Source organism: Triticum urartu, chromosome 4A (genome assembly GCF_056163025.1).
Source record: "Triticum urartu cultivar PI428250 chromosome 4A, HENAU_Tu73, whole genome shotgun sequence".
NCBI classification, from domain to species: Eukaryota; Viridiplantae; Streptophyta; class Magnoliopsida; order Poales; family Poaceae; genus Triticum; species Triticum urartu.
In genome coordinates this window covers 549,480,706-549,552,794 of record NC_141876.1, presented here as the reverse complement: position 1 = coordinate 549,552,794, position 72,089 = coordinate 549,480,706, and the positions used below count along the sequence as shown (strand labels likewise).

At 43.5% G+C, this 72,089-nt stretch overlaps 1 protein-coding gene and 1 long non-coding RNA gene across 3 annotated transcripts; one reads left to right on the top strand and one right to left on the bottom strand.

The window, feature by feature from the left end:
* Positions 1 to 54,869: 54,869 nt before the first annotated feature.
* Positions 54,870 to 58,959, bottom strand: LOC125552698 (uncharacterized). Of its 2 annotated transcripts, XR_015601578.1 has the most exons (4): positions 58,623 to 58,958; positions 57,237 to 57,380; positions 56,032 to 57,124; positions 54,870 to 55,188 (listed from the first exon to the last, which is right to left on the bottom strand). It is a non-coding gene; the product is annotated as an uncharacterized LOC125552698 (long non-coding RNA). The 2 variants fall into 2 exon arrangements; XR_007303736.2 differs by having other exon boundaries at positions 57,237 to 58,959.
* A 362-nt stretch (positions 58,960 to 59,321) lies between these two features.
* On the top strand, positions 59,322 to 60,705 carry LOC125554167 (late embryogenesis abundant protein D-34-like). Its single transcript, XM_048717763.2, has 2 exons — positions 59,322 to 60,098; positions 60,209 to 60,705. Exons 1-2 carry the CDS (start codon positions 59,349 to 59,351, stop codon positions 60,368 to 60,370), a joined length of 912 nt encoding a protein of 303 aa, XP_048573720.2. The 5' UTR covers positions 59,322 to 59,348; the 3' UTR covers positions 60,371 to 60,705.
* The last annotated feature ends 11,384 nt before the right edge of the window (positions 60,706 to 72,089 follow it).

Below are 72,089 nucleotides of genomic sequence, written 5' to 3'. Positions count from 1 at the left end.
CATATGGTTTTATACAGACTTGCGGTGAAGCCTGTATTTACAAGAAATTAAGTGGGAGCACTACAACCTTTCTGATAAGTATATGTGAATGACATATTGTGGATCGAAAATGATGTAGAATTTTCTGGAAAGCATAAAGGAGTGTTTGAAAGGAGTTTTTTAAAGAAAGACCTCGGTGAAGCTACTTACATATTGAGCATCAAGATCTATAGAGATAGATCAAGACGCTTGATATATTTTTCAATGAGTACATACCTTGACAAGATTTTGAAGTAGTTCAAAATGGAACAGTCAAAGAAGGAGTTCTTGCATGTGTTGCAAGGTGTGAAGTTGAGTAAAGACTCAAAACCCGACCATCGCAGAAAATAGAAAGAGAATGAAAAGTCATTCCCTATGCCTCAGCCATAGGTTCTATAAAGTATGCTATGTTGTGTACCAGACCTATTGTGTACCTCACCAAGAGTTTGGCAAGAGGGTACAATAGTGATCCAGGAGTGGATCACTAGACATCGGTCAAAATTATCCTTAGTGGAATAAGGATATGTTTCTCGGTTATGGAGGTGACAAAAAGTTCGTCATAAAGAGTTACGTCGATGCAAGTTTTGACACCGATCAAGATGACTCTGAGTCTCAATCTGGATACATATTGAAAGTGGGAGCAATTAGCTAGAGTAGCTCCATGCAGAGCATTGTAGACATAGAAAAATTTGCAAAATACATACAGCTTTGAATGTGGCAGACCCGTTGACTAAATTTCTCTCACAAGCAAAACATGATCACTCTTTGGGTGTTAATCACATAATCAATGTGAACTAGATTATTGACTCTAGTAAACCCTTTGGGTATTAGTCACATGGAGATGTGAACTAATCACATAAAGATGTGAACTATTGGTGTTAAATCACATGACGATGTGAACTAGATTATTGACTCTAGTGCAAGTGGGAGACTGAAGGAAATATGCCCTAGAGGCAATAATAAAGTTGTTATTTATATTTACTTATATCATGATAAAGGTTTATTATTCATGCTAGAATTGTATTAACTGGAAACTTGATACATGTGTGAATACATAGATAAATAGTGTCCCTAGTATGCCTCTACTTAACAAGCTCGTTAATCAAAGATGGTTAAGTTTCCTAGCCATAGACATGTGTTGTCATTTGATGAACGGGTAACATCATTAGAGAATGATGTGATGGAGAAGACCCATCCGTTGGCTTAGCACTATGATCGTTTAGTTTGTTGCTATTGCTTTCTTCATGACTTATACATGTTCCTATGACTTTGAGATTATGCAACTCCCGAATACCGGAGGAACACTTAGTGTGCTATCAAACGTCACAACATAACTGGGTGATTATAAAGATGCTCTACAGGTGTCTCCGATGGTGTTTTTTGAGTTGGCATAGATCGAGATTAGGATTTGTCACTCCGATTGTCGGAGAGGTATCTCTGGGCCCTCTCGGTAATGCACATCACTATAAGCTTTGCAAGCAATGTGACTAATGAGTTAGTTGCGGGATGTTACATTACAGAATGAGTAAAGAGACTTTCCGGTAACGAGATTGAACTAGGAATGATAATACCGACGATCGAATCTCGGGCAAGTAACATACCGATAACAAAGGGAACAACATATGTTGTTATGCGGTTTGATCGATAAAGATCTTCGTAGAATATGTAGGAAGCAATATGACCATCCAGGTTCTGCTATTGGTTATTAACCGGACATGAGTCTTGGTCATGTCTACATAGTTCTCAAACCCGTAGCGTCCGCACGCTTAACGTTCGATGACGATCAGTATTATGAGTTTATGTGTTTTGATGTATCGAAGGTAGTTCAGAGTCCCAGATGTAATCACAGACATGACAAGGAGTCTCCAAATGGCCGATACATAAATATCGATATATTGGAAGGCTATGTTTGGACATCAGAAGGGTTCCGGATGAGTTCGGGCAATTACCGGAGTAGTGGGGGGTTATCGGAACCCCCCGAGGAGTCAATGGGCCTTAATGGGCCATAGTGGGAGAGAGGAGGAGGCGGCCAAGTGGGGGGCGCCCCCCCCCCCAAGCCCAATCCAAATTGGGGAGGGGGCCGGCCCCCTTTCCTTCTCTCCTTCTCCCTCTTCCATCTTCTCCTACTCCAACTAGGGTAAGGGGGGAAACCTACTCCTATTAGGAGTAGGAATCCCCCTTGGGGCGCGCCATAGAGAGGGCCATCCCTCCCCTCCTCCACTCCTTTATATACGGGGGAGGGGGCACCCCATAGACACACAAGTTGACAGTTGTCTTAGCCGTATGCGGTGCCCCCCTCCACAGATTTCCACCTCGGTCATATCGTTGTAGTTCTTAGGCGAAGCCCTACATCGGTAACTTCATCATCACCGTCATCACGCCGCCCTGCTGAAGAAACTCTCCCTCAGACTCAACTAGATCAAGAGTATGAGGGACGTCACCGAGCTGAATGTGTGCAGATCGCAAAGGTTTCGTGCGTTCGGTACCTGATCGCTTGGATCGCAAAGATGTTCAACTACATCAACCGCGTTACTTAACGCATCCTCTTTCGGTCTATGAGGGTACATGGACACACTCTCCCCTCTCGTTGCTATGCATCTCCTAGATAGATCTTGCATGATCGTAGGAATTTTTTTGAAATACTGCGTTCCCCAACAGTGACAGCGGCTCCGTCTCGTGGATCACAATAATTCTTTCTCCCTCATTTTTCTCTCGAAAAATAGGTATTTATGGAGTTGGAATTAGGGTCCGCGGGGCCACTAGGTGGGGACAATCTACCTGGGCGCGCCAGGAGGGGGGCCCCTGGTGGGTTGTGCCCACCCAGGTGCCCCCCTCCGGTGGATCTTGGCTCCAGAAATTCTCTTCATTTATTTAAAAATTCCTCGCAAAGTTTCGTTCCATTTCAAGAACTTTTATTTCTGCACAGAAACAACAACATGGTAGTTCTATTGAAAACAACATCAGTCTGGGGTTAGTTTCATTCAAATCATGAAAATTAGAGTCCAAAACAAGAGGAAAAGCGTTAGGAAAAGTAGATACGTTGGGGACGTATCAACTCCCCCAAGCTTAAATCTTTGCTTGTCCTCAAGCAGTTCAGTTGATAAACTGAAAGTGAAAAAGAAAAACTTTTCCGAACTCTTTTTCTCTTGTTTGCATAAATAAGCTTAAACAGCACCCAGGTTTTCAACCAACATTATAACTAACCATGCCGACAATAACACTTAAAAATTATATTAACTCATATCAATGAAACAATTAGCTAGCGAGCAATAATAAGATATCTCAAATGGCAACACGTTGTAAAACAACCATGATATAACATGACAATAGTGGTATCTGGCAAGCCCTTTCTGAGACTGCAAAACATAAATGCAGAGCACCTCCAAAGTTCAAGCAACGACTAAACATTGTAATTCATGGTAGAAAAGATCCAGTCATGATGCACCCAACATTAGATACACACAATGCATAAGCATGACAACAGTGCTCTCAGGTTCTCGCACTTATTTTAGAAGGCGATGACACAAAAGAAAAGTAAATAGATAGTCCCTTCGCAGAGGGAAGTAGTGATTTGTAGAGGTGCCAGAGATCAAGTTTTAAAACAGAGGTAAATGATATTTTGAGACATGCACCCTTCTCATTTACTTCACGACCATCAGTTATCAATATCTTCCATGCTAAGCACGCTAGTGGCGGTTCCCAAGCGATAAAAGTAAATGTTTTGACTCCATTGGGAGTTTTTGTTTGATTATTTGTAAGTTTTTTCTGTTTGTAGTTTGGGACTGGGCATCCCTATTACCGCCCTTTTCTCGCGCGATGGCGAGTGAATAAATACTCGACCTAAGAATAACCCGCTTAGCATGGAAGATACCGACCACCTACTGCCGTTCCATGAACGATCCAGGCACACAAAATGATATTTATTATAAGTTTTTAGAGGTGGCACAGGCAAATTTACTTGGGACGGCAGGGTAATACCGTATATAGGTAGGTATGGTGGACCCATCTAGAATAACTTGGGTTCAAGGTTTTTGATGTACAAGCAGAATTCCCACTTATGAAGGCTAGCAATTAGATTGAGAAGCGGCCAATTAGAGAGCAAAAACGGTCATGAACATGCATTATGCATAAGTAACATTGGACGCTAGCATGAGTAGGATATGAACACCATGAACATAAATATCATAGAGGCTATATTGGTTTTGATTCAACTACATGCATGAAATGTGCCAAGTCAAGCCACTCGAACATTCAAAGGAGGATACCATATCATCATACTACATCACAATGATTTTAACACAATGTTGATATCCAAGATAAATCATTATCCAGTCCCAGCTACTTATGCATGGCATGAGAAACTATAATCTCTAATTGTCATTGCAAACATGTTTAATCATAATGGGATGAATCATGGATACTAGGTTAAACATATTTATACAAACAGAACAAGTCGAGTTCATACCAGTTTCTCTCTGCCATGGCTAGTTCATCGAATATCGTCATTTTTGACTTTCACTATCACTTGCATGACCAAACGATGTGAAAATAATAATAGTGCAAGAGTGCAGTGGACTAAGCTGGAATCTGCAAACATTTTATTCAACTGGAGAAGACAAGGTAAAATGGGCTCTTTATTAGATCAACAATTATTCAAATGAGGGCCACTCAACATTTTCATCGTGGTCTTCTCCTCGGTAAGACTCGAATAAAAGAAAAAGAAGTTCAGAGAAACACACTGAAATATTTTTGGAGTTTTTGGTTTTCTTGAACAAGCAAATAAAAGGGAAAGCAAAAAACGAGAAAAACTATTTACATAGGAAAGCTCCCAACAAGCAGAAAAAGAACAAGGAAATCTTTTTGAGTTTTCTTTTTAGTGCTACAGCTAAGCATGCATAGAAAGTAAATTACTACAACTATTTTTTTGGTTTTTCTAAGGTTTTTGAAACACACAAGAAGAAAGCAAGAAAATAAAATTAAGCATGGATGATACAATGAAAAAGTGTAAACACCAACAACTGGAATGAGATGTGTGAACATGAATGTAATGTCGGTGAGAAACACGTACTCCCCCAAGCTTAGGCTTTTTGCCTAGCTTGGTAATCGACCAATAGCCTGGATAGTAGTCGGGGTGCTGAAGAGTGGGCATCCACTGATCCCACTGCTAAGGCTCCTCCTTTGCTGCATCCTAATCATTCCGGTAGGCGATGATGTCCGCAGGCATAATCCTATATCCGCCCCTGGCAATAGGATCAAACAAAGCAGGAGCAGGCAATGGAATAATATCACGAGTCTTCACACTAAAAACCAGGTTATATGGCACAGGGATATTAGGAGATTCGATATCAGTAAAATGGTGGTGATCCATGGCAACGTGATCTAGGTAAACCTTGGTCAAAGGGTAATCATGAAGGCGTATCTCAACATTAAAGTGAGCCTCCAAACGAGTAGCAAAAATCCCACCATGTATTTTACCCTTGGACTTATTAACGTGGAGGCGACGTGCCACAATAGCTCCCAAGCTATAAGTGTTGTTGCACTCTAGTGCATGATGTAAAACAACAAAGTATGGTGCGCTGAGTGCACCTACTTTTTCTCTAGCAAGCAAACACTTAGCAATAAATAAAGCAAAATAATGCACGGCAGGAAAGTGTATGCTAGTGGCAGTGACGGCCGACACCCCTCTCTCATCTCCCACTGTCAAAATACGATAAAAGGCCTCAAACTCTGCCGGCCTAGGATCAACTAAACTCCCGTCACAAGGGATCATGCATATGTTAGAAAATTTAGTAAGTGGTATCTGACGGGTTTCAGCATATAAATTAAACTGCACCTCAGGAGGATTATTCCTAGGAATGAAATTAAAACTTTGAACAAAGGTGTTTGTGAGGAGATGGTACTGTTCACATTCAGCTGCGATGAAGTCGGTGAGGCCGGCATTAGCAGCATATTGTGTGAACTCCTGAAGGATTCCAACCTCTTCCATGAACTAGGTGTGCGGCCATTCGCACGGCCGTACTTCCGCCAACCTCCGAGGGTGGAGATCACTGTCAGATGACCCCCCCCCCAATAACTCCCTTGGAGTTCTTCTTGGAGCCAAACTTCCTAAAGATATTCATGTTTTTCCTATGAACAAAAATTCTGAATTTTTTAGTCCACAAAATTTTCTCAACAAAACTTTACAGAACTGATACCAACTACTCATAGGGATACATAGAGGCCATAGCAAGCATTTGAACTACTTAGAATTCTAAGAATTCAACATGCAAGCTCATCTACAACAACACCAAGAGTAGCTAATTATTCAAAATATAAACAACTAAAACAAAAACTAATTGGACAAACGGTGGAGTCACATACCAAACAACAATCCCCCAAAACAGTTTCGAAAACGAAGCTTCGAGCAAAAAGATTGAAATCCGCGGGTTTGAGAGCAAGAACACGAGAGAGAGAGAGAGCAATGGAGAATTTTTTCTAGAGGTAGGTGATGATGTGGTGTAAAGAGATAAGTGAGGGGGCCCATGTGGGGACCACAACCCTCCAGGGCACGCTTGGGGTCCTGGCGCACCCAGGTGGGTTGTGCCCCCCTGGTGCACCTCCCTCTATTGTTATTTGCACAAAAAATTCTTAAATATTCAGAAAAAGTCGTGTTAAAATTTTAGGGCATTCCGAGAACTTTTATTTTTGGGTCATCTTTTATTGCACGGAAAATTCAAAAAATAGACAAAACAAGGCATTTTATTTTATTTAAGTAATAAAAACAGAAAAAGGTAGGGACAAAAGGTAGTGCTTACTAAATTCATCAACTTCATACCTCTAAAAAATGATCAATTAATAAGGTTGATCAGATCTTATTAACAACCACTTTCAATTAGCATGAAACCGAAGAAATTTCGTAAATCACTAAGTTGCCTCAACGGGGATATGAATGTACCCAACAATAAGCATTTCATATTTCTTTTTGGCAATAGGTAGAGGTATTTGAAAACTTCCAATAGTGATTGTCTGAGATTTTTCAATAATATTAATACCATTCACTTGGAATTGTTTCTTCGGAAAGTGCACCGTGTGCTCATTACCATTGATATGAAATGTGACCTTGTTTTTATTGCAATCAATAACAACCCCTGCGGTACTCAAAAAGGGTCTACCAAGTATAATCAACATGTTGTCGTCCTCGGGCATCTCAAGTATAACAAACTCAGTCAAAATAGTAACATTAGCAACAACAACGGGCACATCCACACAAATACCGATAGGTATGGCAGTAGATTTGTCAGCCATTTGCAATATTTCAGTAGGTGTGAGTTTATTCAAATCAAGTCTTTTATATAAAGAGAAAGGCATAACACTAACACCAGCTCCTAAATCACATAAAACAGTTTTCACATAGTTCTTTTTGATAGAGCAAGGTATAGTTGGTATCCCCAGATCTCCAAGTTTTTTAGCTATTCCATCTTAAAAAGTATAATTAGCAAGCATGGTGGAGATTTCATCTTCCGGTATTTTTCTCTTATTGGTGATGATGTCTTTCATATACTTTGCATAAGGAGGCATTTTAAGGATATCAGTCAAGCGAGTACGCAAAAAGACTGGCCTTAGCATTTCAGCAAAGCGTTGAAATTCTTCATCATCTTTCTTTTTAATTGACTTAGGTGGAAAGGACATAGGTTTTTGAACCCATGGATCTCTTTCTTTACTGTGTTTTCTAGCAATGAAGTCTCTTTTATCATATCTTGTATTCTTAGGTTGTGGGTTATCAAGAACGACTCGTGGTTCTACCTCAACATCATTGTTTGGTTCTTTACTATTTGGTTGAGTATTTCCATGAACCTCATCATTATCTTTTTCATTATTAGAGGTGAGTGTTCACTACCAGGTTGAGTTTCAGCATCACAGATAGAAACTTCATTATCATTATCAAGAGGTTTTTCTACTTCAGGTTGAAGGAAATATGCCCCAGAGGCAATAATAAAGTTGTTATATATATTTCCTTATATCATGATAAATGTTTATTATTCATGATAGAATTGTATTAACCGAAAACTTAGTACTTGGGTGAATACATAGACAAACAGAGTGTCCCTAGTATGCCTCTACTTGACTAGCTCGTTAATCAAAGATGGTTAAGTTTCCTGACAATAGACATGTGTTGTCATTTGATGAACGGGATCACATCGTTAGAGAATGATGTGATGGACAAGACCCATCCGTTAGCTTAGCATTATGACCATTTTAGTTTTATTGCTATTGCTTTCTTCATGACTTATACATATTCCTCTAACTATGAGATTATGCAACTCCCGAATACCAGAGGAACATCTTGTGTGCTATCAAACGTCACAACGTAACTGGGTGATTATAAAGATGCTCTACATGTGTCTCCGAAGGTGTTTGTTGAGTTGGCATAGATCGAAATTAGAGTTTTGTCACTCCGTGTATCGAAGAGGTATCTCTAGGCCCTCTCGGTAATGCACATCACTATAAGCCTTGCAAGCAATGTGACTAATGAGTTACTTGTGGGATGATGCATTATGGTATGAGTAAAGAGACTTGCCGGTAACGAGATTGAACTAGGTATGATGATACCGACGATCGAATCTCGGGCAAGTAACATACCGATGACAAAGGGAATAACGTATGTTGTTATGTGGTTTGACCGATAAATATCATCATAGAATATGTAGGAGCCAATATGAGCATCTAGGTTCCGCTGTTGGTTATTGACCGGAGATGTGTCTTGGTCATGTCTACATAGTTCTCAAACCCGTAGGGTCCGCACGCTTAACGTTCGATGACGATTTGTATTATGAGTTATGTGTTTTTGATGACCGAAGTTTGTTTGGAGTCCCGGATGAGATCACAGACATGACGAGGAGTCTCTAAATGGTCGATAGGTAAAGATTGATATATTGGAAGGTTATATACGGACACCAGAATGGTTCCGAAGAAGATCGGGGATTTTTCGAAGTACCAAGAGGTTACCGGAACGCCCCGGGAAAGTTATTGGGCCTAACGGGCCATAGTGGAGGAGAGGAGGCAGGCCACAGGAGGTGGGGTGCCCCCCTTGACCCAATCCGAATTGGACAAGGGGAGGGGGCGCCCCCCTTTTTCATCCTCCCTCTCTTTTGGAAGGAAAGGGGGGCGGATCCTACTAGGTTTGGAGTCCTAGTAGGACTCCCCCTTGGTGCGCAACCCCTTGGCCGGCCTCCTCCTCCCCCTCCTTTATATACGTGTGAAGAGGGCACCCCAAAGGCACAACATCAATTGTCTTAGCCGTGTGCAACGACCCCCTCCACAGTTTACCACCTCAGTCATATTGTTGTAGTGCTTTGGCGAAGCCCTGCGCGGATCACATCATCAACAACGTCACCACACCGTCGTGCGGACGAAACTCTCCCTCGACACTCTACTGGATCAAGAGCTCGAGGGACATCATCATGCTGAACGTGTGCTGAACACGGAGGTGCCATACGTTCGGCACTTGGATTAGTTGGATTGTGAAGACGGTCGACTACATCAACCGCATTACTAAACGCTTCCGCTTTCGGTCTACAAGGGTACATGGACACACTCTCCCGTCTAGTTGCTATGCATCCCCTAGATAGATCTTGCATGATCGTAGGATTTTTTTTGAATTACTACGTTCCCCTTCAAGTGGCATCCAAGTCAGGTCTATGCGTAGATGATATATGCACGAGTAGAACACAAAGAGTTGTGGGAGATAATAGTCATACTACTTACCTGTAGCGACCAGACCTCAAACAGTCTGATCTCTGTGCTCCGGTGTCATCCCTAGATCAGTAATGCTGACACCACACAGTACTCGGAGGATTTATAGCAGAGTAGCAATCACACACTTATTACATCGAGTGTCTCAAAAGAGAACTTATTACAATAAATATGGCTTAAGGCCATCTAATAACGATAACAGCGGAAGGCTTGGAAGATAAGTGAGTCCATCAAATCCAACGGCATCACTGAGTATAGAACCACGACCTAAAAACTCCTTAATCGTCGTCTGAAAAGTCTGCAACATTAACATTGCAGCCCAAAAACGGGTCAGCACATGGAATATGCTAGCAAGGTAACACATAGAGAGTAATGGAATGAAACAGCTATACTATATGCATATTTGGCTGGTGGAAAGCTCTATGGTTACAGTTTTGCGTAAAGCCAATTTTTCCCTACTTCAAAGGAATAGATTTAATTACTATCATGGTGGTTGTTAAACATTGAGAATGGTTGACAGCATTCTCAATCCCAATTAAGCATCATCATTAAACATAACCAAACAAAATTAATTTAAAGTAACATGTTGAGATTCACATGATAATCCAAGTCTAGATACTCAAGATGTCCATAATCGGGGACACGGCTAACCATGATTAGTTTATTACACTCTGCAGAGGTTTGTGCACTTTTCCCCACAAGACTCAATCGCCTCCATTTGGTTTCTCGCACTACATGGTGTTTGAGAAGACGGATGACCGAGACATAGTCTTTCAGAAGCGCTAGCACCTTACGATCGGGTAGACCGTACCACCTACATCCCCTACATCTACTAGTCTACCACTGTAAGAGTTCGCACAACTTAGTCTACTATGCTAGAGCCCATAATAGCTTGTGGCTGCACACGGAAGTTTCTAGTATGAATAGTCTCATGATCCCTTTGAGCCTGGGTGGCGGTCCAAAAGAAAACAGGCAAGTCCTGGAATACCCAGGTACCTCAATCCACCCAGATATGTGTTTAAGTTGCCACCTTAGATAAACCATTAATTAACAATCTCACATCTGTCATGGATATCACTCACCCAATCCACGTCTACTAGCATAGCATGGCATAATAAGCAAACGTAGAAGTAACTCCCAAAGGTTTGATAATAAACAGGTAATAGGTACTACCTCATCTACTTCCCATCCCACAATTTAATTAGATCCTAATCATGCAATGTGTGAGGATTTGATCTAATGCAATAAAACTGGGTAGTAGAAAAGGTATGATCAAAGTGTTACTTGCCTTGCTGATGATCCGCGAAACCTAACGATTCGAAGTAACAGGCGGCGCACTCTGGGTATTCTATCGCAGACAAACAAACAAGCATACAATAAGTACTCAACTAATGCACAGGTAAAACTCAAATAAGAGATCTAACCAGAAGGTTCAACTTAAGAACTCCGGTTGGCAAAAAGAATCAAATCAAACGAAGCAACGAAAGACAAACGGCGAAAGAAAACAACTTCGTTCCAGTAATCTGGATTTAGGGAAAATTTTACAGTAGCAAAATCTTGTTTAAGTTGGTTATTCGAATAGAGGGTTTCGAGACGAAACTCTAGGCGCTTGAATCCCCTGATTCCGATAAACGAGCGAAAAGTTAAACTAAAACGAAAATCGGATCAGGAATCGCGATCAGAAAAATCGCAGATTTAATCCGAGAAAAAGAAAAACAATGAACGCCGATTTTTTATTCTTTTTTTTCTCTTTTTTCGGCACGGAAAATGAGGCACGACGAACCTCGCGGCGAGATCCGGCGACGGAGGCGGCGGACGTCGTCGGCGGCGGCGGCGGTGGCTTCTTAGGGAGGCGGCGGCTTAGGGCGCTTTAGGGTTTCCCTCGCGGCCAGGCCTCGGCTTATAAAGGCCTCCCGGGTCGGTGTCCAGGTCGGACACGGCCCGATAAGTCGGTTCATTTTTTTAATTATTCCGCTCGGAAGAAAAATAAAAAGAAATACAAAAAGGACTCCAAAAATTCCGAAATAAATTTTCACGGGCTTCTAAAATCAAGTCGCACAAGGTGAACATTTATTTGGGACCTAAATGCAATTTTGAAAAACGCACTTTTTTCCTAAATTCAAATAAAACACCGAAAAACTGCGAAATAAAATCTTATTTGATTTTATTATTAAATCCTCAATATTTCTTTATTTTGGGAAATTCATTTTATTCCCTCTCTCATATTTTTGTAATAGAAATAATTGACGATAAAATAATTAAAATCAAATGAAAATAACGAAATTCCCAACTCTCTCCGTGGGTCATTGAGTTGCGTAGAATTTTCTAGGATCAACCAAAATGCAGAATAAAATATGATATGCATGATGATCTAATGTATAACATTCCAAATTGAAAATTTGGGATGTTACAAACCTACCCCCCTTAAGATGAATCTCGCCCGCGAGATTCTGGTTGGCTAGAAAATAGGTGAGGGTGGTCTTTGAGCAAATCTTCCTCTCGCTCCCAGGTGGCTTCATCCTCTGTGTGGTGATTTCAATGAACTTTGCAAAACTTGATAACCTTGCTGCGGGTAACTCGGTTGGCAAACTCGAGGATCTTAATTGGTTTCTCCTTGTAGGTCAAATCGTTATCCAACTGAATAGTTTCCAAAGGCACTGTGTCTCTCAACGGTATGTCAGCCATCTCCGCGTGACATTTCTTTAAATGAGAAACGTGGAACACATCATGAACTCTTGACAATCCTTCGGGCAATTCCAACTTGTAGGCCACTTCTCCCATACGCTCCAAAACTCGATATGGTCCTACAAATCGTGGCGCTAACTTCCCTTTTACTCCAAAACACGTTGTTCCTCGAAGTGGAGATACTCGAAGATAAGCTCTATCCCCGACTTCGTAAATTGTCTCCTTGCGTTTAGAATCTGCATAACTTTTCTGTCTGGACTGGGCTACCTTGAGCCTATCGCGAATCAACTTCACCTTCTGTTCAGACTCTTTAATCAAGTCAGGTCCAAACAATTGGCGGTCTCCAACTTCGTCCCATGACAGCGGTGTCCTGCACCTCCTTCCGTACAAAGCTTCGAAAGGGGCCATCTTTAAACTGGTTTGATAACTGTTGTTGTAAGAGAACTCTGCATATGGTAAATTATCGTCCCAACTAGATCCGTAATCTAGCGCACAAGCTCTCAGCATATCCTCCAAAATCTGATTGACTCTCTCGGTCTGTCCATCTGTCTGTGGATGAAAAGCAGTACTAAATTCTAGCCTGGTACCCAAAGTTTCGTGCAACTGCTTCCAGAATTTGAGGTAAACTGGGTTCCTCTATCTGATACGATACTCCTTGGAACTCCATGCAGACATACTATTCTGGTCATGTATATCTTTGCCAACTTAGCACTGGTATAAGTGGTCTTTACTGGGATGAAATGAGCTACTTTCGTCAATCGATCAACTACAACCCAAATCGAGTCATAGCCTGAACGAGTCCTGGGAAATCCCGTGATAAAATCCGTGCCTAGCTTATCCCACATCCATTCGGGTATCAACAATGGTTGTAACAATCCTGCTGGCTTCTGATGCTCTGCCTTTACTCTCTGGCATACATCACAAACTGCTACATACTCCGCAATATCCTTCTTCATTCCGGTCCACCAGAAAATATCCTTCAAATCCAGATACATCTTGGTATTTCCTGGGTGAATTGAATACGGTGAGTCGTGTGCCTCTTGCAGTATCAACTTCCTGATCTCCGGGTCATTGGGCACGAAAACGCGGTCTTCAAACCATAGGGTGTCGTGCTCATCCTCACAAAATCCTTTGGCTTTTCCTTTGCTTAGTTTCTCCTTTATAGCGGCAATCTCTTTGTCAGCTTTCTGAGCTTCTCTGATTCTATCCATCAAAGTTGACTGAATCTCCAATGCTGCTACATAGCCTCTCGGAACTATTTCCGAACATAGTTCATGAAGATTTTCTTCTAACTCCCTTGGTATTTCTCCTGTAATTAACATATTGACATGGCTCTTACGGCTTAATGCGTCAGCTACTACATTAGCCTTTCCGGGGTGATAATGCAATTTCATATCATAATACTTGATAAGCTCCAACCATCTCCTTTGTCTGAGATTCAACTCCTTCTGTGTGAAAATGTACTTCAAACTCTTATGATCCGTGTACACCTCACAATGATTTCCAATCAGAAAATGTCTCCATGTCTTCAATGCATGCACTACGGCTGCTAACTCCAAATCATGCATGGCATAATTCAACTCATGAGGTTTCAGTTGTCTTGAGGCATATGAAACAACTCTCCCTTCCTGCATAAGCACTGCTCCAAGTCCTCGACGTGAAGCGTCGCAATACACCTGATAATCCTTGGTCCGGTCTGGCAAGATCAATACTGGTGAGGTAACTAAGCGTTTCTTCAACTCCTGGAAACTAGCCTCACATTCCTCTGTCCATATGAACTTGGTATCCTTCTTCAACAACTCAGTCATAGGCTTCGCAATCTTTGAGAAATTCTCAATAAATCTCCGGTAGTATCTTGCGAGTCCAAGAAAACTCCGGATCTCTCCAACTGTTGTTGGGGCTTCCCACTTGGTCACAGTTTCAACTTTAGCGGGATCTACTGCTATACCTTCTCCTGATATAACGTGTACGAGGAATCCTACTTCCTTCAACCAAAACTCACATTTGCTGAACTTGGCATATAATTGATGTTCTCTAAGCTTTCCAAGTACCAAATGCAAATGCTCCTTATGTTCCTCTTCATTCTTCGAATAAACCAGGATATCATCAATGAACACTACGATGAACTTATCCAAAAACTCCATAAACACTTTGTTCATCATGTTCATAAAATAGGCAGGTGCGTTAGTCAGACCAAATGACATAACGGTATACTCATACAGCCCATACCTGGTGGTAAAAGTTGTCTTCGGAATATCCTATTCTCAAATCTTCAACTGGTGGTATCCTGATCGCAGATCGATCTTGGAAAATACCTTAGCTCCTTGCAATCGATCAAACAGATCATTGATCATAGGTAGTGGGTACTTGTTCTTGATCGTTACTTCATTCAATCCTCGATAATCAACAACCATCCTTAACGATTCATCCTTCTTCTCCACTAGAGTACTGGTGATCCCCAAGGCGAAGAACTTGGGCGAATATATCCCTTATCCAGTAACTCCTTAATCTGCTTCTTAATTTCCACCAAATCCTTTCCTGGCATCCTATATGGTCTCTTTGATATTGGCCCTATGCCTGGCAATAGCTCAATCAAAAACTCAATATCTCTATCTGGTGGCATGCCTGGCAACTCCTCTGGAAATACATCAGGGAAATCCCTTGCCACTGGTACTTCCTCATGCACAACTCCTGTTAGGCAATTTACCTGAGTCCTCTTTGGCACATGCCGGGATACATACTTGATCCTTCTCGCTTCTGGTGTGGTAAGCAAAATTGACTTACTAGCACATTCAATATTCCCTTCATACTTTGATAACCAATCCATGCCTAATATCACATCCAATCCTTGAGATTCCAATACTATTAGGTCTGAGGGAAAAACATAGTTAACAATCCTTAATGGTAACCGATCACACCATAGACTAGCCACATACTCTGCTCCGGGCGAGGTTACTAACATGGGTGACCTAAGGGCTTGGGTTGGTAGGTTATACTTATCCACAAATCCCCTTGAGATGTATGAATGCGATGCACCAGTATCAAAAAGAACGAGTGCAGTAAATGACTTAACCAAAAACTTACCTATTACTGCATCGGGCTGAGCTTCAACCTCCTCCATGCTAACGTGGTTCACCTGTCCCCTGTTAAAAGGGTTTGGCTTCTTCCCAGAACTTCCATTGCTATTTCCATTTTGCAATTCAGGACATTCATTTGCATAATGTCCTGTCTTCGAACACTTAAAAGCAAGTGACTTGGCTCAAGTCCTTCTTGGCTGGGGTTGAGGGGTTGGGGCGATTCTGGCCGTTGCTTCCTCCATTGCCATTACCATTCTTGGTGCCATTGTGATTGTGCAAGCTACCTCCTCCATGGGTATGCTGAAAATATCCTCCCGGTCTAGGGGTAAAATGTGGCTTCTACTGAGCTCCTGAATTGTACTTTCCTTGTCCATACTTCCTCTTGCGATTCTCAATTTGCTGCTGCTTCCCTTCAATCATAAGAGCACGATCTACCAACTCCTGGTAGTTGTTGAAGGTGGCTACCATCAACTGCATGCTCAACTCATCATTCAGTCCTTCCAGAAACTTCTCTTGCTTAGCTTCATCCGTAGCGACGTCATCTGGGGCATAACATGCTAGCTTACTAAATTCCTCCACATACTGGCCAACCGTCCGTCCTCCTTGGCACAAGTTGCGAAACTCACGCTTCTTCATGGCCATGGCTCCTGCTGAAACATGTGCAGTATGAAAAGCCTGCTGAAATTGGTCCCATGTGACAGTGTCGACTAGGAAAGTGGTTGTGAAATTCTCCCACCATGATGCGGCGGGTCCTTCTAACTGATGTGCGGCAAACTTAACCTTCTCCGCATCTGTGCATCCGGCTTTGGTCAACTCGCCAGCGGTCTTGCGGAGCCAATCATCTGCTACTATCGGCTCGGTGCTACTGGAAAACACTGGCGGATTCAGCCTAAGAAAACGGGCTAAGTGGTCAACAGGTGGTGGTGGTGGTGGGTTGTTGTTGTTGTTCCCCTGATTCTGATTCTGGACTAGCAACTACATCAATGTGTTCTGCTGCTGGATCAACTGGGTGAGCTCCGGTGGAAAGGCAAATCTGGGGTCATGTCTCGGAGGCATCTAAGGGGTTTAGAAAAGATGAGATGTAAGAATAGAGGGGGTCTAAAGAGAAAACACTACCCATATGCACATGAGGCAAAAGCAAACAATTCACTTCATTCAATCAAACAAGGGCATACAATCGATCTATCTATCGCAAAAGTGCTCGGACTACTATATTTACATGGTGGACTACTACTACTAATGAGGTGGTCTACTAGAAATATTCTCCGGTTGCAGACTCCATGATATCTGCTCCAGCTTCATCAACATAGTCATCATTGCTACTATCTGGATCCGAATCGGTGCCGTCGATGATGATGTAGTCTTCCGGACTAATCTCCTTGGGTTCTTCGTCTTCCTCTACTGGCGTAGGGCCTCCCATAAATATTCCAATCTTCTTGATCAGGTCGTCATTCTTCTCCACCAATACTTCAATTTCTTCTTCATAATATTCACGTGTAGCCTTGAGTTCTTCCTCCAGTTCCTTGATTCTAGTCTTAGCCTTCTTCAGATCTATCATGTCGGCGCACATCTGGTTCTCCTGTCGTCGAATGTGCTGGTTTAACTCCTGGATAAAAGCTGCGATTGATCTATCCTTCCTGGTGCTGATCATCTCCCAGTGTTCATCTCAATGCCCACAAATCTGGTAGATAGTATCCTTGAGATCCTTGCGGTAGACTTCTCCAATGCGTCCCATGGCGATGTGAGCTGCCATGCTCTTTCCTAGACTCCAAGTTGGTGCATCAAAAGAAAACTCTATGGGCTCAGTGACTGGCATGAACGTCCTTCCTGGAACTTGAACTTGAATCATCCAGCGCTCTTCTTCAGGTAAAGTGGCGTTGTAGGTTCCTGTGAAGCTTGGTACCCCTATGTTCAGGTATCTAGTGACTTCCGTCAAGTGACGTCCAAAGTGTGTATCTTCATCCAGTTGCGTGAACTTGTTCCTTGCATCCGCCATCCTAAAAGACTAGAAAAGATGAGAAGTCAGAAGAGAAGAGAATGGATAGTGATCTAGGTCTTTTAGCTTAGTGGTCATGTCCTACAGTCAGCGTGGGCTCTGATACCATCTCTGTAGCGACCAGACCTCAAACAGTCTGATCTCTGTGCTCCGGTGTCATCCCTAGATCAGTAATGCTGACACCACACAATACTCAAAGGATTTATAGCAGAGTAGCAATCACACACTTATTACATCGAGTGTCTCGAAAGAGAACTTATTACAATAAATATGGCTTAAGGCCATCTAGTAACGATAACAGCGGAAGGCTTGGAAGATAAGTGAGTCCATCAACTCCAACGGCATCACTAAGTATAGAACCATGACCTAAAAACTCCTTAATCGTCGTCTGAAAAGTCTGCAACATTAACGTTGCAGCCCGAAAACGGGTCAGCACATGGAATATGCTGGCAAGGTAACACATAGAGAGTAATGGAATGAAACAACTATACTATATGCATATTTGGCTGGTGGAAAGCTCTATGGTTACAGTTTTGCGTAAAGCCAATTTTTCCCTACTTCAAAGGAATAAATTTAATTACTATCATGGTGGTTGTTAAACATTGAGAATGGTTGACAGCATTCTCAATCCCAATTAAGCATCATCATTAAACATAACCCAACAAAATTAATTTAGAGTAACATGTTGAGATTCACATGATAATCCAAGTACTAGATACTCAAGATGTCCATAACCGGGGACACGGCTAACCATGATTAGTTTATTACACTCTGCAGAGGTTTGCGCACTTTTCCCCACAAGACTCGATCGCCTCCGTTTGGTTTCTCGCACTACATGGTGTTTGAGAAGACGGATGACCGAGACATAGTCTTTCAGAAGCGCTAGCACCTTATGATCAGGTAGACCGTACCACCTACATCCCCTACATCTGCTAGTCTACCACTGTAAGAGTTCGCACAACTTAGTCAACTATGCTAGAGCCCATAATAGCTTGTGGCTGCACACAGAAGTTTCTAGTATAAATAGTCTCATGATCCCTTTGAGCCTGGGTGGCGGTCCAAAAGAAAACAGGCAAGTCCTGGAATACCCAGGTGCCTCAATCCACCCAGATGTGTGTTTAAGTTGCCACCTTAGATAAACCATTAATTAACAATCTCACATCAGTCATGGATATCACTCACCCAATCCACGTCTACTAGCATAGCATGGCATAATAAGCAAACGTAGAAGTAACTCCCAAAGGTTTGATAATAAACAGGTAATAGGTACTACCTCATCTACTTCCCATCCCACAATTTAATTAGTTCCTAATCATGCAATGTGTGAGGATTTGATCTAATGCAATAAAACTGGGTAGTAGAAAAGGTATGATCAAAGTGTTACTTGCCTTGCTAATGATCCGCGAAACCTAACGATTCGAAGTAACAGGCGGCGCACTCCGGGTATTCTATCACAGACAAACAAACAAGCATACAATAAGTACTCAACTAATGCACAGGTAAAACTCAAATAAGAGATCTAACCAGAAGGTTCAAATTAAGAACTCCGGTTGGCAAAAAGAATCAAATCGAATGAAGCAACGAAAGACAAACGGCGAAGGAAAACAACTTCGTTCTAGTAATCTGGATCTAGGGCAAATTTTACAGTAGCAAAATCTTGTTTAAGTTGGTTATTCGGATAGAGGGTTTCGAGACGAAACTCTAGGCACTTGAATCGCCTGATTCCGATAAACGAGCGAAAAGTTAAACTAAAACGAAAATCGGATCAGGAATCGCGATCAGAAAAATCGCGGATTTAATCCGAGAAAAAGAAAAACGACGAACGCCTACTTTTTTCTCTCTTTTTTTCGGCACGGAAAATGAGGCGCGACGAACCTCGGCGGCGAGATCCGGCGACGTCGGCGGCGGCGGCGGCTTAGGGCACTTTAGGGTTTCCCCGGGGCCGGGCCTCGGCTTATAAAGGCCTCCCGGGTCGGTGTCCAGGTCGGACACGGCCCGTTAAGTCGGTTCGTTTTTTTAATTATTCCGCTCGGAAGAAAAATAAAAATAAATACTAAACGGACTCCAAAAATTCCAAAATAAATTTTCACGGGCTTCTAAAATCAAGCCGCACAAGGTGAACATTTATTTGGGACCTAAATGCAATTTTGAAAAAACGCACTTTTTCCTAAATTCAAATAAAACACCGAAAAACTCCGAAATAAAATCTTATTTGATTTTATTATTAAATCCTCAATATTTCTTTATTTTGGGAAAGTCATTTTATTCCCTCTCTCATATTTTTGTAATAGAAATAATTGATGATAAAATAATTAAAATAAAATGATCCCATTCTCAAAATTTGAGAAAACTCAAATATGAAAATAACGAAATTCCCAACTCTCTCCGTGGGTCATTGAGTTGCGTAGAATTTTCTAGGATCAACCAAAATGCAGAATAAAATATGATATGCATGATGATCTAATGTATAACATTCCAGATTAAAAATTTGGGATGTTACATTACCACCAACGTCTTACTTTGATTCGGCGATATTGTTGGATGAAGCGGCCCGGACCGACATTACATGACCGCGTTCATGAGACCGGTTCTACCGACGTGCTTCGCACACACGTGGCTGGCGGGTATCTGTTTCTCCAACTTTAGTTGAATCGAGTTTGACTACGGCCGGTCCTTGTTGAAGGTTAAAACATTACACTTGACAAAAAATCATTGTGGTTTTGATGCGTAGGTAAGAACGGTTCTTGCTAGAAGCCCGTAGCAGCCATGTAAAACTTGCAACAACAAAGTAGAGGATGTCTAACTTGTTTTTGCAGGGCATGTTGTGATGTGATATGGTCAAGATGTGATGAGATATAAATTGTTGTATCAGATGGTCATGTTTTGTAAAAGTTATCGATAACTGGCAGGAGCCTTATGGTTGTCGCTTTATTGTATGAAATGCAATCGCCATGTAATTGCTTTACTTTATCACTAAGCGGTAGCGATAGTCGTAGAAGCAATAGTTGGCGAGACGACAACGATGCTACGGTGGAGATCAAGGTGTCAAGCCGGTGACGATGGAGATCATGACGGTGCTTTGGAGATGGAGATCAAAGGCACAAGATGATGATGGCCATATCATGTCACATATTTTGATTGCATGTGATGTTTATCCTTTATGCATCTTATTTTGCTTAGTACGGCGGTAGCATTATAAGATGATCCCTCACTAAAATTTCAAGGTACAAGTGTTCTCCCTAAGCATGCACCGTTGCTACAGTTCGTCGTATCGAGACACCACGTGATGATCGGGTGTGATAAGCTTTACATTCCCATACAACGGGTGCAAGCCAGTTTTGCAGATGCATAATACTCGGGTTAAACTTGATGAGCCTAGCATATGCAGATATGGCCTCAGAACACTGAGACCGAAAGGTCGAACGTGAATCATATAGTAGATATGATCAACATAGTGATGTTCACCATTGAAAACTACTCCATCACACATGATGATCGGACATGGTTTAGTTGATATGGATCACGTGATCACTTAGATGATTAGAGGGATGTCTATCTAAGTGGGAGTTCTTAAGTAATATGATTAATTGAACTTCAATTTATCATGAACTTAGTACCTGATAGTATTTTGCATCTCTATGTTGTTGTAGATAGATGGCCCGTGTTGTTGTTTCGTTGAATTTTAATGCATTCCTAGAGAAAGCTAAGTTGAAAGTTGATGGTAGCAACTACACGGATTGGGTCCGTAACTTGAGGATTATCCTCATTGCTGCACATAATAATTACGTCCTGGAAGCACCGCTAGGTGACAAACCCGTTGCAGGAGCAACACCAGATGTTATGAACATCTGGCAGAGCAAAGCTGATGACTACTTGATAGTTCAGTGTGCTATGCTTTACGGCTTAGAACCGGGACTTCAACGACGTTTTGAACGTCATGGAGCATATGAGATGTTCCAGTAGTTGAAGTTAATATTTCAAGCAAATCCCCAGATTGATAGATATGAAGTCTCCAATAAGTTCTACAGCTGCAATATGGAGGAGAATAGTTCTGTCAGTGAACATATACTCAGAATGTCTGGGTACCACAACCACTTGACTCAACTGGGAGTTAATCTTCCTGATGATAGTGTCATTCATAGAGTTGTTCAATCACTGCCACCAAGCTACAAGAGCTTCGTGATGAACTATAATATGCAAGGGATGGATAAGACAATTCCCGAGCTCTTCGTAATGCTAAAAGCTGTGGAGGTAGAAATCAAGAAGGAGCATCAAGTGTTGATGGTCAACAAGACTACCAGTTTCAAGAAGAATGGCAAAGGGAAGAAGGGGAACTTCAAGAAGAACAGCAAGCAAGTTTCTGCTCAAGTGAAGAAGCCCAAGTCTGGACCTAAGCCTGAGACTGAGTGCTTCTACTGCAAAGGGACTGGTCACTGGAAGCGGAACTGCCCCAAGTATTTGGCGGATAAGAAGGATGGCAAAGTGAAAGGTATATTTGATATACATGTTATTGATGTGTACCTTACTAATGCTCAAAGTAGCGCCTGGGTATTTGATACTGGTTCTTTTGCTAATATTTTCAACTCAAAACAGGGGCTAGGAATTAAGCGAAGATTGGCTAAGGACGAGGTGACGATGCACGTGGGAAATGGTTCCAAAGTCGATGTGATCGCAGTCGGCACGCTACCTCTACACTTACCTTTAGGATTAGTTTTAGACCTGAATAATTGTTATTTGGTGCCAGCGTTAAGTATGAACATTATATTTGGATCTTGTTTGATGCGAGATGGTTATTCATTTAAATCAGAGAATAATGGTTGTTCTATTTATATGAGTAATATCTTTTATGGTCATGCACCCTTGATGAGTGGTCTATTTTTACTAAATCTTGATAGTAGTGATATACATGTTCATAGTATTGAAGCCAAAAATATATAAGTTTAATAATGATAGTGCAACTTATTTGTGGCACTGCTGTTTGGGTCATATTGGTGTAAAGCGCATGAAGAAACTCCATGCCGATGGACTTTTGGAATCACTTGATGCTTGCGAACCATGCCTCATGGGCAAGATGACTAAGACTCCGTTCTCCAGAACAATGGAACGAGCAACAGACTTATTGGAAATAATACATACTGATGTATGCGGTCCGATAAGTGTTGATGCTCGTGGCGGGTATCGTTATTTTCTGACCTTCACTGATGATTTGAGTAGATATGGTTATATCTACTTGATGAAACATAAGTGTGAAACATTTGAAAAGTTCAAAGAATTTCAGAGCAAAGTGGAAAATCATCGTAACAAGAAAATAAAGTTTCTACGATCTGATCATGGAGGTGGATATTTGAGTTATGAGTTTGATCTTCATTTGAAACAATGCGGAATAGTTTCGCAACTCACGCCACCTGGAACACCACAGCGTAATGGTGTGTCTGAACGTCGTAACCGCACTTTATTAGAAATGGTGCAATCTATGATGTCTCTTACTGATTTACCACTATCGTTTTGCGGTTATGCTTTAGAGATAACTGCATTCACGTTAAATAGGGCACCATCGAAATCCGTTGAGACGGCACCTTATGAACTGTTGTTTGGCAAGAAACCCAAGTTGTCATTTCTTAAAGTTTGGGGCTGCGATGCTTATGTGAAAAAGCTTCAACCTGATACGCGTGAACCCAAATCGGAGAAATGTGTCTTCATAGGATACCCAAAGGAGACTGTTGGGTACACCAAGGGCCGGTCCTGAGATTTCTGGGGCCCGGGGCGAGACTAGAACAGGGGTCCCTTATTATAAACAACAACATAATATTTAATATATGTATATGATAATTTTTTTAGTAAAACAAGTGCATCCAAAATCAAATAATTATAGTTAACTTAAATTTTTTTTCTTCTAACTTTCCTAGATTCAATAACATGAATTATGGTATGATATCAATCCCATTCAATAATTTTTCTAAACTTACAAACCTCACAATTTTGTTTTTCATCACTATATAGCTATTTAAAAGATGTATATGCTTTTTACAGTATGACAACAATGATCATAGAAGGTTACATACCTCAGCCACCATCAACACATCCAGCACCTCCTTATACATGTCCTTGGTAAAAAAGATTGTTCTGTGATGAACCACTAGAACCATCTTCTAAGCCCTATAGATAACACATATAGTGAGTTAATGTCATAAACTATATGAGAAAACTGTTGAACAGAAGATTCAATATATGTCTTGCTATCATCTCCAAATCGAGAAAGCATTGTTTTCTGTCAACTTTGATCCTGGAGATATAAGTTGAATATTCTACAAAGAAGGAACCGTTTGAATGTCTTTGAGATAGCACTTTTCCAGCATCACCACAAAATCATAAAATCGATCATCGAGTTAATTAATTAAACATACAAGTTCATATAGAATTTGACGGAACTTCATGGTTAATCCTGCTTTAGTAGACAACATAATATACTCCTTTTTTCCTAAATTGAAAAGTAGCATCATGGCTCCTAATTTTCAAATGCCGAATAAAAATCTCGCTCACAGCGACTATAAACTTTCCCGTCGGGAGCAAGGAAGGGGATAAATCTCAGAATCCATACAAGCGCACATGATTTTATCAAGAATTCAAGAGGGAAGCAATCCTTACCGGAACCTGATGATGAGCCTGCCAGTGTGCTCCTTCCCCTTCGCGGCCGCCATGGGCGATATCCTGATGACGGCAATGGCATTGCCGCGATTGGCGACTAAATTTTCGTGTTGGCTGTAGGCATCCACGATGGGAAAAAGGGAACGTGGGCGTTGTGCGCTAGTTGGGGGCCGATGGTCATACTGCCCACGAGCTGGGCTAGGCCCAGTATCTCACGGTGGATGATGTCGTGTGGATGTGCGCTACTAGGGCCCCTGTGATTCATTCTCAAACAAAATTACTAGGGGTCTGGATTGTGCAAGGAAGATAACATGATGAACATACTCGTGTGATCGTCGTCCGCTACCTCCTGCTGCGTGTGATTTCCCTGAAAAAAATCTGCTACGAGGGACGGCGTTGTCACTGCGTAGCTAGGTAATCTCACATGCGTACATGGATGGAGCCCCCCCCCCAGATTTCCGAGGCCCAGGGCGGCCGCCCCCTGCCCCCCCTCAGGGCCGGCCCTGGGTACACCTTCTATCACAAATCCGAAGGCAAGATATTCATTGCTAAGAATGGATCCTTTCTAGAGAAGGAGTTTATCTCGAAAGAAGTGAGTGGGAGGAAAGTAGAACTTGATGAGGTAACTGTACCTGCTCCCTCATTGGAAAGTAGTTCATCACAGAAATCAGTTCCAGTGATTCCTACACCAGTAAACGAGGAAGCTAATGATGATGATCATAAAACTTCTGATCAAGTTACTACCGAACCTCGTAGGTCAACCAGAGTAAGATCCACACCAGAGTGGTACAGTAATCCTGTTTCGGAGGTCATGTTACTTGACCATGACGAACCTACAAACTATGAGGAAGCGATGATGAGCCTAGATTCCACAAAATGTGTAGCGAACAGACCTCAAACAGTCTGATCTCTGTGCTCCGGTGTCATCCCTAGATCAGTAATGCTGACACCACACAGTACTCGGAGGATTTATAGCAGAGTAGCAATCACACACTTATTACATCGAGTGTCTCATAAGAGAACTTATTACAATAAATATGGCTTAAGGCCATCTAATAATGATAACAGCGGAAGGCTTGGAAGATAAGTGAGTCTATCAACTCCAACGGCATCACTGAGTATAGAACCACGACCTAAAAACTCCTTAATCATCGTCTGAAAAGTCTGCAACATTAACGTTGCAGCCCGAAACGGGTCAGCGCATGGAATATGCTGGCAATGTAACACATAGAGAGTAATGGAATGAAACAGCTATACTATATGCATATTTGGCTGGTGGAAAGCTCTATGGTTACAGTTTTGCGTAAAGCCAATTTTTCCCTACTTCAAAGGAATAGATTTAATTACTATCATGGTGGTTGTTAAACATTGAGAATGGTTGACAGCATTCTCAATCCCAATTAAGCATCATCATTAAACATAACCCAACAAAATTAATTTAGAGTAACATGTTGAGATTCACATGATAATCCAGGTACTAGATACTCAAGATCGTCCATAACCGGGGACACGGCTAACCATGATTAGTTTATTACACTTTGCAGAGGTTTGCGCACTTTTCCCCACAAGACTCGATCGCCTCTGTTTGGTTTCTCGCACTACATGGTGTTTGAGAAGACGGATGACCGAGACATAGTCTTTCAGAAGCGCTAGCACCTTACGATCGGGTAGACCGTACCACCTACATCCCCTACATCTGCTAGTCTACCACTATAAGAGTTCGCATGACTTAGTCAACTATGCTAGAGCCCATAATAGCTTGTGGCTGCACACGGAAGTTTCTAGTATGAATAGTCTCATGATCCCTTTGAGCCTGGGTGGCGGTCCAAAAGGAAACAGGCAAGTCCTGGAATACCCAGGTGCCTCAATCCACCAAGATGTGTGTTTAAGTTACCACCTTAGATAAACCATTAATTAACAAAACTGACATCTGTCATGGATATCACTCACCCAATCCACGTCTACTAGCATAGCATGGCATAATAAGCAAACGTAGAAGTAACTCCCAAAGGTTTGATAATAAACAGGTAATAGGTTCTACCTCATCTACTTCCCATCCCACAATTTAATTAGATCCTAACCATGCAATGTGTGAGGATTGATCTAATGCAATAAAACTGGGTAGTAGGAAAGGTATGATCAAAGTGTTACTTGCCTTGCTGATGATCCGGGAAACCTAGCGATTCGAAGTAACAAGCGGCGCACTCCGGGTATTCTATCGCAGACAAACAAACAAGCATACAATAATTACTCATCTAATGCACAGGTAAAACTCAAATAAGAGATCTAACCAGAAGGTTCAACTTAAGAACTCCGGTTGGCAAAAAGAATCAAATTGAACGAAGCAACGAAAGTCAAACGGCAAAAGAAAATAACTTCGTTCTACTAATCTGGATCAAGGGCAAATTTTATAGTAGAAAAATCTTGTTTAAGTTGGTTAAACGGATAGAGGGTTTCAAGACGAAACTCCAGGCGCTTGAATCGCCTGATTCCGATAAACGAGCGAAAAGTTAAACTAAAACAAAAATCGGATCAGAAAAATCGCGGATTTAATCCGAGAAAAAGAAAAACAACGAATGTCCGCTAGACGAACGAACGGACGAATGCTCGCTATTTAAATAAACCGGGAAAACCGATCTATTCAAAAAAAGAAACCGAATCTAAAAAAACCAACGGAAAAACCGAACGGTATTTCTAAAAAAATAAAAAAAAACCGGCACGGATTTCGAGGCGGCGGCGAACCTCGGCCAGCGTGCGGCGACGGCGGCGCAGGGCGGCGCGGCGGGGCGGCGGTGGCGCGGGGCTGCGTGGCGGGGCGGCGGCGGCGCGGGTGGCGAGGCGCGACGGCGGCGGCGGCTAGGGCTGGGGCGGCTTAGGGTTTGCCCCGGGTGGGCTGCCCCGGCTTATAAAGCCTGCCTGGCCAGAGTCCCAAGCGGACACGGCCCGGTTAGGTCGGTTTGATTTTTTTTAATTACGCGCAGAAGAAAAATAAAAATAAAAACTAAACGGACTCCAAAAATTCCGAAATAAATTTTCACGGGCTTCTAAAATCAAGCCGCACAAGGTGAACATTTATTTGGGACCTAAATGCAATTTTGAAAAATGCACATTTTTCCTAAATTCAAATAAAACACCGAAAAACTCCGAAATAAAATCTTATTTGATTTTATTATTTGATCCTCAATATTTCTTTATTTTGGGAAAGACATTTTATTCCCTCTCTCATATTTTTGTAATAGAAATAATTGATGATAAAATAAATAAAATCAAATGATCCTATTCTCAAAATTTGAGAAAACTCAAATATGAAAATAGCGAAATCCCCAACTCTCTCCGTGGGTCATTGAGTTGCGTAGAATTTCTAGGATCAACCAAAATGCAAAATAAAATATGGTATGAAATGATGATCTAATGTATAACATTCCAAATTGAAAATTTGGGATGTTACAAACCTACCCCCCTTAAGATGAATCTCGCCCTTGAGATTCGGGTTGGCTAGAAAATAGGTGAGGGTGGTCTTTGAGCAAATCTTCCTCTCGCTCCCAGGTGGCTTCATCCTCCGTGTGGTGGCTCCACTGAACTTTGCAAAACTTGATAACCTTGCTGCGAGTGACTCGACTGGCAAACTCGAGAATCTTAATTGGTTTCTCCTCGTACGTCAAATCGTTATCCAACTGAATAGTTTCCAAAGGCACTGTGTCTCTCAACGGTATGTCAGCCATCTCCGCGTGACATTTCTTTAACTGAGAAACGTGGAACACATCATGAACTCCTGACAATCCTTCGGGCAATTCCAACTTGTAGGTCACTTCTCCCATGTGCTCCAAAACTCGATATGGTCCTACAAATCGTGGTGCTAACTTCCCTTTAACTCCAAAACGCTTTGTTCCCCGAAGTGGAGATACTCGAAGATAAGCTCTATCTCCGACTTCGTAAATTGTCTCCTTGCGTTTAGAATCTGCATAACTTTTCTGTCTGGACTGGGCTACCTTGAGCCTATCGCGAATCAACTTCACCTTCTGTTCAGACTCTTTAATCAAGTCAGGTCCAAACAATTGGCGGTCTCCAACTTCGTCCCATGACAGCGGTGTCCTGCACCTCCTTCCGTACAAAGCTTCGAAAGGGGCCATCTTTAAACTGGTTTGATAACTGTTGTTGTAAGAGAACTCTGCATATGGTAAATTATCGTCCCAACTAGATCCGTAATCTAGCGCACAAGCTCTCAGCATATCCTCCAAAATCTGATTGACTCTCTCGGTCTGTCCATCTGTCTGTGGATGAAAAGCAGTACTGAATTCTAGCCTGGTACCCAAAGTTTCGTGCAACTGCTTCCAGAACTTTGAGGTAAACTGGGTCCCTCTATCTGATACGATACTCCTTGGAACTCCATGCAGACATACTATTCTGGTCATGTATATCTTTGCCAACTTAGCACTGGTATAAGTGGTCTTTACTGGGATGAAATGAGCTACTTTCGTCAATCGATCAACTACAACCCAAATCGAGTCATAGCCTGAACGAGTCCTGGGAAATCCCGTGATAAATCCATGCCTAGCTTATCCCACTTCCATTCGGGTATCGGCAATGGTTGTAACAATCCTACTGGTTTCTGATGCTCTGCCTTTACTCTCTGACATACATCCCAAACTGCTATGTACTCCGCAATATCCTTCATTCCGGTCCACCAGAAAATATCTTTTAAATCCAAATACATCTTGGTATTTCCTAGGTGAATCGAATATGGTGAATCGTGTGCCTCTTGTAATATCAACTTCCTGATCTCCGGGTCATTGGGCACGTAAACGCGGTCTTCAAACCATAGGGTATCGTGCTCATCCTCACGAAATCCCTTAGCTTTTCCTTTGCTCAGTTTCTCCTTTATAGCGGCAATCTCTTTGTCAGTTTTCTGAGCTTCCCTGATTCTATCCATCAAAGTTGACTGAATCTCCAATGCTGCTACATAGCCTCTCGGAACTATTTCCAAACATAGTTCACGAAGATCTACTGCTAACTCACTTGGTATTTCTCCCATCATTAATGTATTGACATGGCTCTTACGGCTTAATGCGTCAGCTACTACATTAGCCTTTCCGGGGTGATAATGCAACCTCATATCATAATCCTTGATGAGCTCCAACCATCTCCTTTGTCTGAGATTCAACTCCTTCTGTGTGAAAATGTACTTCAAACTCTTATGATCCGTGTACACCTCACAATGGTTTCCTATCAGAAAATGTCTCCATGTTTTCAATGCATGCACTACGGCTACTAACTCCAAATCATGCGTAGCATAATTCAACTCATGAGGCTTCAGTTGTCTTGAGGCATATGAAACAACTCTCCATTCCTGCATAAGTACTGCTCCAAGTCCTCGACGTGAAGCGTCGCAATACACCTCATAATCTTTGGTCTGGTCTGGCAAAATCAACATTGGTGAGGTAACCAAACGTTTCTTCAACTCCTGGAAACTAGCCTCACATTCCTCCGTCCATATGAACTTAGTATCTTTCTTTAACAACTCAGTCATAGGCTTCGCAATCTTTCAGAAATTCTCAATAAATCTTTGATAGTATCTTGCGAGTCCAACAAAACTCCGGATCTCTCCAACTGTTGTTGGGGCTTCCCACTTGGTCACGGTATCAACTTTAGTGGGATCAACTGCTATACCTTCTCCAGATATAACGTGTTCGAGGAATCCTACTTCCTTCAACCAAAACTCACATTTGCTGAACTTGGCATATAATTGATGTTCTCTGAGCTTTCCAAGTACCAAACGCAAATGCTCCTTGTGTTCCTCTTCATTCTTCGAATAAACCAGGATATCATCAATGAACACTACGACGAACTTATCCAAAAAATTCCATAAACACTTTGTTCATCATGTTCATAAAGTAGGCAGGTGCGTTAGTCAGACCAAATGACATAACGGTATACTCGTACAGCCCATACCTGGTGGTAAAAGCTGTCTTAGGAATATCCTGTTCTCGAATCTTCAACTGGTGGTATCCTGATCGTAGGTCGATCTTGGAAAATACCTTAGCTCCTTGTAATCGATCAAACAGATCATTGATCATCGGTAGTGGGTACTTGTTCTTGATGGTTACTTCATTCAATCCTCGATAATCAACAACCATCCTTAACAATCCATCCTTCATCTCCACTAGAAGTACTGGCGATCCCCAAGGTGAAGAACTTGGGTGAATATAACCTTTATCCAGTAACTCCTTAATCTGCTTCTTAATCTCCACCAAATCCTTTGCGGGCATCCTATATGGTCTCTTAGATATTGGCCCTATGCCTGGCAAAAGCTCAATCAAAAACTCAATATCTCTATCCGGTGGCATGCCTGGCAACTCTTCTGGAAATACTTCAGGGAAATCCTTTACCACTGGTACTTCCTCCTGCACAACTCCTATTAGGCAATTTACCTGAGTCCTCTTTGGCACATGCCGGGATACATACTTGATCCTTCTCCCTTCTGGGGTGGTAAGCAAAATTGACTTACTAGCACATTCAATATTCCCTTCATACTTTGATAACCAATCCATGCCTAATATCACATCCAATCCTTGAGATTCCAATACTATTAGGTCTGAGGGAAAAACATAGTTACCAATCCTTAATGGTAACCGGTCACACCATAGACTAGCCGCATACTCTGCTCCAGGCGGGGTTACTAACATGGGTGACCTAAGGGCTTGGGTTGATAGGTTATACTTATCCACAAATCCCCTTGAGATGTATGAATGCGATGCACCAGTATCAAAAAGAACGAGTGCAGTAAATGACTTAACCAAAAACTTACCTATTACTGCATCGGGCTGAGCTTCAACCTCCTCCACGCTAACGTGGTTCACCTGTCCCCTGTTGAAAGGGTTCGGCTTCTTCCCAGAACTTCCATTGCCATTTTGGCCTTCAGGACATTCATTGGCATAATGTCCGGTCTTCTGACACTTAAAGCAAGTGACCTGGCTCAGGTCCTTCTTGGCTGGGGTTGATGGGTTGGTGCGGTTCTGGCCGTTGCTTCCTCCATTGCCATTACCATTCTTGGTGCCATTGTGATTGTGCGAGCTACCTCCTCCATGGGTATACTGAAAATGTCCTCCCGGTCTAGGGGTAAAACGTGGCTTCTACTGAGCTCCTGAATTGTACTTTCCTTGTCCATACTTCCTCTTGCGGTTCTCAATTTGCTGTTGCTTCCCTTCAATCATAAGAGCACGATCTACCAACTCCTGGTAGTTGTTGAAAGTTGCTACCATCAACTGCATGCTCAACTCATCATTCAGTCCTTCTAGAAACTTCTCCTGCTTAGCTGCATCCGTAGCGACGTCATCTGGGGCATAACGTGCTAACTTACTAAAGTCCTCCACATAATGGCCAACAGTCCTTCCTCCTTGGCGCAAGTTTTGAAACTCATGCTTCTTCATGGCCATAGCTCATGCTGAAACATGTGCAGTACGAAAAGCCTGCTGAAACTGGTCCCATGTGACAGTGTCGAGTGGGAAAGTGGCTGTGAAATTCTCCCACCATGATGCTGCGGGTCCTACTAACTGATGTGCGGCAAACTTAACCTTCTCCGCATCTGTGCATCCTGCTGTGGTCAACTCCCTAGCTATCTTGCGGAGCCAATCATCTGCTACTATCGGCTCGGTGCTACTGGAAAACACCGGCGGATTCAGCCTAAGAAAACGGGCTAAGTGGTCAACAGGTGGTGGTGGTGGGTTGTTGTTGTTGTTCCCCTGATTCTGATTCTGGACTAGCAACTACATCAATGTGTTCTGCTGCTGGATCAACTGGGTGAGCTCCGGTGGAAAGGCAAATCTGGGGTCACGTCTCAGAGGCATCTAAGGGGTTTAGAAAAGATGAGATGTAAGAATAGAGGGGGTCTAAAGAGAAAACACTACCCATATGCACATGAGGCAAAAGCAAACAATTCACTTCATTCAATCAAACAAGGGCATACAATCGATCTATCTATCGCAAAAGTGCTCGGACTACTATATTTACATGGTGGACTACTACTACTAATGAGGTGGTCTACTAGAAATATTCTTCGGTTGCAGACTCCATGATATCTGCTCCAGCTTCATCAACATAGTCATCATTGCTACTATCTGGATCCGAATCGGTGCCGTCGATGATGATGTAGTCTTCCGGACTAATCTCCTTGGGTTCTTCGTCTTCCTCTACTGGCGTAGGGCCTCCCATAAATATTCCAATCTTCTTGATCAGGTCGTCATTCTTCTCCACCAATACTTCAATTTCTTCTTCATAATATTCACGTGTAGCCTTGAGTTCTTCCTCCAGTTCCTTGATTCTAGTCTTAGCCTTCTTCAGATCTATCATGTCGGCGCACATCTGGTTCTCCTGTCGTCGAATGTGCTGGTTTAACTCCTGGATAAAAGCTGCGATTGATCTATCCTTCCTGGTGCTGATCATCTCCCAGTGTTCATCTCAATGCCCACAAATCTGGTAGATAGTATCCTTGAGATCCTTGCGGTAAAAATAGACTTCTCCAATGCGTCCCATGGCGATGTGAGCTGCCATGCTCTTTCCTAGACTCCAAGTTGGTGCATCAAAAGAAAACTCTATGGGCTCAGTGACTGGCATGAACGTCCTTCCTGGAACTTGAACTTGAATCATCCAGCGCTCTTCTTCAGGTAAAGTGGCGTTGTAGGTTCCTGTGAAGCTTGGTACCCCTATGTTCAGGTATCTAGTGACTTCCGTCAAGTGACATCCAAAGTGTGTATCTTCATCCAGTTGCGTGAACTTGTTCCTTGCATCCGCCATCCTAAAAGACTAGAAAAGATGAGAAGTCAGAAGAGAAGAGAATGGATAGTGATCTAGGTCTTTTAGCTTAGTGGTCATGTCCTACAGTCAGCGTGTGCTCTGATACCATCTCTGTAGCGACCAGACCTCAAACAGTCTGATCTCTGTGCTCCGGTGTCATCCCTAGATCAGTAATGCTGACACCACACAATACTCAGAGGATTTATAGCAGAGTAGCAATCACACACTTATTACATCGAGTGTCTCATAAGAGAACTTATTACAATAAATATGGCTTAAGGCCATCTAATAACGATAACAACGGAAGGCTTGGAAGATAAGTGAGTCCATCAACTCCAACGGCATCACTGAGTATAGAACCATGACCTAAAAACTCCTTAATCGTCGTCTGAAAAGTCTGCAACATTAACGTTGCAGCCCGAAACGGGTCAGCACATGGAATATGCTGGCAATGTAACACATAGAGAGTAATGGAATGAAACAGCTATACTATATGCATATTTGGCTGGTGGAAAGCTCTATGGTTACAGTTTTGCGTAAAGCCAATTTTTCCCTACTTCAAAGGAATAGATTTAATTACTATCACGGTGGTTGTTAAACATTGAGAATGGTTGACAGCATTCTCAATCCCAATTAAGCATCATCATTAAACATAACCCAACAAAATTAATTTAGAGTAACATGTTGAGATTCACATGATAATCCAGGTACTAGATACTCAAGATCGTCCATAACCGGGGACACGGCTAACCATGATTAGTTTATTACACTTTGCAGAGGTTTGCGCACTTTTCCCCACAAGACTCGATCGCCTCCATTTGGTTTCTCGCACTACATGGTGTTTGAGAAGACGGATGACCGAGACATAGTCTTTCAGAAGCGCTAGCACCTTACGATCGGGTAGACCGTACCACCTACATCCCCTACATCTGCTAGTCTACCACTATAAGAGTTCGCATGACTTAGTCAACTATGCTAGAGCCCATAATAGCTTGTGGCTGCACACGGAAGTTTCTAGTATGAATAGTCTCATGATCCCTTTGAGCCCGGGTGGAAGTCCAAAAGAAAACAGGCAAGTCCTGGAATACCCAGGTGCCTCAATCCACCCAGATGTGTGTTTAAGTTTCCACCTTAGATAAACCATTAATTAACAAAACTCACATCTGTCATGGATATCACTCACCCAATCCACGTCTACTAGCATAGCATGGCATAATAAGCAAACGTAGAAGTAACTCCCAAAGGTTTGATAATAAACAGGTAATAGGTTCTACCTCATCTACTTCCCATCCCACAATTTAATTAGATCCTAACCATGCAATGTGTGAGGATTGATCTAATGCAATAAAACTGGGTAGTAGTAAAGGTATGATCAAAGTGTTACTTGCCTTGCTGATGATCCGGGAAACCTAGCGATTCGAAGTAACAAGTGGCGCACTCCGGGTATTCTATCGCAGACAAACAAACAAGCATACAATAAGTACTCATCTAATGCACAGGTAAAACTCAAATAAGAGATCTAACCAGAAGGTTCAACTTAAGAACTCCGGTTGGCAAAAAGAATCAAATCGAACGAAGCAACGGAAGTCAAACGGCGAAAGAAAACAACTTCGTTCTACTAATCTGGATCTAGGGCAAAATTTATAGTAGCAAAATCTTGCTTAAGTTGGTTAAACGGATAGAGGGTTTCGAGACGAAACTCCAGGCGCTTGAATCGCCTGATTTCGATAAACGAGCGAAAAGTTAAACTAAAACGAAAATTGGATCAGGAATCGTGATCAGAAAAATCGCGGATTTAATCCGAGAAAAAGAAAAACGACGAACGTTCGCTAGAACGAACGAACGGACGAACGCTCGCTATTTAAATAAACCGGAAAAACCGATCTATTTAAAAAAAGAAACCGAATCTAAAAACCCGACGGAAAAACCAAACGATTTTTCTAAAAAAATAAAAAAAACCGGCGCAGATTTCGAGGCGGCGGCGAACCTCGGCGAGCGTGCGGCGGCGGCGGCGCTGGGCGGCGCGGCGGGGCTGCAGCGGCGCGGGTGGCGAAGCGCGGCGGCGGCAGCTAGGGCTAGGGCGGCTTAGGGTTTGCCCCGGGTGGGCTGCCCCGGCTTATAAAGCCTGCCGGGCCAGAGTCCCAGGCGGACACGGCCCGGTTAGGTCGGTTTGATTTTTTTTAATTACGCGCAGAAGAAAAATAAAAAGAAAAACTAAACGGACTCCAAAAATTCTGAAATAAATTTTCACGGCCTTCTAAAATCAAGCCGCACAAGGTGAACATTTATTTAGGACCTAAATGCAATTTTGAAAAATGCACATTTTTCTTAAATTCAAACAAAACACCGAAAAACTCCGAAATAAAATCTTATTTGATTTTATAATTTGATCCTTAATATTTCTTTATTTTGGGAAAGTCATTTTATTCCCTCTCTCATATTTTTGTAATAGAAATAATTGATGATAAAATAAATAAAATCAAATGATCCTATTCTCAAAATTTGAGAAAACTCAAATATGAAAATAGCGAAATCCCCAACTCTCTCCGTGGATCATTGAGTTGCGTAGAATTTCTAGGATCAACCAAAATGCAAAATAAAATATGGTATTCAATGATGATCTAATGTATAACATTCCAAATTAAAAATTTGGGATGTTACAAAATGGCATGAGGCCATGAAATCTAAGATGGGATCCATGTATGAGAACAAAAGTGTGGACTTTGGTTGACTTGCCTGATGATCGGCAAGCGATGGAGAATAAATGGATCTTCAAGAAGAAGACTCACGCTGATGGTAATATTATTGTCTACAAAGCTCGACTTGTTGCAAAAGGTTTTCGACAAGTTCAAGGAGTTGACTACGATGAGACCTTCTCACCCGTAGCGATGCTTAAGTCTGTCCGAATCATGTTAGCAATTGCCGCATTTTATGATTATGAAATTTGGCAAATGGATGTCAAAACTGCATTCCTTAATGGATATCTTAAAGAAGAGTTGTATATGATGCAACCAGAAGGTTTTGTCGACCCAAAATGTGCTAACAAAGTGTGCAAGCTCCAGCGATCCATTTATGGACTGGTGCAAGCCTCTCGGAGTTGGAATATACGCTTTGATAGTGTGATCAAAGCATATGGTTTATACAGACTTTTGGAGAAGCCTGTATTTACAAGAAAGTGAGTGGGAGCTCTGTAGCATTTCTAATATTATATGTAGATGACATATTGTTGATCGGAAATGATACTGAATTTTTGAATAGCATAAAAGGATACTTGAATAAGAATTTTTCAATGAAAGACCTCGGTGAAGTTGCTTATATATTGGGCATCAAGATCTATAGAGATAGATCAAGACGCTTAATTGGACTTTCACAAAGCACATACCTTGATAAAGTTTTGAAGAAGTTCAAAATGGATCAAGCAAAGAAAGGGTTCTTGCCTGTGCTACAAGGTGTGAACTTGAGTCAGACTCAATGCCCGACCACTATAGAAGATAGAGAGAAAATGGAAGTCATTCCGTATGCTTCAGCCATAGGTTCTATCATGTATGCAATGTTGTGTACTAGACCTGATGTGTGCCTTGCTATTAGTTTAGCAGGGAGGTACCAAAGTAATCCAGGAGTGGATCACTGGACATCGGTCAAGAACATCCTGAAATAGCTGAAAAGGAGTAAGGATATGTTTCTCATTTATGGATGTGACAAAGAGCTCGTCGTAAATGGTTACGTCGATGCAAGCTTTGACATTGATCCGGATGACTATAAGTCACAAACCGGATACATATTTTTATTGAATGGTGGAGCTATCATTTGGTGCAGTTCCAAGCAAAGCGTCATGGCGGGATCTACGTGTGAAGCGGAGTACATAGCTACTTCGGAAGCAGCAAATGAAGGAGTCTGGATGAAGGAGTTCATATCCGATCTAGGTCCAATGAAAATCTTTTGTGACAATACTGGTGCAATTGCCTTGGCAAAGGAATCCAGATTTCATAAGAGAACCAAGCACATCAAGAGACGCTTCAATTCCATCCGCGACCAAGTCAAGGAGGGAGACATAGAGATTTGCAAGATACATACTGATCTGAATGTTGCAGACCCATTAACTAAGCCTCTCTCATGAACAAAACATGATCAACACCAAGACTCCATGGGTGTTAGAATCATTACAGTGCAATCTAGATTATTGACTCTAGTGCAAGTGGGAGACTGAAGGAAATATCCCTAGAGGCAATAATAAAGTTGTTATTTATATTTCCTTATATCATGATAAATGTTTATTATTCATACTAGAATTGTATTAACCAGAAACTTAGTACATGTGTGAATACATAGACAAAATGAGTGTCACTAGTATGCCTCTACTTGACTAGCTCGTTAATCAAAGATGGTTAAGTTTCCTAGCCATGGACAAGAATTGTCATTTGATGAACGGGATCACATTATTAGAGAATGTTGTGATTGACTTGACCCATCCATTAGCTTAGCACTTTGATCGTTTAGTTTACTGTTATTGCTTTCTCCATAACTTATACATGTTCCTATGACTATGAGATTATGCAACTCCCGAATACCAGAGGAACACTTAGTGTGCTATCAAATGTCACAACGTAACTGGGTGACTATAAAGATGCTCTACAGGTGTCTCCGATGGTGTTTGTTGAGTTGGCATAGATCGATATTAGGATTTGTTACTCCGTGTATCAGAGAGGTATCTCTGGGCCCTCTAGGTAATGCACATCACTATAAGCCTTGCAAGCAATGTGACTAATGAGTTAGTTACAGGATGTTGCATTATGGAACGAGTAAAGAGACTTGCCAGTAACGAGATTGAACTAGGTATTGAGAAACCGACGATCGAATCTCGGGCAAGTAACATACCGATGACAAAGGGAACAACATATGTTGTTATGCGGCTTGACCGATAAAGATCTTCGTAGAATATGTAGGAACCAATATGAGCATCCAGGTTCCGCTATTGGATATTGACCGGAGATGAGTCTCCGTCATGTCTACATAGTTCTCGAACCCGTAGGGTCCGCACGCTTAACATTCGATGACGATCGGTATTATGAGTTTATGTGTTTTGACGTACCAAAGGTAGTTCGGAGTCCCAGATGTGATCACGGACATGACAAGGAGTCTCCAAATGGCCGAGACATAAAGATCGATGTATTGGAAGGCTATGTTTGGACATTGGAAGGGTTCCGGATGAGTTCGGGCATTTACCGGAATACCGGGGGGTTACCGGAACCCCCCGGGGAGTCAATGGGCCTTATTGGGCCTTAGTGGGAGAGAAGAGAAGGCAGCTAGGAGGAGGGTGCCCCCCAATCCTATCCGAATTGGGTGGGGGGGCGGCCCCCCTTTCCTTTCTCCTTCTCCTTCTTCCTTCTTTTCCTAGTGGGACTAGGAAAGGGGGGAGTCCTACTCCTACTAGGATGATGACTCCTCCCCCCTTGGTGTGCCTAGAGGGCCGGCCGACCTCCCCCTCCCTCCTTTATATACGTGGGGAGGGGGGCACCCTAGAACACATCATAGTTGATCTTAGCCGTGTGCGATGCCCCCTCCACAGATTTCCACCTCGGTCATATCGTTCCAGTGCTTAGGCGAAGCCCTGCACCGGTAGCTTCATCATCACCGTCACCACGCCATCGTGCTGACGCAACTCTCCCTCGACCTCGGCTGGATCTAGAGTTCGTGGGACGTCACTGAGTTGAACGTGTGCAGATCGCGGAGGTGCCGTATCTTTGGTACTAGGATCGGTCGGATCGTGAAGACGTACGACTACATCAACCGCGTTGTCATAACGCTTCCGCTTACGGTCTACGAGGGTACGTGGACAACACTCTCCCCTCTCGTTGCTATGCATCACCTAGATGGACCTTGCGTGTGTGTAGGAAAATTTTGAAATTACTACGTTCCCAACAGAAGGATGACAAAGTGAAAGGTATATTTGATATACATGTTATTGATGTGTACCTTATTAATGCTCGCAGTAGCGCCTGGGTATTTGATACTGGTTCTGTTGCTAATATTTGCAACTCAAAATAGGGGCTACGAATTAAGCGAAGATTGGCTAAGGACGAGGTGACGATGCGCGTGGGAAATGGTTCCAAAGTCGATGTGATCGCAGTCGGCACGCTACCTCTACACTTACCTTCATGATTAGTTTTAGACCTGGATAATTGTTATTTGGTGCCAGCGTTAAGCATGAACATTATATTTGGATATTGTTTGATGTGAGACAGTTATTAATTTAAATCAGAGAATAATGGTTGTTCTATTTATATGAGTAATATCTTTTATGGTCATGCACCCTTCATGATGGTCTATTTTTGTTCAATCTCGATTGTAGTGATACACATATTCATAATATTGAAGCCAAAAGATGCAAGGTTAATAATGATAGTGCAACTTATTTGTGGCACTGCCGTTTAGGTCATATTGGTGTAAAACGCATGAAGAAACTACATGTTGATGGGCTTTTGGAATCACTTGATGCTTGCGAACCATGCCTCATGGGCAAGATGACAAAGACTTTGTTCTCCAGAACAATGGAGCGAGCAACTGACTTATTGGAAATAATACATACTGATGTATGCGGTCCGATGAGTTTTGAGGCTCGCGGCGGGTAACGTTATTTTCCGACCTTCACAGATGATTTAAGCAGATATGGTTATATCTACTTAATGAAACATAAGTCTGAAACATTTGAGAAGTTCAAAGAATTTCACAGTGAAGTGGAAAATCATCGTAACAAGAAAATAAAGTTTCTACGATCTGATCATGGAGGTGAATATTTGATTTATGAGTTTGGTCTTCATTTGAAACAATGTGGAATAGTTTTGCAACTCACAGCACCTGGAACACCACAGCGTAATGGTGTGTCCGAACATCGTAACCGTACTTTATTAGATATGGTGCGATCTATGATGTCTCTTACCGATTTACCGCTATTGTTTTGGGGTTATGCTTTAGAGACAACTGCATTCATGTTAAATAGGGCACCATCTAAATCCGTTGAGACGACACCATATGAATTGTGGTTTGGCAAGAAACCTAAGCTGTCATTTCTTAAAGTTTGGGGCTGTGATGCTTATGTGAAAAAGCTTCAACCTGATAAGCTCAAACCCAAATCGAAGAAATGTGTCTTCATAGGATAACCAAAGGAGACTGTTGGGTACACCTTCTATCACAGATCCGAAGGCAAGATATTCATTGCTAAGAATGGATCCTTTCTAGAGAAGGAGTTTCTCTCGAAAGAAGTGAGTGGGAGGAAAGTAGAACTTGATGAGGTAATTGTACCTTCTCCCGAAATGGAAAGTAATTCATCACAGAAATCAGTTCCAGTGATTCCTACACCAATTAGTGAGGAAGCTAATGATGATGATCATGAAACTTTAGATCACGTTACTACTGAACCTTGTAGGTCAACCAGAGTATGATCCGCACCAGAGTGGTACGGTAATCCTATTCTCGAGGTCATGTTACTAGACCATGATGAACCTATGAACTATGAGGAAGTGATGATGAGCCCAGATTCCGTGAAATGGCTTGAGGCCATGAAATCTGAGATGGGATCCACGTATGAGAACAAAGTGTGGACTTTGGTTGACTTGCCCGATGATCGGCAAGCCATAGAAAATAAATGGATCTTCAAGAAGAAGACTGATGCTGACGGTAATGCTACTGTCTACAAAGCTAGAGTTGTTGCGAAAGGTTTTCGACAAGTTCAAGGAGTTGACTACGATGAGACCTTTTCTCACTCGTAGCGATGCTTAAGTCTATCTAAATCATGTTAGCAATTGCCGCATTTCATGATTATGAAATTTGGCAAATGGATGTCAAAACTGCATTTCTTAATGAATATCTTAAAGAAGAGTTGCATATGATGCAACCAGAAGGTTTTGCCGATCCTAAAGGTGCTAACAAAGTGTGCAAGCTCGAGTGATCCATTTATGGAATGGTGCAAGCCTCTCTGAGTTGGAATGTACACTTTGATAGTGTGATCAAAGCATATGGTTTTATACAGACTTTTGGAGAAGCCTGTATTAACAAGAAAGCGAGTGGGAGCTCTGTAGCATTTCTAATATTATATGTGGATGACATATTGTTGATTGGAAATAATACAAAATTTCTAGATAGCATAAAAGGATACTTGAATAAGATTTTTTCAATGAAAGACCTCGGTGAAGCTACTTATATATTGGGCATCAAGATCTATAGAGATAGATCAAGACGCTTAATTGGACTTTCACAAAGCACATACCTTGATAAAGTTTTGAAGATGTTCAAAATGGACCCGTCAAAGAAAGGGTTCTTGCTTGTATTACAAGGTGTGAAGTTGAGTCAGACTCAATGCCCGACCATTGCAGAAGATAGAGAGAAAATGGAAGGCATTCCCTATGCCTCAGCCATAGTTTCTATCATGTATGCAATGCTGTGTACCGGACCTGATGTATGCCCTGCTATAAGTTTAGCCGGGAGGTACCAAAGTAATCCAGGAGTGGATCATTGGAGAGCGGTCAAGAACATCCTGAAATACCTGAAAAGGACTAAGGATGTGTTTCTCATTTATGGAGGTGACAAAGAGCTTGTCGTAAATGGTTACGTCGATGCAAGCTTTGACACTTATCCGGATGACTCTAAGTCACAAACCAGGTACATATTTATATTGAATGGTGGAGCTGTCAGTTGGTACAGTTGCAAGCAGAGCATCGTGGCGGGATCTACATGTGAAGCGGAGTACATAGCTGCTTCGGAATCAGCAAATGAAGGAGTTCATATCTGATCTAGGTGTAATACCTAGTGCATCGGGTCCAATGAAAATCTTTTGTGACAATATTGGAGCAATTGCCTTGGCGAAGGAATCCAGATTTCACAAGAGAACCAAACACATCAAGAGACGTTTCAATTCCATCCGCGATCAAGTCAAGGAGGGAGACAGAGATTTGCAAAATAGATACGTATCTGAATGTTGCAGACCCGTTGACAAAGCCATTCTCACAAGCAAAACATGATCAGCACCAAGACTCCATGGTTGTTATAATCATTACTATGTAATCTAGATTATCGACTCTAGTGCAAGTGGGAGACTGAAGGAAATATGCCCTAGAGGCAATAATAAAGTTGTTATTTATATTTCCTTATATCATGATAAATGTTTATTATTCATGCTAGAATTGTATTAACCGGAAACTTAGTACATGTGTGAATACATAGACAAACAGAGTGTCCCTAGTATGCCTCTACTTGACTAGCTCGTTAATCAAAGATGGTTAAGTTTCCTGACCATAGACATGTGTTGTCATTTGATGAATAGGAACACATCATTAGAGAATGATGTGATGGACAAGACCCATCCGTTAGCTTAGCATTATGATCATTTAGTTTTGTTACTATTGCTTTCTTCATGACTTATACATATTCCTCTGACTATGAGATTATGCATCTCCCGAATACCGGAGGAACACCTTGTGTGCTATCAAACGTCACAACATAACTGGGTGATTATAAAGATGCTCTACAGGTGTATCCGAAGGTGTTTGTTGAGTTGGCATAGATCGAGATTAGGATTTGTCACTCTGTGTATCGGAGAGGTATCTCTGGGCCCTCTCGGTAATGCACATCACTATAATCCTTGCAAGCAATGTGACTAATGAGTTAGTTGCGGGCTGATGCATTACGAAACGAGTAAAGAGACTTGCCGGTAATGACATTGAACTAGGTATGATGATACCGACGATCGAATCTCGGGCAAGTAACATACCGATGACAAAGGGAATAGTGTATGTTGTTATGCGGTTTGACCGATAAAGATCTTCGTAGAATATGTAGGAGCCAATATGAGCATCCAGGTTCCGCTATTGGTTATTGACCGGAGATGTGTCTCGGTCATGTCTACATAGTTCTCAAACCTGTAGGGTCCATATGCTTAACGTTCGATGACGATTTGTATTATGAGTTATGTGTTTTTGATGATCGAAGTTTGTTCAGAGTCACGGATTAGATCACGGACATGATGAGGAGTCTCGAAATGGTCGAGAGGTAAAGATTGATATATTGGAAGGTTATATACGGACTCCAGAATGGTTCCGAAAAAGATCGGGGATTTTTGGGAGTACCGAGAGGTTACCGGAACCCCCCGGGAAAGTTATTGGGCCTAATGGGCCATAGTGGAGGAGAGGAGGTAGGCCACAGGAGGTGGGGCATGCCCCTTGCCCCAATCCGAATTGGACAAGGGGAGGGGGCGCGGCCCCCCTCTTTCCTTCTCCCTCTCCCTCCTTTCCCCTTTCCCCCTCTCCATTGGAAGGAAAGGGGGGGGCGAATCCTACTAGGTTTGGAGTCCTAGTAGGATCCCCCCCTTGGCCGGCCTCCTCCTCCCCCTTCTTTATATACGTGGTCAGAGGGCACCCCAAGGCACAACATCAATTGTCTTAGCCGTGTGCGGTGCCCCCCTCCACAATTTACCGCCTCGGTCATATTGTCGTAGTGCTTAGGCAAATCCCTGCACGGATCACATCATCAACACCGTCACCACACCGTCGTGTTGATGAAACTCTCCCTCGACCCTCTACTGGATCAAGAGCTCGAGGGACGTCATCGTGCTAAACATGTGCCGAACACGGAGGTGCAGTACGTTCGGTACTTGGATCAGTTGGATCGTGAAGACGTTCGACAACATCAACCGCGTTACTAAATGCTTCCGCTTTCGGTCTACGGGGGTACGTGGACACACTCTCCCGTCTCATTTCTATGCATCTCCTAGATAGATCTTGCGTGATTGTAGGAATTTTATTGAATTAATACGTTCCCCTTCACAGGTTCACTACAAGGATGTGAAGTCCTATCATTTTTATTTTTCCTTTTCTTTTTAGTTAGACTAGGTGTAGTGGTGTTGTTCCTTTGTGAATCATGTTCAATTCTTTTTGGATGTCCCTCAGGATAAAGTGGTTCCTGAGTCATTTTACCTCCTCTAGTTGCAACTCTAACAACAAAGTCATGTATATTATTATTCATTTCATGTAGCAACTCTCTTTGAGATTTAGCAACTTGTTCTAACTGGGTTTGTACCATAGAAGCATGCTTTCCAACACCTCTAACATCATTTGAGATTCTTAATAACAAGTCACTCAAGCGAGCAATCATATCAGAATTGTATTTCAATTGTTTCATAACATTTGCATTGAAGTGATCTTGTTTTCTAATATAGTTTTCAAACTCATAAATGCATTGGCTAGGGTGCATATTGTGAGGATTGTCATTATCATTGAATTTCATAAGAGAATTTACCTCTACCACCTTAGCAGGTGGTGGTGTATTAAGCCATGTATTTCTTTGATAGGAGGTAAATTTTTAACATCCTCGGCTTTAATACCTTTTTCCTTCATGGATTTCTTTGCCTCTTGCATATTTTCAGGACTGAGATATAATATACCCCTCTTCTTCGGAGTGGGTTTAGGCGGTGGTTCAGGAAGAGTCCAATCATCATAATTTTTCAATATGTTATTCAATAATTCTTCAGCTTGCCCAACAGTTCGTTCCCTGAAAACACAACCAGCACAACTATCTAGGAAGTTCCTAGAAGCATCGCTTAGTCCATTATAGAAGATATCAAGTATTTCATTTTTCTTAAGAGGATGATCAGGCAAAGCATTAAGCAACTGGCAAAGCCTCCCCCAAGCTTGTGGGAGACTCTCTTCTTTAATTTGCACAAAGTTAAACATTTCCTGTAAAGTAGCTTGTTTCTTATGAGCAAGGAACTATTTTTCAGAGAAGTAATAAATCATATCCTAGGGACTACGCACACAACCAGGAGCAAGAGTATTGTATCAAGCTTTAGCATCACCCTTTAATAAGAACGGAAATAATTTGAGAATAAAGTAATAATGAGTCTTCTCATCATGAGTAAAAAGGGTGGCTATGTCATTCAACTTAGTAAGATGTGCCACAACAGTTTCAGTTTCATAACCATGGAAAGGATCAGATTCAACCAAAGTAATCAACTCTGGGTCGACACAAAATTCATAATCCTTATCATCAATAAATATAGGTGAAGTAGAAAACTTAGGATCATATTGCATTCTAGCATTCAGAGATTTTTCTTTATATTTGCATAGTAATTTCTCTAGATCATCTCTATCCTTACAAGCAAGAATCTCTCTAGTTGTATCTTCATTCATAACATAGCCTTCTAGTACCTTAGGCAATTCATATCTAGGAGGGCTAGTTCTAGTAGGTGTTTCAAGATTTTCAGGTTGAAACTCATCCTCAGATTCAACAACATCATGTTGAATTACTCTAGCAATTTATTCATCAAGAAAATCACCAAGTGGCACATCATTATCATCAAGTAAGGTACTAGCATCATCATAAGTATCATTCATAGCAGAAGTAGCATCATCAATAACTCGCGACATATCAGGATTAATAGCATGTGGTGTTGTTGCAAGTTTACTTATAACAGAAGGTGAATCTAAAGCAGAACTGGATGGCAGTTCCTTACCTCCCCTCGTCTTAGAGGGATAAATCTTAGTCTTAGCATCCTTCATATTCTTCATAGTGATAAATTGATAATAATCCCAAGTGACTCAACAAATATAGCTATGCTCCCTGGCAACGGCGCCAGAAAAAGGTCTTGATAACCCACAAGTATAGGGGATCGCAACAGTTTTCGAGGGTAGAGTATTCAGCCCAAATTTATAGATTCGACACAAGGGGAGCCAAAGAATATTTGCAAGTATTAGCAACTGAGTTGTCAATTCAACCACACCTGGAGATTAATTATTTGCAGCAATGTGATCAGTAGCAAAGTAATATGATAGTTTTTCAGTAGTAACAGTAGCAATGGTAACAGTAACAGTGATAGAAGTAATTTCGTAGCAAGTGCAACAGTAACGATAGCAATAGTAACTTAACAAGAACAATATAGGATAAATTCGTAGGCATTGGATCGGTGACTTGTTGGATGATATTCATCATGAGCCAGTTATAACCTAGGGCGATACGGCACTAGCTCCAGTTCATCAATATAATGTAGGCATGTATTCCGTAAATAGTCATACGTGCTTATGAAAAGAACTTGCATGACATCTTTTGTCCTACCCTCCCGTGTCAGCGGAGTCCAATTGGAAACTAAGGGATATTAAGGCCTCCTTTTAATAGAGAACCGGAACAAAGCATTAACACACGGTGAATACATGAACTCCTCAAACTACGGTCATCACCGGGAGTGGTTCTGATTATTGTCACTCCGGGGTTGCCGGATCATAACACATAGTAGGTGACTATAACTTGCAAGATTGGATCTAAAACATGGATATAATGGTGATAACATAAACGGGTTCAGATCTGAAATCATGGCACCCAGGCCCAAAGTGACAAGCATTAAGCATGGCAAAGTCATAGCAACATCGATCTTAGAACATAGTGGATACTAGGGATCAAGCCCTAACAAAACTAACTCGATTATATGATGAATCTCATCCAACTCCTCACTGACCAGCAAGCCTACGAAAGAATTACTCACTCCCGGTGGGGAGCATCATGGAATTGGCGATGGAGAAGGGTTGGTGATGATGAAGAACGAAGATCCCCCTCTTCGGAGCCCCAAACGGACTCCAGATATGGCCTCCCGATGAAGAACATGAGGTAACGGCGGCTCCGTCACGTGAATCACGATAATTCTTTCTCCCTCATTTTTTCTGAAAAGATAGGTATTTATGGAGTTGGAATTAGGGTCTGCGGGGCCACCTGGTGGGTGTAACGCCCGGGTAATTAAGCTACAGTAATCCCACGCTAATGGAGCCACGTTACCTACGTTACTGTTGCTAATCGGTCGTTAGATCAAAACCGGACCAAAATTCAAATTCAAACTTTGGTAAATAATAAAAGTTTTCAAACATTGAAATAAAAATGTTCGGTTTGTACTAAATATTACATAGATAATTGTGGTGTAGGAGACCCAGTTTTATAAAATGCATAAATATTTTAAACTGAATTGAAACACAAGAGAAAATAAATAAAAGAAAGAAAATACGAAAAAGGTCAAAGCAACAACAAAAAAAAAGAGAAAAGCCCCCCCCCCTCCCTGGGCCGTGGCCCAACTGGGCCAACCCACCTAGCCCAGTCGGCCCACCCCGGGCTATAACCCCCCCCCCCCCCACTGCCAGAAACCCTAACCCCATCCCCCACTCTCCCCACGATCCCCTTCCCCCCCCCCACGGCGCGCCCCATTCTCCCCCGATCCAGATCGGATCAGGCTCGACGCCGCCGCCTCGCCCTCATCGCCACCGAACGCCGTCGCCCCCCCTTCCCCTCCTGGACCTCGCCGGCGCCCTTCCCCACCGGCCTGCATCCTCCTCGCCGGAGCCTGTCCCCGGTGCCACCCCGACGCCCTGCGCCCGCCCTCCGTCGTCCGCTACTGCCTTGCCGCCCCGCCTGGGCCTCGTCGGAGCGCTCCCTCGCCGGACCTCCTCCCCGTCTCCGTCGGTCGTCCCTGGCCTCCTCCGCAACGGCTTCCTCGAGCCTTGCCGCCCCCCCTGGTCTCTACTCGAACGTGAGGCCCGCCTCTCCTCTCTTCCCTCTCTGTCCGGCGTCGCCTCCCGTTCGTCCCCGTGCGCTAGCACGAGCAGCTCCGCCCCTGACCTCCCCCTCCGTGGCCGCGCTGTGCGCGCGACGCGCCTGCGCGCCCGTCGCATCCCCGACGGCTGGCCGTGCTTCGCTACTCGTCGGAGGCCGCCAGCTCGCGTCGCGCCTCCCGCCATCTGCGGCCCCACGCGAACCCCGCCGCTGCTGCGCCGCTCACTGTCGTTGCGCACCGCGCTTCGCTACCCGCCTGCCGCTCGCGCCTTCGTCCCTCGCCGCTGCTGGCAGCTGCCGGCGCCCCGCCGGCCTCGCCCCGCCCCAGGCAGGCTGCGGCCTCCACGGGCGCCCGCCCCGCTCCCGACCCCGGGGTTCCGCCCGTTAACCCGCCCCGCGGGGTTGGCCTAGTGCCACTGACGAACGGGCCCCACGCCCTGAAAATATTTAATAAAAAAAGGATTAAAAAAACTAAATAAAAATATTAATTAATCAATTAATTAATCCTAATTAGATTAGCCTAATTAACTAGTTTCACCTAATTAACTTTCATTAATTAACATAACTAATCTGTTTAACTAAACTAATTAACCTGGTTAATTAGATAACAGACAATGACATGTGGGTCCCGCTGGACCCACCTGTCTGTTTGACTGGTCAACCGACCAGTTGACCTGCTGACATCACTCTGATGTCATGCTGGCGTCATCATTCACTGTTTTGGATAATGTTGGAATTAAATATATAATTAAAATCAGAAAATGATTTAAATCTTTAGAAAATCATATCTTTTAATCCGTAACTCGGATGAAAATACTTTGTACATGAAAGTTGCTCAGAACGATGGGACGAATTCGGATACACAGTCCGTTCGTCCGCCACACATCCCTAGCATAGTGAACACGCAACTTTTCCTCGCCGGTTCATCTGTCCGAAAACGCAAAACACCGGGAATACTTTCCCGGATGTTTCCCCCCTTCGCCGGTATCACATAATACCGCGTTAGGGCATACCTAGCACCGCGTATTGCCACGTCTTGCTTTGTGTTACATTTAATTGCTCTGTTATTTATTGTGTTCCCCCTCCGTTACTTCTTTCCGGTAGACCCTGAGGCCGATGCCGGTACCCCTGTGATCGACTACTTCGACGACCCCTCCTTCTTGTCTGAGCAACCAGGCAAGCCCCCCCCCCCTTGATCACCAGATATCGCCTACTCTCCTCTATACTGCTTGCATTAGAGTAGTGTAGCATGTTACTGCTTCCCGTTACTCCTATACTGATGCATAGCCTGTCCTTGCTACTACTGTTGTTATCTTTACCTGCAATCCTATTGCTTAGTATAGGATGCTAGTTTATCATCAGTGGCCCTACATCCTTGTCCGTCTGCCATGCTATACTATCGGGCCGTGATCACTCGGGAGTTGATCACGAGTATATACTATATACTTTATACATGATACATGTGGTGACTAAAGACGGGTCGGCTTGTGGAGCACCCGCGAGTGATTCACGGATTGGGGGCTGAAAGGACCTTTGTCCCAACGGCCCTCTGTGTGGATCTTTGAGGCGGAGCGACAGGGCAGGTTCCGACCACCTAGGAGAGAGGTGGGCCTGGCCCTAGTCGGCGTTCGCGGATACTTAACACGCTTAACGAGATCTGGGTATTTGATCTGAGTTTGACCATTTGGTCTATACGCACTAACCATCTACGCGGGAGTAGTTATGGGTATCCCGGCGTCGTGGTATCAGCTGAAGCCTTCTTGACGTCAGCGACGGAGCGGCGCGCGCTGGATTGGACTGGAACGCCACTAGGCTAGGTCTGCTTCCGGCCGCCCACGCAACGTGCAGGTGTGCTAAGGGCGATGGGCCCAGACCCCTGGGCGCTTAGGTTTAGACCGGCGTGCTGACCTCTCTGTTGGTCTAGGTGGGGCTGCGACGTGTTGATCTTCCGAGGCCGGGCATGACCCAGGAAAGTGTGTCCGGCCAAATGGGATCGAGCGAGTTGGGGTATGTGGTGCACCCCTGCAGGGAAGTTAATCTATTCGAATAGCCGTGATCTTCGGTAACAGGACGACTTGGAGTTGTACCTTGACCTTATGACAACTAGAACCGGATACTTAATAAAACACACCCTTCCAAGTGCCAGATACAACCGGTGGTCGCTCTCTCACAGGGCGACGAGGGGAGGATCATCGGTTAGGATTATGCTATGCGATGTTACTTGGTGAACTTACCTTTTGCTCTCTTCTGCATGCTGCAAGATGGAGGTGGCCAGAGGCGTAGTCTTCGATAGGACTAGCTATCCCCCTCTTATTCCGGCATTCTGCAGTTCAGTCCACATATGATACCCTTACTCCATTTGATACCCATGCATATGTAGTGTAGCTCCTTGCTTGCGAGTACTTTGGATGAGTACTCACGGTTGCTTTCTCCCCCTTTTCTCCCTTTCCTTTCATTCTGGTTGTCGCAACCAGATGCTGGAGTCCAGGAGCCAGACGCCACCGTCGACGACGACTCCTACTACACCGGAGGTGCCTACTACTACGTGGTGCCCGCTGACGACGACCAGGAGTAGTTAGGAGGATCCCAGGCAGGAGGCCTGCGCCTCTTTCGATCTGTATCCCAGTTTGTGCTAGCCTTCTTAAGGCAAACTTGTTTAACTTATGTCTGTACTCAGATATTGTTGCTTCCGCTGACTCGTCTATGATCGAGCTCTTGTATTCGATCCCTCGAGGCCCCTGGCTTGTAATATGATGCTTGTATGACTTATTTTAATTGTAGAGTTGCGTTGTGATATCTTCCCGTGAGTCCTTGATCTTGATCGTACACATTTGCGTGCATGATTAGTGTACGGTTGAATCGGGGGCGTCACAGTGGGGACAACCCACGTGGGCGCGCCAGGAGGGGGGCGCCCTGGTTGGTTGTGCCCACCTAGGTGCCCCCTCCGGTGGATCTTGGCTCCAGAAATTCTCTTTATTTATATAAAAATTCCTCGCAAAGTTTCGTTCCATTCCGAGAACTTTTATTTTTGCACAAAAACAACACTATGGTAGTTCTGTTGAAAACATCGTCAATCCGGGGTTAGTTTCATTCAAATCATGCAATTTAGAGTCCAAAACAAGAGGAAAAGCATTAGAAAAAGTAGATATGTTGGAGACGTATCAGGGGAGAGGCTGAATTGGGAGGCGCCCAAGTAGGATTCCTCCTACTTGGGGCACCCCCTTGGCTGCCTCTCCTCCCCTCCAACCTATATATATGAGGGGGACACCGCTAGAACACACAGCAATGATTGTTAGCTGTGTGCGGTGCCCCCTCCATAGTTTACGCCTTCGGTCATATTGTCGTAGTGCTTAGGCGAAGCCCTGCGCGGATCACTTCACCATCACCATCACCTCGCCGTCGTGCTGACAAAACTCTCGCTCAACACTTTGCTGGATCAAGAGTTTGATGGGACGTCATCGAGCTGAACGTGTGCAGAACTCGGAGGTGTCGTACGTTCGGTGCTTGATCGGTTGGAATGAGAAGAAGTTCGAATACATCAACCGCGTTGTCAAACGCTTCCGCTTTCAGTCTACGTGGGTACGTAGACACACTTTCCCCCTCTCGTTGCTACGCATCTCCTAGATAGATCTTGCGTGAGCGTAAGATTTTTTTTGAAATTGCATGCTACCTTCCCCAACATTTTACCCCTCGCTACTACTAAGCGGTCTCTACCGTGCCCCCGGGACATGCCATAGTAGTAGCGCGGGTTTATACCCCTCGCTACTACTAATTACGAGGTAAGTGAAGTCCCCATATCCTCGGCCTCCCCTCTCTCCCTCACTCTTCCCCCTCTCTCCATAGGCTCTCCGGTGGTGAGGTGCTCCTGCCCAAGCACATCTGCTCCTCCATGGTGCCCAACGAGTCCGCCTCCTCGCGTCGCTGGCGTCCAGGAGCTCGCACGTCTTCCCCTGGCCTCCATGCCACCACGACGGAGCACCTCATCACCAGTGACCAGCTCCGATGCGCCCTCCATCTCCTTCCTTTCTCCCTTGTTTCTCCTTTTCCCTCTCCTTCGATTTTACTCACCTCCCATGCCCATGCTGCGTAGGTCAGCGACATGGCCAACCAGGAGCTCTCCGCCTTGGCCGCAAAGAGGATCCTCACACTGTCGTCTTGCTCTACACTGGATGCAGTCCCTTTCCAATAGCCGTCGCTGGATCTGGTCTGCCGCTACCCGTCCGCACCTCCGGCAACCCTGTCGTCGCTGGATCGAACAATTGACACCATTGAAAGCATGCACGGGGTCGAGAATTTTTCTTGGTTTATGAAATTAATAGTAGTACCGCGGGTCACAGTCACGCGCTACTACTAACACATGTACTAGTAGCACGGGATGCACCGCGCTACTACTACTAGTTAGCTGTAGCGCCGTAGTAGTAGCGCGGGCACCCGTGCTACTACTAGGCCTTTTCCTAGTAGTGTATGTAGCCCGCACACACTGCTATGGTGTATCACGGGACAGAGGAACGACCATTTATGTACACATTGTTCGATGAAGCTGAAGGGGGAGTATGTGTGGGACGACATGATCTGTTGATGAAAAACTTGTTGGACATCTGGTTAATCTTTTCGAATTTGAGACATTTTTGTACCAGACTTAATTTGCTTGCTATGTATGGATGATGTGTGGTATTTTCTATCTGAACTTTGATGAATATCGAACGGTTTGCATGAATTTTGTTTGGTTAGTTCAAATGCGGGTTGAAATGTATGTGGGCGGTGTTGGATGACCGGCTCCCGCATCCGTGTCCCTGGAGTGGTCCCCCCTGCCCACAGACATACGCGGGAGGAAATTTGCGGTCGCTGTTGGACAAGCCCTGTGCAAGTACCACTTTATTGATATATTGCCCACTTCCTTCTATCACAAAGTCTTTAGGAGCACGTGCTATAGTCGGCTGTTAGTTTGTATCCCGCTTCTCTTCTTTCTCATCTTCTCTCTATTACAACTCAGCAAAAATATGATATTTAAAGTCTTACAGTCCCCCATGTCACCTTACTGTATTTGCTCTTATGATTTCCCTTCTTACAAACAAATGAGATGATCGTTTTTTGAGAGACCATCGCCTCGAAAAACTAAAACTAAAACACCAAAGAATGGCAAGACCCTATAGAAGCGACACAACAAAATTAAAACGACCTAACGATCACCGCTCTATACTTGGCAATCTATGACCCGAAGATGACAAATGACGCGTTTGGTAGGCTGCATTAGGTCCAACCAGGCCCGCGCGGGATGAATTCAGCTCATTTGCTTGCGTGGACTGCATTTGTTTCCTGCCCACATGAACCTCAAAGCACCCATGGCCCTGGCTCTGGAGGAACGGCCTAATCGGCCGAATCGTCCACCAATGCCACACGGGCTCTGCGCGGCGGTGCTGCCAACGACGGGGGAGGGAAGGAGGGATGGTGGTGGCATTGCCTCGCAGCTAGGGTTTCACACCCGAGCTGCTCATTGCATAGTTGCGAGTTGTTCTTTTGCCCTCCGTAATGTAAATGTTAGAGATAACCATTGAATAACTTATATTTTAAAATAATCGTGTAACTTACTATTTTGACTTCTTCAGAAACTATGTTCTACCGTTTTTCTCTTTCCAAGGAAAACATAGTTGTTCTTGTTCCACACGCATACTTTGGTGGAATCCGTTCTGTACATCGAAAATTCCAAACGAACGGAGTTTTATGAAGGTTTACCGATTTCTTCACTAACTAATCTCCACCCGTGAATTTCAGGGGGTGTTGGCCCCGCACCTTGATTTCTTCCCAGTCAAATTATGCAGCTAAGCATCTTGTTAATTCTGTAATTATTTGTCCGTGTGGGTAGCATTGCTCTACGTACACTACTATCGTACACAACGCTACGTGGGCACTGGGCAGGAAACGAACAACGGAACAAGCGTCACCACGTGAACTAACTGGTAGTTAGATGGTTAAGAGGACAACAAGATGCTCACACTTTTTTGAATGTGTTTGAGGCCTTTTGACAATGTGCGTTTAGTGAAAGAAGATATTTCCGTCGACTACGAAGACGTATGTAACGACTTCATTAATCTTAAAATGATATGCCAGTCTCTTGAAGAGGCTCACAGGGATAAATGAGCATGCATGTGTTCATAACGGTGAGTGTATATACGTATGTATGAGGGTTTCTATATTGTACGGATGAATGTTAGGTGATACCATGACTTGTATGCTTCTATGATACCAATTTGAAAAGGTCAAATTTAAATCTATTTTTATGAATATTTACAACACACGTGTCTACAATCCCTAGAAATTTCAGGTGAAATTTTGAAGTACAAAAAGAGAAAAAAAACAAATTCAGCATAATAGTATCAATAAAGACAAATGCATGAATAATGTCAAAAACTGAGTGCAACTATTTGGCTCACGAGCTCATTTGCTCTCGCCATGAATATTAAATTCAAAACAAATACTAGAAAACTTAAAAAAAATGCATGGAAGATGCTTCGGTGCGCGAGGTCCGCTCCAAATTCCAGCTTACCTGTTTGTCTTTTTTGTTGAGAGCTACTTAGATGTTCAAATAAGCTGAAATATCAAAGCATCTTCCATAAAAAAAAGATTTTTCTGATTTTAGATTATTTTTTAATTTACTGTTCAGAGGATGCAGATGAGTCCGAACTCAAAATTGAATATTCGGTCAAAACCTAAACTATTTACATCCGTTTATATTTTTTTGTTTCTTTATGTGTACTTTGAACTTTGATCTGAATTTCTTAGGGCATGTATACATATGCCTTGTAAACATCCTCAATTTTTTTCGATTTTTTTTCAAAACATTCAAGTTTAACGTTTTAAGATCGGTACCATGAGAGCATATAAAAGATGGTATCACATGATATTTTTCATAGGGACTGTCTATTCTACATCCGGATGAAATCTAATTCGTTTTCAGCCAACTAAAGGATGACAGGTGTCATATGTCTTGTGTCCCTGTTCCTTTGTTCTTTCTGCCCCGCAAATTGCCTCTGTCCCGCAAATCACTTCTAAACAGGTCCATACACTAAACTATAAATGGGTACACGCTCTGAGCAATTCAAACCCGTACAGAAAGCAGCTAAAAGGGTTAAAATCTAACAAAAGGTGGACTAAGCTAACTACAGGAGGATGAAAAGGACCAAAACTGATGGCATCTAACCACAAGCCGAATTACAGAAAAATTATAGTTGCTGCTGCTGTGAATCAACTATACAAAGGCCCAAAATTACACTAATAATTGCAGTGTAAAAACCATGGAAACACACAGTAATTCCACTAAAAATGCCACTTGCAAATACAGAGCAAAAATCCACTAGAAGTACACCGTAAACCCACTAACATTTACAGTGTAAATTCCACTAACAATTACAGTGTAAATTTCACTGAAAATGCACAGTAATTACACTAAAAGTACACTGTAAATACCACTTAAAACACACAAAAGAATTACACTGCAATTCCATTGAGAAAGTGCTAAATTTACCCCAGAGAAGCGCCACCAGAGAGGGCGATTCCTCCATGATCAAGAGTTCTAGACACAAAAAGAAATCACAGGTAACCCCCCCCCCCCCCCCCCCCCCGGTCTCCTGTGCATTCATCACCTCCTGTCGTCTCTCTCCTGCCTGAACAAATCTGGAAGAAAGAACATACCTCTAGCTAGTGAATCATTACATAGGATAAGATAAGCACAAAATCTACACAGATCAAAAATAAGAACATAATCACACAAAAGCATGAAACAGGAGAAACCCTAGGAACAACTAGGATATGGTCGCATGAACTAGTTGTCTATGATCACAGGAAAACTGAAAACTACATGCCCAGATCATAGATTTCTGGATTTGCAGAAATAAACACACTACAGGGATCAAAACATGCTCAGGAAGCTAGCAATTCCATTTTGGGAAAACTAGTTAAAAACATAAAAGGGGGATGATTGCTCCAGTTGAGAGAAAATATGACTATTTTCACACCCTTTGGAAACTGAAAAACCAAACACTGTTAAGACACTTTAATCTACTTGTTTTAGACACTTTCTACCTGTTCTTAAATAGTTGTGATTGAAGGACTGAATTTAAGTAACTTTAGAAGCGTAAACTACTATGATCGGATGCTTGCTTACACTGAATATTGACATGCATTAACATGAGCACTAAAAATTGAAATTAACAGGAAAAAGGACAAACACAATCAGGCTAAAAACATTCACACTAGAAGGCACTCACACAAGTAGCAACAAACAAAAAGAATCTATAAAAATGATTACATATTTACAGTTCAGAACTAAAAGGGGAAATTTGTGACTGTTAGATCAAATTGCTGGGACCTTCTCTGCAAAATTACTCTGCACTTATTTACAGTTCAAAACTCAATACTTGTTTGCATTAATAGATAATTTACTCAAAATATTGAGTGCAGGTGCCTACAATCAAACCAAATGCAATGAAATCCAGCATCAAAGGACATGCGATGTACCTCAATGAAGATGAAGTTGATTTCCTTAACATATGGCTTTCTAGTAGCAGAAAACAATCCTGAAAACAAAAAAAGTTATCAAAAACATGCTTTCTTTAACTAGAGTCTTGACAAATAACAGAGTGGATCATACTCTTTTACTGAGCTACTTCAGGTGGTTCATACCGCTTTTAAACGGACCCGCACCAAGATGTTATTGGATCCACACCCCAACTCTTTTCAACCCACACAGGCAAAGCAGCGAGAAAGGAGAAAAAGAACCCAGGCAATACTTTCCCATCTCTAATCTACTAACCACACACAATTAAAATGAAAATGACAAAAACCACTAAAATTACACTATAAAATCAACTAAAATTACACTAAGATTTACACTTTAAATACCGCTGTAAATCCAGTTTGAATCCACTGTAAAATCTACTACACTAAGAAAAACACTGAAAATACGGTAGGAATTACAGTGTAAATCCAGTAGGAATTACAGTATAAATCTACCTAGAATTACACTGTAATTCTACCTAGATTTACAATGTAAAATCGACCTGGAATTACATTGTAAATATAGTAGGAATTACAGTGTAAATCCAGTAGGAATTACAGTGTAAATACCTAGATTTACACTGTAAAATCGACCTAGAATTATAGTGTAAATATAGTAGGAATTACAGTGTAAATCCACTTAGAATTTCACTGTAAATCTACCTAGAATTACATTGTAAGAATTGCAGTTTTGAACAAGCCAACAAAAATGAACACTAACCAACAGTAAGGAAGTGCTAAAATTACTGTGTAAACTACTTTGTAAATTAGTGTGTGAACCCGCTAAGAATTACTATGTAAGACCAATTAACATACAGTGTAATGCCACTGGGCATTACAGAGCAAAATCAATAAATAATTACACTACAACCCATCAGGGACTACAGTCAAAAAACTGGAAGAGGACATGACCGGAAATAAATCCACTTCATCATAGCAGCACATGCCCTGAGCGGGTACACACCCCATCTTTATCAGAGCCAGACTAGAAAAAAAACAGCTAAAAAGCATGGCCTAAGACTTTCTCGAAATCATGATCATCCATTTGACGTTCCTGCAATTAACAGATGAAACAAATGAATGAACTAGAAAACCGGAACAAATAAGCTACCAAACAAGAAATAAAAGAAAATAAAAGAAATAAAAAATCAAATTAGAAATATAACCTCCGAATCTTGAAAAGGATCATCCTCAGCAAAATCATTGGGGACAAAAGGATCCCCATCTGAATCATCACAATCTTGAACACAAGCAGCATAAGTGCCCTTACCAAAAGCCTTCATGAGTCTCCCCATACTTTAATCTATAACCTAAATATGTACAAACACAAAGAAAAGGACAAAATGTCTGAGATGAAATGGCAAAAGGGATAAAACATAACAAAAATATAAAGAAGAAATGCATTGATAGCATTTACAGTCTACATCTCTTTTATTTCACTACATAACCCACTAAGAATTACAGTGAAGAAATCCCATGCGAATTACAGTGGAAACCAACTGAGAATTACATTGTAAATACACTGTAATCACCCACTAAGAAAATACACTGAAATTCCGATGAAGATTACAGTGTACATCCGAATATAATTATAGTCTAAATCCTCAAGAAAATACACTGGAATCAGATGCATCACAAGAACATACAAACTAGCGGTGCATCACAAGAACAGTCACAATTCCTCTGCTACTCAATTAAAGTGTAAATTACACTGAATTTACACAGTAAAACCAGCTATGAATTACACTGTAAATTTGCTGACAAATACACTGTAAATCCAAAACGCAATTCCACAATAAAAATTCAAGTGAATTACACTGTAATTCCACTAGCGAATACAGTGCAAATCCATGGCAATTACACTGTAAATCAACTATCAAATTACACTGTACATCACTGACAAATACACTGTAATTCCACTAACAAATACAGTGCAACCCCACTGACAAAAATACACTGCAATTAGGACATATACACTATTATTCCACTAGCAAATACAGTGCAAATACACTGAAATTACATTGTAAAATAACCGGGGATTACACTAGAAATTGCTTTGGATTTACACTACAAATATACTACCTATCCACAAGAAAATTACACTGGAAATCCAGTACGGATTACAGTGAAAATCAATGAAAATCCAGTATGAATTACACTGAAAATCACTCTAAAAAACAATGGGGATTGCACTGTAAATCCAAAATAAAAATTACAGAGTAAACCACATACCCACTAAACAATATTAGTGAAGAGAAATGGTCTAGAGATTAAAGGCCAGGGAACAGAATACATCCGTTCGAATTGACTGAATACATCAGAGTACTACAACTAAGCAAGCTAGCCTCACATGAATAACTCGGACTCCAACATCCAATCAATTATAGATCAGCACATCGAACTGACACACATCCCAGCTACGGCAGCTACCACGCTTAGCAGAACAATCAAACGCATCCCAGAAACGGTGCAACCTAAACAAATCTACACGGAAAAAAGCTGCGAGGGATGGATACAATCATCAAATCTGACAGACAAAACCAACTCCCTACCTAACAGATCACAAGAACAACAAAAAGGGAGGAGGGGGGGGGCTGAATCCGACGAACAAAATCGCCAGCGACGGAAATGGGGACGGATCGGTGCGGGGCCGAGAGATGCCGCAGATCCCGCCGGCAGGAACAGAAGGGAGGCGGAGGAAGCGGGGCAGCACGAGGGAGAGCGCGGACGAGTCACCACCAAAACACTGGATCGAGCGGTGAGGCGGAGCTCCAAATCGCCATGGCTATCTCTCTCTCTCGCTCGACTCTGTTCGGGGTTGCGTGTTCGGCTCGGAGAAGGAGGGCGACAGTGTCAACCACACAGACACGCGGGTTGCGATGGAAAAAATAACGGGTCAACCACACGGGCCCGATAAGAGAAACGAGACAAATAACGGGTCACACATACGAATCTCCACGCACAGATCGCAGGGCACAGAAAACGGATGAAGGCGAATTGTTTTCATCCGCATGTAAATTAGCAGATCCGTTTTCATATATTGGACTACTAGTGTGTTAAGAAAAAACAAGCGCCACCGCTTTGCAGACCACGCGCGCGCCACTCCACGCTGCCTCCGCCGTCCAACCCTCCACCGCTTCCTCGCGCGCCACCTCACGGCAAAGCCGCGACGCGCCTCCCCTCCTTCGCCTCCACGTCTCCGCCCTCTCCCACACCTGTCTCCCTGTGAGCACCCACCCACGCCGCATATAACCACCATACCCACGCATGATCCATCCATGTCGATCGCAAGATTCAGCTGTACTACTCACCTAGCCACCCTACACACGCTCGGGGCAACGCGGCAGATAACCAGACGCCTTCTCGCCAAGATGAGCCAGGGGCAGCAGAGGAGGCCGTCGTCCGACCAAGCCCAGGCGGGCGGCGGCGGGCAGGGCCAGGGACAGGGAGGAGGCGCCGTCCGCTACGGCGACGTGTTCCCGGCCGTGACCGGCGGCCTCGCGCAGAAGCCCGTGGCGCCGCAGGACGCGGCCACGATGCAGTCAGCCGAGAACCTCGTGTTCGGGGAGACGATAAAGGGCGGCCCGGCGGCCACCATGCAGTCCGCGGCCATGCGCAACGAGCGCATGGGCGTGGTCGGCCACGACCAGGCCACGGACGCCACCGCCGAGCAGGGCGTCTCCGTCTCCGAGACCCGCGTCCCCGGCGGGCGCATCGTCACCGAGTTCGTCGCCGGACAGGCCGTGGGCCAGTACCTCGCGCCTGATGATGCCGCCGATGCAGGTGAAGCCGGTGGCGACGACACGAAGATAACTATTGGCGAGGCGCTGGAGGCGGCAGGTTACGCGGCGGGAGGCAGGCCGGTGGAGCGCAGCGACGCAGCGGCCATCCAGGCGGCCGAAGTGCGAGCCACCGGGCTGGACGTCAATATCCCTGGTGGCCTGGCCGCGCAGGCGCAGTCGGCCGCCGACGCCAACGTCTGGGCCGCGCGAGACGAGGAGAAGGCCAAGCTCGGCGACGTGCTCTCGGTATGTCTGTAGTATGTCCTGCACATCGACGCTACCAGTACACATATGCTTGAATCCTTTGATGTTACTGACTGCGATGGTCACCTGGTGGTCGACCTGCGTGCACGCAGAATGCAACGGCGAAGCTGGTTGCGGACAAGGAGGTGGAGGCCGCCGACGCGGCGAGGGTGGCCTCGGCGGAGACCCGAAACAAGGACGACAAGACGGTGAGGCCGGGAGGGATAGCAGCGTCCGTGGCTGCGGCGGCGCGGCTCAACAAGCAGGGCGCATAGGCAGGCCTCTGCCGTGCGCGTACGTACGCGGCGTGTGCCAGTGGTTTGCGGGTGCAGGCCGCCGGCTGCTTGAGTTTAGCGTGCCCTTTTGCATGAAGTGGCACTCTCCTTCGTACCAGCGTCTGGTTCTCGTGCTTCTAGCTTTACCCGCTTCTTAGTTTCAGTAGTTCTAGTGCTTTTAGCTTAGTTGAAGTGTTTCTTGTGCTTCTAGCTTGGTTGAAGTCAAGTCTTCTCAAGCTTTTTGTAAAAATGTATAATAATTCCACTGCTATCTCAAGTCTTAAACTTCTTGTAATAATGTTATTTCACCAAATCGGAGGAGTACCTTTTCTTTATTTCCCTTCTTTGCTCGAGAACAAAAAAGTGCAAATTTTCATTTCCTTATTTCCTTGAGAACAAAAAAGAGGGATGGCAGGAGGTGTTGCCCCGGCGTGGTCCGCGTCGCCCGACGTTGCTAGCCCCTGCAATGGCTCCCCGTCCAATCTCTGCTTGGCTGCACGGTAGATGTTGCAGATGCTTCGCTCCTGGGCATCATGCGGCCAATTGTAGAGATCAGCTTCGGTGCTCCCGTTGCTTGGAGAATGGTTATCGTGCGTGTGGATGCCGCAATCCTTGGCGTCCTTAAGTTCTTTGGCATGCCTTGCCATGTCGTCATTTCTTAGTTCCATGTGTCATCCTGCTCTAGCTTCATGTGGATGCCGCAATCCTTGGCGTCCTCTAAGTTCTTTGGCATGCCTTGCCATATCGCTCTATGCGCCATCCTGCTCTAGCTTCATGTAAAGGTATGCGCCATCCTGCTCTAGCTTCATGTAAAGGTGCAGTGAAATTCGTGCTCCCCTTCAAGGTCTTGAGCATCTGTCGTCTCTGCTACTGTTGGCTTAGCAATCTCATCCGATATGATGTTGCGGTCCTCTCTGGCCAGGACCGATTAGACAACATTGTTGCAAAGTTGTCTGACACGAGTACAGAGCTTTCTCGAGCGGGCGGAGGCTGCTCTTAGCAGGCTCTTCCTTGCACCGGCTAGGTCGCAGACCACTCTGATGTCATGCCCTCCTGGTGTGGAAGATGTTGGCTCTATAAAGGAAGGGAGGCAAGAGTTATATGGATGTTTATCCCCTCGTGTTGGGAACGGTTCATCGTCACTCTCAGTCGAGTCCATTGTCGTGCTTGAAGCTCTGGTGTTACAGGTCATGCCCAAGCTATGAGAGCTATGTCTTAGCCTTAGTTCGCCTATCTCTGTAGAGCATTTGGAGGTGGTCTCATCGGCGGCCTCATGTGAGAAGTATGTGTTGCCAAAGTCATGTGAGCAACTGAAGGTGTCTAAGTCCATCGTGTTGGCGGTTCCTGTGATTGATGAGGTTGCTATTGGGAAACGTAGTAATTTCAACAGTTTTCTTACGCACACACAAGATCATGGTGATGCATAGCAACGAGAGGGGAGAGTGTTGTCTACGTACCCTCGTAGACCGAAAGCGGAAGCTTTAGCATAATGCGGTTGATGTAGTCGTACATCTTTACGATTCGACCGATCCAAGTACCGAACGCACGTCATCTCCGAGTTCAACACACGTTCAGCTCGATGACGTCCCGCGAACTCCGATCCAGCAGAGCTTCACGGGAGAGTTCCGTCAGCACGACGGCGTGGTGACGGTGATGATGTTGCTACCAACGCAGGCCTTCGCCTAAGCACCGCTACGATATGACCGAGATGAAATATGATGGAGGAGGGCACCGCACACGGCTGGGAGAGATCAACTAATCAACTTGTGTGTCTAGAGGTGCCCTCCTGCCCCTGTATATAAAGGAGCAAGGGGGGAGACCGGCCGGCCCTCTATGGGCGCGTCAGGAGGAGAACTCCTACTCCTCCTAGTAGGAGTAGGACTCCCCTTTCCTACTCCTACTAGGAGGAGGAAAGGAAGGAGGAGAAGGAGGAAAAGAAGGAAAGGAGGGCCGGCCCCCTAGTCCAATTCGGTTTGGGCTAGGGGAGGCCGCGCGCCCTGCCTCCTCTCTTCCACTACTTGACCCATGAGACCCATTACTTCTTCTTCGTATTCCCGTAACTCCTCGGTACCCCCGAAAATACCCGAATCACTCGGAACCTTTCCGATGTCCGAATATAGTCGTCCAATATATCGATCTTTACGTCTCGACCATTTCAAGACTCCTCGTCATGTCCCCGATCTCATCCGGGATTCCGAACTACCTTAGGTACATCAAATCACATAAACTCATAATACAATCGTCACCGAAACTTTAAGCGTGCGGACCCTACGGGTTCGAGAACTATGTAGACATGACCGAGACATGTCTCCGGTCAATAACCAATAGCGTAACCTGGATGCTCATATTGGCTCCCACATATTCTACGAAGATCTTTATCGGTCAGACCGCATAACAACATACATTGTTCCCTTTGTCATCGGTATGTTACTTGCCCGAGATTCGATTGTTGGTATCTCAATACCTAGTTCAATCTCGTTACCGGCAAGTCTCTTTACTCTTTCCGTAATACATCATCCCGCAACTAACTTATTAGTTGTAATGCTTACAAGGCTTAAGTGATGTGCATTACCGAGAGGGCCCAGAGATACCTCTCCGACAATCGGAGTGACAAATCCTAATCTTGAAATACGCCAACCCAACAAGTACCTTCGGAGACACCTGTAGAGCACCTTTATAATCACCCAGTTATGTTGTGACGTTTGGTAGCACACAAAGTGTTCCTTCGGTAAACGGGGGTTGCATAATCTCATAGTCATAGGAACATGTATAAGTTATGAAGAAAGCAATAACAACAAACTAAACGATCAAGTGCTAAGCTAATGGAATGGGTCAAGTCAATCACATCATTCTCCTAATGATGTGATCCCGTGAATCAAATGACAACTCATGTCTATGGCTAGGAAACATAACCATCTTCAATTAACGAGCTAGTCAAGTAGAGGCATACTAGTGACACTTTGTCTGTCTATGTATTCACACATGTATTATGTTTCTGGTTAATACAATTCTAGCATGAATAATAAACATTTATCATGATATAAGGAAATAAATAATAACTTTATTATTGCCTCTAGGGCATATTTCCTTCAGTCTCCCACTTGCACTAGAGTCAATAATCTAGATTACACAATAATGATTCTAACACCCATGGAGCCTTGGTACTGATCATGTTTTTCTCGTAGAAGAGGCTTAGTCAGCGGGTCTGCAACATTCAGATCCGTATGTATCTTGCAAATTTCTATGTCTTCCACTTGGACTAAATCCCGAATGAAATTGAAGCATCTTTTGATGTGCTTGCTTCTCTTGTGAAATCTGGATTCCTTCGCCAAGGCAATTGCACCAGTATTGTCACAAAAGATTTTCATTGGACCCGATGCACTAGGTATGACACCTAAATCGGATATGAACTCCTTCATCCAGACTCCTTCATTTGCTGCTTCCGAAGCAGCTATGTACTCCGCTTCACATGTAGATCCCGCCACGACGCTTTGTTTAGAACTGCACCAACTGACAGCTCCACCGTTCAATATAAACACGTATCCTGTTTGCGATTTAGAATCGTCCGGATCAGTGTCAAAGCTTGCATCAACGTAACCATTTACGATGAGCTCTTTGTCACCTCCATATATGAGAAACATATCCTTAGTCCTTTTCAGGTACTTCAGGATGTTCTTGACCGTTGTCCAGTGATCCACTCCAGGATTACTTTGGTACCTCCCTGCTAGACTTATAGAAAGGCACACATCAGGTCTGGTACACAACATTGCATACATGATAGAGCCTATGGCAGAAGCATAGGGAACATCTTTCATTTTCTCTCTATCTTCTGCGGTGGTCGGACATTGAGTCTTACTCAACTTCACACCTTGTAACACAGGCAAGAATCCTTTCTTTGTCTGATCCATTTTAAACTTCTTCAAAACTTTGTCAAGGTATGTGCTTTGTGAAAGTCCAATTAAGCGTCTTGATCTATCTCTATAGATTTTAATGCCCAATATGTAAGCAGCTTCACCGAGGTTTTTCATTTAAAAACTCTTATTCAAATATTCCTTTATGCTATCCAGAAATTCTATATCATTTCCAATCAATAATATGCCATCCACATATAATATCAGAAATGTTACAGAGCTCCCACTCACTTTCTTGTAAATACAGGCTTCTCCAAAAGTCTGTACAAAACCAAATGCTTTGATCACATTATCAAAGCGTTTATTCCAACTCCGAGAGGCTTGCACCAGTCCATAAATGGATCGCTGGAGCTTGCACACTTTGTTAGCTCTCTTTGGATCGATAAAACCTTCTGGCTGCATCATATACAACTCTTCTTCCAGAAATCCATCCAGGAATGCAGTTTTAACATCCATTTGCCAAATTTCATAATTATAAAATGCGGCAATTGCTAACATGATTCGGATAGACTTAAGCATCGCTACGGGTGAGAAGGTCTCATCGTAGTCAATCCCTTGAACTTGTCGAAAATCTTTTGCAACAAGTCGAGCTTTGTAGACAGTAACATTTACGTCAGCGTCAGTCTTCTTCTTGAAGATCCATTTATTCTCAATTGCTTGCCGATCAACGGGCAAGTCAACCAAAGTCCACACTTTGTTCTCATACATGGATCCCATCTCAGATTTCATGGCTTCTAGCCATTTTGCGGAATCTGGGCTCACCATCGCTTCTTCATAGTTTGTAGGTTCATCATGATCTAGTAGCATGACTTCCAGAACAGGATTACCGTACCACTCTGGTGCGGATCTTATTCTGGTTGATCTACGAGGTTCGGTAGTAACTTGATCTGAAGTTTCATGATCATTATCATTAGCTTCCTCACTAATTGGTGTAGGTGTCACAGAAACCGGTTTCTGTGATATACTACTTTCCAATAAGGGAGCAGGTACAATTACCTCATCAAGTTCTACTTTCTTCCCACTCACTTCTTTCGAGAGAAACTCCTTCTCTAGAAAGGATCCATTCTTAGCAACGAAAGTCTTACCTTCAGATCTATGATAGAAGGTGTACCCAACAGTTTCCTTTGGGTATCCTATGAAGACACATTTCTCCGATTTGGGTTCGAGCTTATCAGGTTGAAGCTTTTTCACATAAGCATCGCAGCCCTAAACTTTCAGAAACGACAACTTTGGTTTCTTGCCAAACCACAGTTCATAAGGCGTCGTCTCAACGGATTTCGATGGTGCCCTATTTAACGTGAATGCAGCCGTCTCTAAAGCATAACCCTAAAACGATAGCGGTAAATCTGTAAGAGACATCATAGATCGCACCATATCTAGTAAAGTACGATTACGACGTTCGGACACACCATTACGCTGTGGTGTTCCGGTTGGCGTGAGTTGCGAAACTATTCCGCATTGTTTCAAATGTAGACCAAACTCGTAACTCAAATATTCTACTCCACGATCAGATCGTAGAAACTTTATTTTCTTGTTACGATGATTTTCAACTTCACTCTGAAATTCTTTGAACTTTTCAAATGTTTCAGACTTATGTTTCATTAAGTAGATATCCCCATATCTGCTTAAATCATTTGTGAAGGTGAGAAAATAACGATATCCGCCACGAGCCTCAATATTCATCGAACCATATACATCTGTATGTATGATTTCCAACAAATCCGTTGCTCTCTTCATAGTACCGGAGAACGGTGTTTTGGTCATCTTGCCCAAGAGGCACGGTTCGCAAGTACCAAGTGATTCATAATCAAGTGATTCCAAAAATCCATCAGTATGGAGTTTCTTCATGCGCTTTACACCGATATGACCTAGACGGCAGTGCCACAAATAAGTTGCACTATCATTATCAACTCTGCATCTTTTGGTTTTAACATTATGAATATGTGTATCACTACTATTGAGATTCATCAAAAATAGACCACTCTTCAAGGGTGCATGACCATAAAAGATATTACTCATATAAATAGAACAATCATTATTCTCTGATTTAAATGAATAATCGTCTCGCATCAAACAAGATTCAGATATAATATTCATGCTCAACGCTGGCACCAAATAACAACTATTTAGGTCTAAAACTAATCCCGAAGATAGATGTAGAGGTAGCGTGTCGACCGCGATCACATCGACTTTGGAACCATTTCCCACGCGCATCGTCACCTTGTCCTTTGCCAGTGTTTGCTTAATCCGTAGTCCCTGTTTCGAGTTGCAAATGTTAGCAACAGAACTAGTATCAAATACCCAGGTGCTACTGTGAGCTCTAGTAAGGTACACATCAATAACATGTATATCACATATACCTTTGTTCACCTTGCCATCCTTCTTATCCGCCAAATACTTGGGGCAGTTCTGCTTCTAGTGTCCAGTCTTCTTGCAGTAGAAGCACTCAGTTTCAGGCTTAGGTCCAGATTTGGGTTTCTTCTCCTGAGCAGTAACTTGCTTATTGTTCTTCTTAAAGTTCCCCTTCTTCTTCCCTTTGCCCTTTTTCTTGAAACTGGCGGTCTTGTTGACCATCGACACTTGATGCTCCTTCTTGATTTCTACTTCTGCAGCCTTTAGCATTGCGAAGAGCTCGGGAATTGTCTTATCCATCCCTTGCATGTTATAGTTCATCACGAAACTCTTGTAGCTTGGTGGCAGTGATTGAAGAACTCTGTCAATGACACTATCAACAGGAAGATTAACTCCCATTTGAGTCAACTGATTATGATACCCAGACATTTTGAGTATATGTTCACTGACAGAACTATTCTCCTCCATCTTGCAGCTATAGAATTTATTGGAGACTTCATATCTCTCAATCCGGGCATTTGCTTGAAATATTAACTTCAACTCCTGGAACATCTCATATGCTCCATGACGTTCAAAACGTCGTTGAAGTCCCGCTTCTAAGCCGTAAAGCATGGCACACTGAACTATCGAGTAGTCATCAGCTTTGCTCTGCCAGACATTCATAACATCTGGTGTTGCTTCAGCAGCAGGCCTGGCACCTAGCGGTGCTTTCAGGACGTAATTCTTCTGTGCAGCAATGAGGATAATCCTCAAGTTACGAACCCAGTCCGTGTAATTGCTATCATCATCTTTCAACTTTGCTTTCTCAAGGAACGCATTAAAATTCAACGGAACAACAGCACGGGCCATCTATCTACAATCAAACATAGACAAGCAAGATACTATTAGGTACTAAGTTCATGATAAATTTAAGTTCAATTAATCATATTACTTAAGAACTCCCACTTAGAAAGACATCCCTCTAATCTTCTAAGTGATCACGTGATCCAAATCAACTAAACCATAACCGATCATCACGTGAAATGGAGTAGCTTTCAATGGTGAACATCAATATGTTGATCATATCTACTATATGATTCATGCTCGACCTTTCGGTCTTAGTGTTTCGAGGCCATATCTGCATATGCTAGGCTCGTCAAGTTTAACCTGAGTATTCCGCGTGTGCAAAACTGGCTTGCCCCCGTTGTACATGGACGTAGAGCTTATCACACCCGATCATCACGTGGTGTTTGGGCATGACGAACTTTGGCAACAGTGCATACTCAGGGAGAACACTTTTATCTTGAAATTTAGTGAGAGATCATCTTATAATGCTACCATCAATCAAAGCAAGATAAGATGCATAAAAAATAAACATCACATGCAATCAATATAAGTGATATGATATGGCCATCATCATCTTGTGCTTGTGATCTCCATCTTCGAAGCACCGTCATGATCACCATCGTCACCTGCGCGACACCTTGATCATCATCGTAGCATCGTTGTCATCTCGCCAATCTTATGCTTCCACGACTATCGCTACCGCTTAGTGATAAAGTAAAGCATTACAGCGCAATTGCATTGCATACAATAAGGCGACAACCATTTGGCTCCTGCCAGTTGCCCATAACTCGGTTACAAAATATGATCATCTCATACAATAAAATTTAGCATCATGTCTTGACCATATCACATCACCACATGCCCTGCAAAAACAAGTTAGATGTCCTCTACTTTGTTGTTGCAAGTTTTACGTGACTGCTACAGGCTTAGCAAGAACCGTTCTTACCCACGCATCAAAACCACAACAATAGTTTGTCAAGTTGGTGCTGTTTTAACCTTCGCAAGGACCGAGCGTAGCCACACTTGGTTCAACTAAAGTTGGAGAAACTGACACCCGCCAGCCACCTGTGTGCAAAGCACGTCAGTAGAACCAGTCTCGCGTAAGCGTACGCGTAATGTCGGTCCGGGCCGCTTCATCCAACAATACCGCCGAACCAAAGTATGACATGCTGGTAAGCAGTATGACTTATATCGCCCACAACTCACTTGTGTTCTACTTGTGCACAACATCAACGCATAAAACCTATGCTCGGATGCCACTGTTGGGAAATGTAGTAATTTCAACAGTTTTCTTACGCACACGCAAGATCATGGTGATGCATAGCAACGAGAGGGGAGAGTGTTGTCCACGTACCCTCGTAGACCGAAAGCGGAAGCGTTAGCACAACGCGGTTGATGTAGTCATACGTCTTCACAATTCGACCGATCCAAGTACCAAACGCATGGCACCTCCGAGTTCAGCACACGTTCAGCTCGATGACGTCCCGCGAACTCCGATCCAGCAGAGCTTCACGGGAGAGTTCCGTCAGCACGACGGCGTGGTGACGGTGATGATGTTGCTACCGACGCAGGGCTTCGCCTAAGCACCGCTACGATATGACCGAGGTGGAATATGGTGGAGGGGGGCACCGCACACGGCTGGGAGAGATCAACTGATCAACTTGTGTGTCTAGAGGTGCCCCCTGCCCCTGTATATAAAGGAGAAAGGGGGGAGGCCGGCCGGCCCTCTATGGGCGTGCCAGGAGGAGGAGGAGTCCTCCTCCTAGTAGGAGTAGGACTCCCCTTTCCTACTCCTACTAGGAGGAGGAAAGGAAGGAGGAGAAGGACAAGGAAGGAGAAGGAGGAAAAGGAGGAAAGGGGGGCCACCCCCCTAGTCCAATTCGGTTTGGGCTAGGGGGGCCGCGCGCCCTGCCTCCTCTCTTCCATCACTTGGCCCATGAGGCCCATTATTTCTTCCTCGTATTCCCGAAACTCCCTGGTACCCCCGAAAATACCCGAATCACTCGGAACCTTTCCGATGTCCGAATATAGTCGTCCAATATATCGATCTTTATGTCTCGACCATTTCGAGACTCCTCGTCATGTCCCCGATCTCATCCGGGACTCCGAACTACCTTCGGTACATCAAATCACATAAACTCATAATACAATCGTCACCGAAACTTTAAGCGTGCGGACCCTACGCGTTCAAGAACTATGTAGACATGACCGAGACATGTCTCTGGTCAATAACCAATAGCGGAATCTGGATGCTCATATTGTCTCCCACATATTCTACGAAGATCTTTATCGGTCAGACCGCATAACAACATACGTTGTTCCCTTTGTCATCGGTATGTTACTTGCCCGAGATTCGATCGTTGGTATCTCAATACCTAGTTCAATCTCGTTACCGGCAAGTCTCTTTACTCGTTTCGTAATACATCATCCCGCAACTAACTTATTAGTTGCAATGCTTGCAAGGCTTAATGTTGGGGAACGTAGCATAAATTCAAAATTTTCCTACGTGTCACCAAGATCTATCTATGAAGTCATCTAGCAACGAGGGAGGAGTGGATCTACATACCCTTGTAGATCGCGCGCGGAAGCGTTCAAGAGAACGGGGTTGATGGAGTCGTACTCGTCGTGATCCAAATCACCGATGATCCTAGCGCCGAACGGACGGCACCTCCGCATTCAACACACGTACGGAGCAGCGACATCTCCTCGTTCTTGATCCAGCAAGGGGGGAGGAGAGGTTGACGGAGATCCAGCAGCACGACGGTGTGGTGGTGGAAGTAGCGGGATTCCAACAGGGCTTCGCCAAGCGCTGTGGGAGGAGGAAGATGTGTCATGGGAGGGAGAGGGAGGCGCCAGGGCTTAGGTCTGGTTGCCCTCCCTTTCCCCCACTATATATAGGGCCAAGGGAGAGGGGGAGGGCGCAGCCTTGCCCCTTCCTCCAAGGAAGGGTGCGGCCAAGGGGGGAGGAGTCCATCCTCCCCAAGGCACCTCGGAGGTGCCTTCCCTCTTTAGGACTCTCCCCTCCTCTTGTCCCTTTGGCGCATGGGCCTCTAGGGGCTGGTGCCCTTGGCCCATATAGGCCAAGGCGCACCCCCTACAGCCCATGTGGCCCCCCGGGGCAGTTGGCCCCACCCGGTGGACCCCCGGGACCCTTCCGGTGGTCCCGGTACAATACCGGTGACCCCGAAACTTGTCCCGATGGCCGAAATAGCACTTCCTATATATAATTCTTTACCTCCGGACCATTCCGGAACTCCTCGTGACGTCCGGGATCTCATCCGGGACTCCGAACAACTTTCGGGTTACCGCATACTAATATCTCTATAACCCTAGCGTCACCGAACCTTAAGTGTGTAGACCCTACGGGTTCGGGAGACATGCAGACATGACCGAGATGACTCTCCGGTCAATAACCAACAGCGGGATATAGATACCCATGTTGGCTCCCACATGTTCCATGATGATCTCATCGGATGAACCACGATGTCAAGGACTTAATCAATCCCGTATACAATTCCCTTTGTCTAGCGGTACGATACTTGCCCGAGATTCGATCGTCGGTATCCCGATACCTTGTTCAATCTCGTTACCGGCAAGTCTCTTTACTCGTTCCGTAACACATCATCCCGTGATCAACTCCTTGATCACATTGTGCACATTATGATGATGTCCTACCGAGTGGGCCCAGAGATACCTCTCCGTCACACGGAGTGACAAATCCCAGTCTCGATTCGTGCCAACCCAACAGACACTTTCGGAGATACCTGTAGTGTACCTTTATAGCCACCCAGTTACGTTGTGACGTTTGGCACACCCAAAGCACTCCTACGGTATCCGGGAGTTGCACAATATCATGGTCTAAGGAAATGATACTTGACATTAGAAAAGCTTTAGCATACGAACTACACGATCTAGTGCTATGCTTAGGATTGGGTCTTGTCCATCACATCATTCTCCTAATGATGTGATCCCGTTATCAACGACATCCAATGTCCATGGTCAGGAAACCGTAACCATCTATTGATCAACGAACTAGTCAACTAGAGGCTTACTAGGGACATGGTGTTGTCTATGTATCCACACATGTATCTGAGTTTCCTATCAATACAATTATAGCATGGATAATAAACGATTATCATGAACAAGGAAATATAATAATAACTAATTTATTATTGCCTCTAGGGCATATTTCCAACAGTCTCCCACTTGCACTAGAGTCAATAATCCAGTTCACATCGCTATGTGACTAACACTCAAGGTCACATCCCCATGTGACTAACACCCAAAGAGTTTACTAGAGTCAATAATCTAGTTCACATTACCATGTGATTAACACTCGATGAGTTCTGGGTTTGATCATGTTATGCTTATGAGAGATGTTATAGTCAACGGGTCTGAATCTTTCAGATCCGTATGTACTTCACAAATCTCTATGTCATCTTGTAGATGCAGCTACTACGCTATATTTGGAGCCATTTCAAATAACTGTTCTACTTGGAGCTATTCTAAATTGTTGCTCCATTATACGTATCCGGTATCTCTACTCAGAGCTATCCGGATAGGTGTTAAGCTTGCATCGACGTAACTCTTTACGTCGAACTCTTTTTATCACCTCCATAATCGAGAAAATT

What these genes read in the sequence shown, in the direction of transcription:
- LOC125554167 (XM_048717763.2), top strand. Translation starts at nt 59,349, where the DNA reads ATGTCGATCGCAAGATTCAGCTGTACTACTCACCTAGCCACCCTACAC. An exon ending in AGCTCGGCGACGTGCTCTCG is followed by an intron (nt 60,099 to 60,208) that starts GTATGTCTGTAG and finishes GCGTGCACGCAG; the next exon opens with AATGCAACGGCGAAGCTGGT.